A 72,089-nucleotide genomic window follows, 5' to 3' on the forward strand; every position below is an offset into this window, starting at 1 on the left:
GCACTACGTTGTGCAAATTCGGGGTTTCAAACCCTCAGGATATCATTTACTATCATTACTCACCTCAAGCCGACCAAAATCCTAGCTTGCTATGCCCTTGCCTCGCAAATCGACCTCCTCGCGCGTTGAATCTGATCAAAACCACAACGAATACATTATAATAGGCTAAGGGGACATAACCCAATCGAAAGGACTTGAAAAACATCGAAATGCATGAAGCTGGCAAAACCCGAGCCCCGGGCCCACTTCTCGAAAAATCAGAAAATTAACATCACCGGATTCCTTATCTCGCCGCGAGTCTATACATATCAAATTGACCAAAATCGGAGTCCATTTGACCCCTCAAATTCCATTTTCAAATACCAAATTCCCAAGCCCTAGCTTTACCCTCTTTTGATGAATTTCTACAAATTTTCATGTTAATTCTACCATTAAATCATGTATTAAGGTCAAGGAACTCACCTCCAATCACACCTAGTCGAAATCCCCTTCAATTTCCATCCAATAGCTCTCAAGGTTACTCAAAAATGGAGGAAATGAGACTTGGTTCGCGGATGAAATGTCTAATAAAAACCTTCTGCCCAGGCTTATTTTCCTCTATGCGAACGTGAGGGACCTCTCGTGTTCGCGATGAACAAAATCCACCTCTGCCAAAAATACCCTTCGCGAATGCGGTCAGTACCACGCGAACGCGAAGGGCAAAAGCCTTGGAACCCAACTCCTTATACGCGATCGCGTATGCCTTGACGCGAACGCGATGACTCAACACCTGACCCTTCCGCGATCGCGAGGCCCAAGACTCGAACGCGAAGGCCAAAACACTGGTCCTGAAATTCCCTTCTACGCGTTCGTGACTCACCAACGCGAACGCGAAGACCAATTCTTCTGCAACAAAATAGCTGGAAACCTGCAATCTTCAAAGGCCAAAATTGGTCCGATTGATCATCCGAAATCATCTCGAGGCCCCCGGGACCTCAACCAAAAGCACCAACCCATCTTAAAACATCATCCAAACTTGTTCCAATCATCAAAACACAACTAACTACGCTAAAATCATCAATTCTCACCGAATTCAAGCCTAAGTTTCTCAAAAACTTCCGAAATACGTATTTGATCAAAAACCCGACCAAAACACCTCCGAATGACCTGAAATTTTGCACACACATCCAAAATCACCTAACGAAGCTACAACATCTCGGATCAAAATCTCACCTATCAATCGGAATTCGCCAAAATACTAACTTCGCCAATTCGAGCCTAATTCTACACCGGACCTCCAAAATCAATTCCGATCACACTCCTAAGTCACAAATCACCCTCCAAAGCTAACCAAATCACCGGAAATCACATCCGAGCCCTCTAACTCATAAGTCAACATCCGGTTGACTTTTCCAATTCAAACCTTCCTTAAAGAGACTAAGTGTCTTATTTCCATCTAAAACCAATCCAATTCAACTCACTCACCCAAGACTCTCATAATGAGACATAAGGAAGCAGAAAATGGGGGAAACGGGGCAGTAACTCATATGACGACGGGCCGGGTCGTCACATCCTCCCCAACTAAAACAAACGCTCGTCCTCGAGCGGGTCAAGAAACATACCTGAAGTCTCAAACAGCTGAGGATATCTGCTCCGCATCTCTCGCTCGGTCTCCCAAGTAGCTTCCTCCACGGGCCGACCTCTCCACTGCACCTTTACCGAAGCTATATCCTTTGATCTCAACTTTCGAACCTGACGACCCAAAATAGCCACTGGCTCCACATCATAGGTCAAATCATCATCCAACTGAACAGTGCTGAAATCCAATACATGAGACGGGTCCCCAACATACTTCCGGAGCATAGAAACATGAAATACCGGATGCACGCCTGACAAGCTGGGTGGCAAAGCAAGCTCATAAGCCACCTCCCCAATCCTCCTAAGTACCTCAAAAGGCCCAATAAACCGCGGACTCAGCTTCCCTTTCTTCCCAAACCGCATAACACCCTTCATGGGCGAAACCTTCAGCAAGACCTTCTCACCAACCATATAAGACACATCTCGAACCTTCCGGTCCGCATAACTCTTCTGACGCGACTGTGCTGTACGAAGCCTCTCCTGAATCAGCTTCACCTTCTCTAAGGCATCCTGAACCATCTCTGTCCCCAATAGCCTAGCCTCACCGGGCTCGAACCAACCAACAGGAGATCTACACCGCCTCCCATACAACGCCTCATACGGGGCCATCTGAATGCTCGATTGATAACTGTTGTTGTAGGCAAACTCTGCAAGCGGCAAAAACCCATCCCAAGAACCTCCAAAATCAATCACAGGCACGCAACATATCCTCCAAGATCTGAATGGTACGCTCGGACTGCCCGTCCGTCTGAGGATGAAACGCTGTGCTCAACTCCACCTGAGTACCCAACTCTCGCTGAAAAGTCCTCCAGAACTGAGAAGTAAACTGAGTACCCCTATCTGAGATAATAGACACTGGAACCCCATGCAATCGGACAATATCCCGGATAAAGATTCCTGCCAGACGCTCCGAAGAATAGGTAGTACATACCGGAATGAAGTGCGCGGACTTGGTCAGCCGTCCACAATCACCCAAATCAAATCGAACTTCCTCAAAGTCCGAGGGAGACCACTCATAAAATCCATAGTAATCCTCTCCCACTTCCACTCGGGAATGATCATCCGCTGAAGCACACCACCCGGTCTCTGATGCTCATATTTTACCTGCTGACAGTTGAGACACCGAGCCACAAACCCTACAATATCCTTCTTCATCCTCCTCCACCAATAGTGCTGCCTCAAATCCTGATACATCTTTGCGGCACCCGGATGAATGAAATACCGCGAGCTGTGGGCCTCTTCCAATATTAGCTCCCGAAGCCCATCCACATTGGGCACACAAATCCGGCCCTGCATCCTCAACACACCATCATCACCAATGGTCACATCCCTAGCATCATCATGTTGTACCCTATCCTTGAGGACAAGAAAATGCGGATCATCATACTGGCGCTCTCTGTTGCTATCGTACAAGAAGACCGAGAAACCACGCAAGCCAACACCCGATTAGGCTCCGAAATATCTAATCTCACCATCCGATTAGCCAAAGCCTGAACATCAACTGCAAAGGGCCTCTCCCCAACTGGAATGTACGCCAAACTCCCCATACTAACCGCCTTTCGGCTCAAAGCATCAGCCACTACATTGGCCTTCCCCGGGTGATACAGAATGGTAATATCATAGTCCTTAAGTAACTCTAGCCACCTCCGCTGCCTCAAATTAAGATCCTTTTGCTTGAACAAATGCTGAAGACTGCGATGATCGGTGAATACCTCACAAGATACGCCATACAAGTAGTGCCTCCAAATCTTCAAAGCATGAACTATAGCAGCCAACTCCAAATCATGTACAGGGTAGTTCTTCTCGTGGGGCTTCAACTGACGAGAAGCATAAGCAATAACTCTACCCTCCTGCATCAATACACATCCGATCCCAACTCTCGAAGCATCACAATATACAGTATAAGAACCTGAAGCCGATGGCAAAACCAATACTGGAGCTGTGGTCAAAGCTATCTTGAGCTTCTGAAAGCTCTCCTCGCACTCGTCCGACCATACAAATGGAGCCCCCTTCTGAGTCAACTTGGTCAAGGGCGATGCAATAGAGGAAAATCCCTGAACAAACCGGCGATAATACCCTGCCAAACCAAGGAAAATGCGAATCTCTGTGGCTGAGGTCGGTCTAGGCCAACTCTGCACCGCCTCTACCTTTTTCGGGTCAACCTGAATACCCTCGCTGGACACCACGTGCCCCAAAAAAGCCACTGCACTGAGCCAAAACTCACACTTGGAGAACTTTGCATAAAGCTTCTCCTCCCTCAATCTCAGCAATACAACTCGCAAATGTTGCGCGTGCTCCTCCTGACTACGTGAGTACACCAGAATATCATCAATAAAAACAATAACGAACGAATCCAGATAAGGCCGAAATACACTATTCATCAAATGCATGAACGTTGCTGGGGCATTAGTCAGCCCAAAAGACATAACAAGAAACTCATAGTGCCCATATCTAGTCCTGAAAGCAGTCTTCATAATATCAGAATCCCTGATCTTCAACTGGTGATAGCCCGAACGGAGATCAATCTTGGAGAACACCCTCGCTCCCTGAAGCTGGTCAAATAAATCATCAATGCGAGGCAGGGGATACTTGTTATTCACTGTTACTTTGTTCAATTGCCTGTAGTCAATGCACATTCTCATAGTGCCATCCTTCTTCTTCACAAATAGAACCGGTGCACCCCACGGTGACACACTAGGCCGAATGAACCCCTTATCTAGGAGTTCCTAAAGCTGATCCTTCAATTCTTTCAACTCCGCTGGTGCCATGCAGTATGGCGGAATGGAAATGGGCTGAGTGCCAAGCACCAGGTCAATACCAAAATCAATGTCCCTGTGCGGCGGCATGCCCAGCAGGTCTGCAGGAAACACATCTGAAAACTCCCTCACAACCGGGACAAAATCAATGCTAGGAGTCTCGGCTCCAACATCCCTCACAAACGCCAAATATGAAAGACAACCCTTCCCAACCATACGCTGGGCCTTTAGGAATGAAATCACCTTGCTAGTAATATAATCAGTCACACCACGCCACTCGATCCTCGGAACACCCGGTATAGCCAAGGTGACTGTCTTAGCATGACAGTCTAGGATAGTATGACACGGAGATAGCCAGTCCATGCCCAAAATAACATCAAAATCCACCATGCTCAATAGCAGTAGATCAACTCGGGTCTCCAGACCCTCAATAGTCAACAAACACAACCGATACACATGGTCCACAATAATAGTATCACCCACCGGGGTAGATACGTGAACAGGTAAGGCAAGACACCCTCGGGTCGTACCCAAATTATGAGAAAAATATGAGGACACATAGAAATAGGTGGAACCGGGATCAAATAAGACTGAGGCATCTCGGTGGCAAACTGAAATAATACCTGTAATGACAGCATTCGAAGCAATGGCATCTGTCCTGCCCTGAAGAGCATAAAAACGAGCCTGACCACCGCCTGATCGACCTCCACCTCTGGGGCGACCCCTGGCTGCCTGACCCTCACCCCTAGCTGGAGGGGCGGGTGCTGAAGAAACTGGACCAGAAGATGAGGGCTGACCCCTCGGCTGAGATGAGCTAGTAGCACGACGAGGACACTGCCTCCACATATGCCCAAACTCTCCACACTCATAGCAGCTCCCAGGTGCTGGAGACTGGAACTAAGAGCAACCCCTCGCGCCGGAGTGACTAGCTGATGCACTCGGCCTAGAAGAACTCTGAGCAGACGGGGCACGAGATGAACTCTGTGCTGGAAGAGCGCTGAGGGATGGCTGACTCTGCTGAGAACCATGATAACCACGACCTGAAGATAGACCACGATACTCGGGACGAGCCGACTGAGCGGGCTAAAAGAACGACCCCTACCATGCTGGAACTGGTCCCTCGAAGGAGCGCCACTGAAACTGCCAGAACCCCGAGGCCTCTTGGCCTCCCTCTCCTCTCGATCCTGACGGCGAACCGCCTCAATCTCTCGAGCTATATCAACCACCTCCTCAAATGAAGCACCCAATACTCTCTCTCTAGTCATAAGAACACGGAGATGATAGTTAAGGCCATCAACAAACCTCTTGATCCGCTCACGATCCGACGGAACCATCCAGACGGCGTGACGAGCCAACTCCGAAAACCTTATCTCATACTGAGACACAGTCATATCCCCCTGCCGTAGCCGCTCAAACTGCCTGCGCAGCTCCTCCCTGCGGGACTGCGGTACATACTTCTCCAAGAAGAGAGTGGAGAACTCCTGCCAAGTCAAAGGTGCTGCACCGGTCGGCCTACACCCCTCATACGCCTCCCACCAAGTGAAGGCAGCCCCAGTAAACTGAAAAGTAGTAAAAGCCACACCACTGGACTCAAGAATCCCTGCTGTACGGAGCATCCGCTGACATCTGTCAAGAAAACCCTGGGCATCCTCGCCCTCAGCACCACTGAATGTCAGAGGCTGGAGTCTACCAAACCTCTCGAGATGACGCTGCTCATCCTCGGGCATAGCTGGAACCTTGTACTCCTGTACTGGTGCAACTAGCTGAGCTGGAGGTGCCTCTGGAGTCTGTAATCCCTGCACTACCTGCTCAGGTGTGCGAGCAGCGGGGGTCTGATTGCCTCCCCCGGCCTGCGAAGTAGCTGCTGCGGTGGTGGTTGAAACGACGTGAGCCAGGCCAGTGCAAACTGTCAAAATCTGAGCCAAAGTCTCCTGAAGGCCAGGAATCACGATGAGCACAGCTGGTGCCTGAACTGGTGCTGCTGGAGCCAGATCTTGAGCGGGGGCAACTGGAGGATCCACAGGTGCTGCACCTGCTGCTCTACCTCTGCCACGACCACGACCGCGTCCACGGCCTCTGGTGGCCTCAGTGGGTGGTACTGGTGGTCGCCCGCCACGTCCGGTAGCTCGTGTCCTCACCATCTGTGAGAGAATAGAACAAGGAAAAGTTTAATACTCGAATCAACAAGTTCGCACGACAAGAATTTCAAGAATGTGGAGTTTTCCTAAAGGTTCTGCAGCCTCTCGAGGATAAGTACAGACGTCTCCGTACCGATCCGCGAGACTCTACTAAACCAGCTCATATCTCGCGAGACCTAGTAACCTAGGCTCTGATACCAACTTGTCACAGCCCAAATCCCAAACCCGGCCGTGATGGCGCCTCTCGTGAAGACAAGGCCAGCTAGAACGACGCAACACCTCTTTCAATGCAATTAAGTAATACTAACAGTTCTAACACATGCTTAATATAGTCATTAATGCGGAATCAGCGATAAAACAAAGGAAACCATTCCGACACAGCCCAAACCGGGGTGTCACAAGTCATGAGCTACTACAGAGTTTGCTATAAGTCTACAAAGAGTAATATCCGATACAATAGTCTGAAGAAAAACATAAATGATATAAGATAGGGGAGACAAGGGGCTGCGGACGTCAATAGCTACCTCACATCTCCAAATCACTGCCTGGTCTGGAAGGAATCAACGCTCAGGTGCGGACTCTACTATGCCTGAATCTGCACACATGGTGCAGGGAGTAATGTGAGTACTCCGACCCAGTGAGTGATAATAATAAATAATAACCGAAGGCATGAAAACACATAACTGCACAAAGCAATTCTATATCAGGCAGTAAAAACAGTAAAAACAGTGGAACAGTAAAGAGTCGAATGAAATCTCCTTTTTAAAAATCAGGTAAATCAGGTAAAAAACAAGTAAATAGTGAGTAGAAATCGGCCCCTCGGGCCGGGTATCAATCGCTCAGAACAGTATCAGCCCCTCGGGCTCAGTATCAGTCACTCAGCATAATATCAGCCCCTCGGGCTCACTCTCATATCACATGGGTACCCGCGCTCACTGTGGGTGCGCAGACTCTGGAAGGGCCCCTTACGGCCCAAGCGCTATATCAACATAAGGCCTGAAAGCCTTCTCACATCACACTCGAGGCCAGAAAGCCTCCTCACATATCACTCGAGGCCTAAAAGCCTCCTCACATATCACTCGAGGCCTGAAAGCCTCCTCACATATCACTCGAGGCCTGAAAGCCTCCTCACATCACGCTCAAGGCCTGAAAGCCTTCTCACATAACACTCGAGGCCTGAAAGCCTCCTCACATATGGCCCTCGGCCTCACTCAGTCCAGAAAATATCATAAGCCCCTCAGGCATCAATAAAATAGCAGCGCTCAGCCCAAACAACAGTGGAAATATCATTAAATTCTCAAAAATCCAATTAAAGTGGCTGAGTTTGTAAAACAGTATAATCACTAGGACTGAGTTCAAGTATTATATCAAAAATAGTGAGGAAATAGTGATAACGATCCCCGAAGGATTCAAGTAGTCGGCATTAAGCCCAAAATATGGCAATAAGCCCAAATTATGATGATAACAGAACAGCTCAGTCAAATACGCGGTAAAATATCAAACGGGACGGACCAAGTCACAATCCCCGGTAGTAAACAACCTCACGCTCGCCATTAAGCGCGTGTTTTACCTCAACATAGCACTACGTTGTGCAAATCCGGGGTTTCAAACCCTCAGGATTTCATTTACTATCATTACTCACCTCAAGCCGGCCAAAATCCTAGCTCGCTATGCCCTTGCCTCGCAAATCGACCTCCTCGCGCGTCGAATCTGATCAAAACCACAACGAGTACATTACAATAGGCTAAGGGAACATAACCCAATCGAAAGGACTCAAAAAACATCGAAATTCACGAAGTTGGCAAAACCCGAGCCCCGGTCCCACTTCTCGAAAAATTAGAAAATTAATATCACCGGATTCCTTATCTCGCCACGAGTCTATACATATCAAATTTACCAAAATCGGAGTCCAATTGACCTCTCAAATTCCATTTTGAAATGCCAAATTCCCAAGCTCTAGCTTTACCCTCTTTTGATGAATTTCCACAAATTTCCATGTTAATTCTACCATTAAATCACATATTAAGGTCAAGGAACTCATCTCCAATCACACCTAGTCGAAATCCCCTTTAATTTCTGTCCAATAGCTCTCAAGGTTACTCAAAAATGGTGGAAATGAGACTTGGTTCGCGGATGAAATGTCTAATAAAAACCTTCTGCCCAGGCTTATTTTCCTCTATGCGAACGCGAGGGACCTCTCGCGTTCGCGATGAACAAAATCCACCTCTGCCAAAAATACCCTTCGCGAACGCGGTTGCACCCATGCGAACGCGAAGGTCTGGAACCTTAAGCTTACGCGAACGCGGACAGCACCACGCGAACGCGAAGGGCAAAAGCCCTGGAACCCAACTCCTTATACGCGAACGAGTATGCCTTCACGCGAACGCGATGACTCAACACCTGATCCTTCTGCGATCGCGAGGCCCAAGACGCGAACGCGAAGGCCAAAACACTGGTCCTGAAATTCCCTTCTACGCGTTCGCGACTCACCAGCGCGAACGCGAAGACCAATTCTTCTGCAACAAAATAGCTGGAAACCTGTAATATTCTAAGGCCAAAATTGGTCCGATTGACCATCCGAAATCATCCCGAGGCCCCCGGGACCTCAACCAAAAGCACCAACCCATCTTAAAACATCATCCAAACTTGTTCCAATCATCAAAACACATCTAACAACGCTAAAATCATCAATTCTCACCGAATTCAAGCCTAAGTTTCTCAAAAACTTCCGAAATACGCATTTGATCAAAAACCCGACCAAAACGCCTCCGAATGACCTGAAATTTCGCACACACATCCAAAATCACCTAACGAAGCTACAGCAACTCTCGGAATTCCATTCCGACCCTCGGATCAAAATCTCACCTATCAACCGGAATTCGCCAAAATACTAACTTCGCCAATTCAAGCCTAATTCTACACCAGACCTCCAAAATCAATTCCGATCACACTCCTAAGTCACAAATCATCCTCCAAAGCTAACCAAATCACCGGAAATTACATCCGAGCCCTTTAACTCATAAGTCAACATCCGGTTGACTTTTCCAATTCAAACCTTCCTTAAAGAGACTAAGTGTCTTATTTCCATCTAAAACCAATCCAATTCAAGCTCACTCACCCGAGACTCTCATAATGAGACATAAGAAAGCAGAAAATGGGGGAAACGGGGCGGTAACTCACGTGACGACGGGCCGGGTCGTCACATTCGGATTGGAAATCGGGATGAGTTTGGACTTGGGGAACTGCTGAAGTGCACCAGGTCTGGTGCGATCAACCTGTGAAGGATTTGGTCACAGGTGCGAGACTGTAGGGGCGTGTTTGGCATCGTAGGTGTGGAGTTGTGCTGGGAAGAGGGGATGCGCTGGTGCGAGGTTTTGGCCGCACCTGCGAGATCGCAGATGCGGGAAAAAGATGCGCAGGTGCGAGGGGGCGTTAGGTCGGCGTTTTCGCAGAAGCGGAGCCCAGGTCGTTGGTGCAACTCCGCAGAAGCGGAGTCTGGTCCGCAAAAGCGAAGGCAGGGGCCTTCAGTGGAAACCGCAGAAGAGATTTGGCCGTACTTACGAGGCCGCAGAAGCGATTAAGTAAACCGCAGGTGCGAAGGTCGATGGGCAGTGAGGTGCTTTTAATCCGTGACTTAGCCCATTTCTCTCACATTTTCATTTGGTTGAGCGATTTTTGGAGCTCTTGGAGGGAAGATTTTAATCATCCATGTCAAGGTAAGTGATTCTCGTATATTGTGAGTTAAATACATGGTTTATATATGGATTAAAACATGAAAATTAGTAAAAAATTGGAATTTTGGTAGAAAACCTAGAATTAGGTATTTGTGGATTTTGACCACGAAATTGGGCATGGAATTAAGAATAAATTATATATTTGAGTTCGTGGATTTGGGTAAAGTTAATCTTCAAGAATTTTTGGAATTCGGGCACGTGGGCCCGAGGGTTTGACTTTTTTTAACTTTTCGAGTGGAGTTGAGAATCATTATAAATTGTCAAATTATATGCATGGAGTATATTTTGATGGAGTTGTACATTGTTTGACTAGTTTCGGATCGTTTAGCTTTGAATTGAAGAGTTAGAGAGGCGTTGGAGCCGGTTATGGAACTTCGGAGCGAGGTAAGTCTCATGTCTAACCTTGTGAGGGGGAACTACCCCTTAGGTGATATAATTGTTATGTGCTACAAGTTGTGGGTGTTACGTATGCATGAGCTGACAACAGTCCATACGTAGCTAAAGCATGTTTATGTCCTGATAGACTTAGGACTTTATCATGTAATATTTGAATTATTTGAACTCATTCTGCTGGCTTAACTAATTGAAATTGATTTAGAAATACCTATATATTAGGCCGAGCCTTATCCCTTGAGTTGTTGGCAAAATTATTTGAGAAACGGTAAAGTTGTATTCACTTTATGCTCATGTATTGTATTGTAAGCACGCGTCTCGTAATTCGATGATTTCCTTCCTTCTTATGGAGCAGGCTGAATACCTCGGCAGTATAATAGATACATCTATGGTTCGTGCCGCTCGACCCTCGGTAGTGTACACATTATTCTGGATCGGGCCGAAGGACCTCGGCATAATCGTACGTTATTTCGCTGGCAGTCCGAATATTCACGAGATTATCCTTCCACTGATGCCTGGCATTTTATATGGTATTTCTTATCTGTTTGATACTGGTACTTGATACATCTGAGCTGTTGAGGTAGAATACAAGACTGAGAAATTCATACCTTTAAAAGAAATTTTGGAAGATTATGTAACTTACAGATTTACCCCATATTGATTTGTGCTTCATATCTACTTATGATTTATCATATTGTGTTATTGGACCTCTAGTAAGTGTCGTTGTCGACCCCTCGTCACTACTTCTCCGGGTTAGGCTAGATACTTACTAGGTACGCGTTGATTTACGTACTCATGCTACACTTCTGCACAATGTGCCGGATCTGACAGGTTCAATTGGTGGTCATTTCGCGTAAGCACAGCTGCTGAGGAGACTTTATGGTGAGCTGCATTAATTCCAAGCTATGTATCGCAGCCCACAGAGTCTCTATTACTTTATCCTGTCTTATTTACATTCCGGACAGACGTCGTATTATTATTGTACTCCTTAGTAAATGCACATGCACTTGTGACACCGAATTTTGGGGATGTTCTAGAATTTATTTATGGTTTGCTTAACCTCGATACACTTTTACCTGTATATTATTTAAATTGTATTTATCTATGACTTTAACGCATTTATGTCTCCACCTAACAAGATTCATGATTTCAAAAATAAGAAAATGAATAATTGAGTTGTTAGTTCATCGTTGGCTTGCCTAACGGCGATGTTGGGCGTCATCATGACCTATAGTAGATTTTGGGTAGTGAAATAAGAGATCCACACACCTTATATGTAAACTCTTGATCTTTTCAGCTACCAATGTGGGACTTTGTTCGCACACCTAATAAATACTTTGGTATTTTCATTTTCTTCAATAGCATCATTGAAATTTATCCTACAGGTAGTTGCACTATTTGTTTATGCTACAGCTTCAGTCCTTCTTTGCATTAGTGCAGCGATCAGAGTTAAAAGGCCTTGAAACTTAACGAAGTTCACTTTGATCAAGTTAGACTATTATTTCGTATATATTTTAGATGGTGTGGTGTGTAATTTTTACAGATAAATTTGAATGTTCATTCCGTAGCAGTGACACCGTAAGTCATACAAAAAAATGGTAAGTTCTGCATTAGTTTCACGTGGTCATGAAATTAGATACTTTTTGATTAAAGCTTGTTATTATTATTATTTTATATAATAGATCAGACATTCTAATAATAGTGCAACTTTTAGATGATGTCTAAAAAATTATCAAGATTTACCGGACTATTACGGATACCGAAGCGACGTCGAAATAATTGGAACAATGTTTGAAAAGGCTAATTTTAATTAGCGTAGTAGTCTAATCGAAAAATTGGTATCATGCTTATACATTTTTCTAAAATAACCTGTCGAATCGAACAACTGACACTCTTAGATGAAAAGTATACTAATTAACTATAATTTAGTATAAAATTATATATAAAAATATGCATAATGTATTCATTAAGTTGGTATAAATCGTAATCTTTTGCAATTCGACACGTGTCTTCGGAACTTTAAAATAACCATTTCACTGAAAAGCGACAAAATTGCCATTTCAATGAACAATAACAAAGCAGGCATATATCTTTCAACTTTTCCATTTTGTCTCCACCAGCTTTATTGACAGCGGCGACAAAGTTGAAATGCACAGAGGACGGTGGGAGTTCTTTTTATTACTATTAATTCTGACAGAAGACTATTATTTAAACCATGGTAAAGAAATTGTGTGGACGCTTATTATTCTCTAGAAAGGTATTGTTGCTGGAATTCCTTAAACAAAAGCTAAGTGGACGCTTATTATTCTCTAGAAAGGTATTGTTGCTGGAATTCCTTAAAACAAAAGCTAAGGCTTTTGAACTAGATTGTCATTTTTCCCTTTTTGGGTTTTCTACTTTACCCATTATTAATACTGACGCCAACAGCACATTATTATGTCCTATAATTTCATTGGATTAATTACTGGCCAACTACCTAACACGTAAGAACTACAGATAATATATTAATTAGCTTAAAGGTCTGATTGATTAGCTAATATATATATATAATAACCTATCTAATTATGTTAGTGGCATATGAAAAAGCTTACCTTTACCCTAAGCTGCTGCTAGTACTCTGAACCTTTCATTAACCTTAGAAGCCAAGTTAATGGATTTATTGGTCTCGTAAGGTGCTGCAAAGAGGCAATTAATCATCCATGAGCCAGAATTACTCAATAAAGTCGGATTAGACATTCTTCATGCCCTCTTCTAAAGAGCCAAGAAGTTGCAGGGATGTCATGACAAACTAAAGTAAACATTGTCTTTTATGTCTTGTACAACATTAAAAGGGTAGCACGATGTACAAAGTATTTCGCATTCACGCAAGATCCTGAAAAGATTCGTACTCCAAGAGGTACATACCCTAATGCAAGTATTAGTGACTACTTTTACTGCTTGAGCTCGTAACCTATAAATCACATAAAAACCATAGTAGATATTTAAAATTTATGGTTCTTCTAATAGCCGTATTAGGGAGAGGTGATTACAGGACATGGCATTGCTTCAGCTTAACAAGGACATGACCCTCGATAGCAAGGTGTGGAGGTCAAGAATTAGGGTTGAAGGTTGACAGGTAGTCGAGAGTTTCTTCTAGTCTTACTAGTAGTAATAGTAGTAGTAGTACTATTCCGATATTTTTTATTCTTTCATCTTTATTATTACTCGTATTTCATTTGCTTCCGTCATCTTATTTTCATGTTTTTGCTACTATTTGTTACTCTTTTTTCTCATGGTTCTTTGGGCCGAGAGTCTATTAGAAACAACTGTTCTGCCTTCATAAGGTAGCGGTAAGATTTGCACAGATATTACTCTTTTCAAATTCCACTTGTGGGCTGAGATTATATTGGATTTGTTGTTGTTGTTATTATCGTTGGTTCTTCCATTAGCACCAAAGAGATAATAAATATGTGACGTTAGTATCACAAATGAATGATGACACACAGAGCAGCATGCTGCTTGTGTTTGTCTAGTAATGGAACAGTTTCGAATAGCCGCCTACTAAAGAGTATACTGTTCGACTATTCTAGTTTATTAAAGTAGTTATATACTACAATTATTCACAAAGTATTTTCTGTTTAAATTTTTGGTGGAAGAAAATTATACTTGTCAAAATTTCAAGATACCCTTCAAGATTGCAATGGGCCATTTTCGGAGCTTGATCAGAGGACAATGATAAAGCTCTTTTTCACACCGGGAAAAAATTCTCATATTAATTAGTTTAGCTATCATTTTGTCACGATCCAAGTTCGCCCTTCGTGAACATGTCGTGACGGCACCTAGTCTCTACGACTAGGTAAGCCTAACAATTTCGAAAAAAGGAAACAATTGCGGAAAAACTAATAAAAACCGAAGATAATAAATATAAAAGTGTTTAAGATGCCGCTCGGCATGTACAATACAAGATCTCAAAATCGAACAACTCCCAAAATCCGGAATCCCATGAATTCACAAGCTATGAATACGACAAAATGCTCTAACTCTCGAATGTCTAAATCAAAAGAAAAGATAGAAGGGCTATCACTACAAGAGAGAATGGAAAGGGACTCCTCGGTCTGCGGACGCGGCAGATATACCTCGAGGTCTCTGGAGAATCACCTCGCCTCAAGGGTAGTGGGGCTGAGTCGAAGTACCTGGATCTGCACACGAAAAATATGTGCAGGAAAGGGCATGAGTACACCACAGCGGTACCTAGTAAGTGCCAAGCCTAACCTCGGTCGAGTAGTGACGAGGAAGGTCAGGGCCCTACCGGTCATATACAATAATATATAAGGAAGAGAAGCAGTATTAAAGTAACACAGGGTAATAAGAGTAGCAACAACTACAACAGAGACAAAATTATCACAGAAGGAATACAGCTCAACACAGAGATAATAACCGGGGATCTTCCAGGATATCGTCCTGTAGTCCCAAATATAAATATCCAGTGGATCTCTCGGGTGTCGTCCCGTAGTACAACTCATAACGCGCAGGCGATCTCCCGGAATACCACATCCGTAGTCCCAAATGTAAATACTCAGTACTGAGGGAATCTACCGGGTGCAGTCCTGTAGTTCCAATGTAAATGTGCAGGGGGGATCTCCCGGAATACCACATCCATAGTCCCAGATAAACAGGCAAGGGGGATCTCCCGGGATATCGCCCGTAGTCCCAAAGTAAACACACAGCAGCAACACGAAGAATAATCAATTCAATCAAATTTATACCAAGGTAAAACAGGTATTTCTAGCCCAGCATGCCGCACAGAATTCAAATAAGGCAGTTTGAGCAAATAAAGCAGTTAAGTCACTTAGACATGCTTTCCTAAGCTAACAGTAGGCTTAAATTGCAATTTGTAAAAATAGGAAAGAAAACGCAATTATGGTTACTTAATGAAAACAGGATTTTCAACAATTAGCACATGTACGCACTCGTCACCTCACGTACAAGGCATTTCATATATCACAGTGTCAATTCCAAAGGGGAGTTCCCCCACACAAGGTTAGGCAAGCCACTTACCTCAAACCAGCTCAATCAACTCAATATCACGTTCTTGCCACGAGTATCCGACTCCAAATGGCCCAAATCTATTCAAAGTAATTGTATAATGTAAATATAACTTCTAGTAACTAATTCAACTAATTAATTCGAAGCTAATACGCGAAATTAGGAAATCGCCCAAAAAGTGTCACGACCCCAAATACCGGTCGTGATGGCGCCTATCACATTACTAGGAAAGACGACTGAACAATTAACCACAACCCCTTTTCTAAAATATTTAGCCACTTTTACGCAGGTTTAACTACTATGCTTATCACAATAAGCGTTTAAAAACAACAGATAATTATGCGGAAGTCAATAAAACATGAACTACACAGCCCCACGAATCTGGTGTCACGGGTCTAGAGCCTCTAATACAAGTCTGAACATCTACTACATCAATAGTCTAGGAAATGCGTAAAAGATAACAAAATAGAAGGGAGAAATCAGAGCTGCGGATGCCATGCAGCTACCTCGAAATCCCCAGCAAATGATGAATAACTGGAAAGCTCTCACTCGGCCGCTCGGGCACCTGGATCTGCACACAAGGTGCAGGGAGTAACGTGAGTACGCCAACTCAGTAAGTAACTAAAGTGAATAAGTATTGAAAGCAGTGACGAGCAGTTTCTAAAGCATATAACTGAGAAATCACAGGATAACAGATCAACTTTACAGTTTAAAACCAGTTTCGTCAAAGAATCGGCTTTTCCAGTTTAAACATTTGAAATCAGATACTTTACAATAATTTCAACAGAGGTTTATCTTAAAAAGGGGAGTGAAATCAGTGAAAACATCATAACTGGGCCCCTCGGGCAAGGAATCACTCGAAATATGGCCTCTCGGGCAGCCTCTCAGTCACTCGTGACTCAACCCTCGTCACTCAGTCTCACAATATCTCATAATAATAGAAATCATAATAACCGCTGCGGCGTGCAGCCCAATCCATATATTTATAGTCGACTACGCTCACTAGGGGTGTGCAGACTCCGGAGGGGCTCCTACAGCCCAAGTGTCATATTGCTGCGGCGCGCAGCCCGATAAAATATATATATATATATATATACCGCTGCGGCGTGCAGCCCGATCCGTATCTCACATATATATAATTGTCCTCACACTTAGGTCCTCCACCTCTCTCAGTCATTAACCTCACAGCCTCTCGGGCACAACAGTGGAAATTAGGGAACTCAGCCCAAATAGTTCTCTCTTTTAAAAGTGACAAGAATAAACCAGTTTTATGCGTTTAACCGGTAAAACATGACCGAGGATATGCTTTTAGCAAGTAAAGTGAGGAAAAACAGTCAAAATGCCCCTCAAGTTTTCTACAGGTCGNAGTCATGCATCGATATGGATAATAGTTCCAAAGAGGTTTTATATATATATATATATATATATATATATATATATATATATATATATATATATATATATATATCCGCGGTTCAGGTGATTCTTATATCTCTTTAATTAATGTTGACTTATTGTTGTGTTTCAGTTCTGCCTTACAAACTTAGTACATTCTTCGTACTGACGTCCTTTTGTTGGGGACGCTGCATTCATGCCTGCAGGTATAGATAATCAGTTTGACGAGCCCTCATAGTAGACGAGGTCAGCATTTAGCGAAGGATCGGTAAGATTCCACCTCATTCGGAAGTGTCAGTGTTTTGCTACAGATGTATGGGTAAGCCGGTGCCCTGTCCTATTTGATGTCTAATACTCTTAGAGACTTTATAGACAGAGTTTCACTTTGTATAGCATGTTAGAGGCCTTGACGTCCCATATGTTTTAATGTTTTAAGAAAGATGGTTCATTGATACAGTGTTTCCTAGTTATAGTTATACGTTACGAGTTGCACCCATGTTGGCCCATGATAGTTACAGAGAAAAAGAAAGAGTTACAAGAGTGGTTCGCTCGGGCTAGTACGACACCGAATGTCAGCCACACCTCCCCAGGTTTGGGCCGTGACAGTGAAACAAAGAAAAGACCAAGAATATGGAGGAAAACAGGGCAGAGAAGAAGAGTTCAAAGCAATTAATGAAACTACATGGGCAGCAGTATAGTAAGTGCAAGGTATGTCAATATTATTTGTGAGAACAACATGATAATATTGTAAATCGAAATGCCAAATGGGATTTTCCAAGATGGTAGAAATGATATGCCAAAAAGAGATGAATGAATCATCCAAAAAGAAAAGTGGCAGAGTCATCAGACAATGGCTGAATTGCAACAGGTATCAACAAATATCAGCAAGGATTCCTGCACGACCAAAAATAATGTTAATCAACACAAGAATATGACCAAATGTCACGACCCCAAATACTGGTCGTGATGGCGCCTATCACATTACTAGGCAAGCCGACCGAACAATTAACCACAACCCTTTTTCTTAAACATTAAATTATTTTTACGCAGGTTTAAATACCATATTTTTATAATAAGCGTGTAAAACAACAGATAAATATGCGGAAATCAATAAAACATAAAATACACAGCCCCACAAATCTGGTGTCACGAGGCTAGAGCCTCTAATACAAGTCTGAACATCTACTACATCAATAGTCTAGGAAATGTGAAAAAGATAACAAGATAGAAGGGAGAAATCAGGGCTGCGGACGCCATGCAGCTACCTCAAAATCCCCGACAAATGCTGAATAACTGAAAAGCTCTCACTCGGACGCCCGGGCACCTGGGTCTGCACACAAGGTGCAGGGAGTAACGTGAGTACGCCAACTCAGTAAGTAACTAAAGTAAATAAGTACTGAAAGCAGTGACAAGCAGTTCAAAAAGCATATAACTGAGAAATCACAAGATAACAGATCAACTTTACAGTTCAAAACCAGTTTCGTCAAAGAACCAGCTTTTCCAGTTTAAACATTTGAAATTAGGTACTTAACAATAATTTCAACAGAGGCTTATCTTAAAAAGGGGAGTAAAATCAGTGAAAACATCATAACTGGGCCCCTCGGGCAAGGAATCACTCGAAATATGGCCTCTCGGGCAGCCTCTCAGTCACTCGTGACTCAACCCTCGTCACTCAGTCTCACAATATCTCATAATAATAGAAATCATAATAACCGCTGCGGCGCGCATCCAGATCCATATATTTATAGTCGACTATGCTCACTGGGGGTGTGCAGACTCCGGAGGGGCTCCTACAGCCCAAGTGTCATATCGCTGCGGCGTGCAGCCCGATCCATATAAGTATATATATATATATATATATATATATATATATATATATATATATATATATATATATATNTTGCGGCGTGCAGCCCGATCCGTATCTCACATATATATAAATGTCCTCACACTTAGGTCCTCGACCTCTCTCAGTCATTAACCTCATAGCCTCTCGGGCACAACAGTGGAAATTAGGGAACTCAGCCCAAATAGCTCTCTCTTTTAAAAGTGACAAGAATAAACCAGTTTTATGCGTTTAACAGGTAAAGCATGACCGTGGATATGTTTTTAGCAAGTAAAGTGAGGAAAAACAGTCAAAATGCCCCTAAGGGTTTCTACAGGTCGGCACAAGGCCCCAAACATGGCATACAGCCCATAACACAGTATAAATATTCAAAATACGGGATAATATAATATTTTCAAACCAAACACGTGGCTTAATAGTCGCTACGGGACGGACCAAGTCGCAATCCCTACCGGTGCACGCCCACACGCTCGTCACCTAGCATGTGCGTCACCGTATTTATCAAAACAAGTCAAATACCGGGGTTTTGTACCCTCAGTTCTAGATTTACAATGGCTACTTACCTAAAACCGGTGAAAATACTACTCCGCGACGCCTTTGCCCCTCGAATCGGCCTCCACTCGCGTCGAATCTATCAAAAATCACAACGAGGACGTTAAAGTATGCTAAGGGGACGAAGCCCAAGCGAAAACATCAAAATAATACCAAAATTCCGAAATTAGAACAACCCGAGCCCAGGGCCCACCTCTCGAAACTCAGAAATTTTTACACCAACGGATTCCTTATCTCCCCACGAGTTAATACATATCAAGAATACCAAAATCGGAGTCCAAATGACCCCTCAAATTCTCATTTAAAGGCTTCTTAAACTCAAACCCTAATCCTCCATTTTTAGCCCTTTAATCCTTTTAATTACAGCCTTAACTCATGAATTACTACCATAGAAATGTGTTTTTGGTCCAAAAATCCTTACCTTAACGAAATCCCTTGATTTCTCTCTTCAAAATCGCCCCAAAAGCTCCAAGGTCTAAGTCAAAAATGGTGAAATAAGCCAAACTCGCGTAATGAAATAACATATATGTTCTGCCTAGGCCTTTCTGCATCTGTGGTCCAAGGCCCCGCTTCTGCGGTACCGCATTTGCGGCCAAACAACCGCTTCTGCGGTTTTTTACTTAAAGCCCAAAAATCGCATCTGCGTTAGAACTTCCGCATCTGTAGCTTCGCAGATGCGGCCATCTTGACCGCTTCTGCAGAAACTGCTCGCCAACCCCAATTTCGCATCTGTGACTTCCTTCCTCGCACTTGCGGTCCCAATTCCGCAGGTGCGGAAATACCAGAAGCAAAAAATCTGCAGCTTCCACAAACATCTAATTTCCCCGTTAACCATCTGAAATCACCCCGAGGCCCCCGGGACCTCAACCAAAAGCTCCAATATATCCTAATACCTTATTCAAACTTGTTCCAATCATCAAAACACTCCAAACAACACTAAATCGACCAAAACACATTGGATTCAAGCCTAAGTTTCTAAAAATCTTCCAAATTCCGCTTTTGATCAAAAACCTAACCAAACCACGTCCGAATATCCTGAAATTTTACACACACATCCCAAATCACATAACGAAGCTACTGCAACTTACGAAATTCCATTCCGACCCCTATATCAAAATCTCGCCTACCAACCGGAAATCGCCAAAATATCAACTTCGCCAATTCAAGCCTAAATCTACTCCGGACCTCCAAAATCCATTCCGATCGCACTCCTAAGTCATAAATCACCTCCCGAAGCTAACCGAACCGTCAAAACTCACATCCGAGCCCTTTAACACATAAGTCAACTTTGGTTGACTTTTCCAACTTAAGCCTTCCTAAAAGAGACTAAGTGTCTCAAACTTCACCAAAACCATTCCGGATTCAATCCAACCAACCCGATACCACAAAACACGAATAACAAAGCATAAAGAAGCATCAATAGGGAAAACGGAGCGGTAACTCATGAGACGACTGGCCGGATCGTCACACCAAAATTTGAGACTAACAAGTCATTGCTCACCCCTAGTCCCAGTAATCCAAGAAGTAAATGGGTCGAAGTAATTTCTAGATAATTTAGCACTCCGATAGTAAAGCCCAGCTGAAGTCACAGCTGCCTGGATTAATCACGATACGAAGTGTTAGGAAAAAATTGATGACATATAATTGCTTTTCGGGGAACTTCTATTAGAATAAGATATTACATCTCAAAAGATTTTTAAAATATCTATCAGAACAAATAATCAACTATAGTAACCAATAAGAGACGTCGCACACTGCTATTTCATCCTAGCACACCTCCATACAACTAGCTACATTGTGCAGTTTAGTCGCAAAAATATGATAGTACGAGAAAACTGATGGCATTATACATGTATAAAGCATGTATTTAACACACATATAAAACAAACCCATATGCATTTATTACATCTACAAAATACTAGAGATACAAATATCAAGATTGCAACTTAAACTTTTTACCTTTTTTATATACATATGTAAAGTAGGACTTACACAAATAGAGAGATACCCATGAAGAAAGAAACAAAGCAGTGCCGGCCTACTTTTAAAATATTTCTATTGTTCTTTCTAATTTTTCAGTTTGAACATTTTCTCTTTTCTAAAGAGAGTAACTTGATGAGTCCACTTCCTATTTTTCTACATGTTTCTAAGTCTGCTTTGTGTAATCTATGGGCATATCCCTTTCAGTTATACTTCCCTTATATTAGGTATAGTTACTACTAAAGAAATTGGAGAAAGAATCAGCTTCTCTATCTTGTCTTGTTCACCATTTTAAGAAAAAGTTGTTAACTTGTTACTGCTCACTATTTCTCTTCTTGCCATCATGTGGATTGACTAGAAATTTAACCAGCGACTCAACTCATGTAGTTTTGTTTGGATTTTAGGATCATGTATCAGGAGAGCTCAGTGAAACCAAGTCGGAGGAGAAAGATGATCAATTTAATAAGGGACTATAGCTTAATGATTAGGTGTTAATAAAGAAAGATAAGAGAAGATCAGCTTAAGGATCTTAATGAGGTATTCGCTAATCACAGAGAGATGTAAGGCTAATCAAGAGAATGAACAATCCAAATTCTCCCCGAGATGAAACTATTTGTCTCTATTTACGAAATGCAATACCTCACGGGGAGAATGACTATTCTCAGTCCCTTCAGAAAGAAGTGCCATTTTTAGAGGCCTTTAAGAATGTGAGTGACTTCCAATTAACGAATGGATGACACTGCTTGCATAAACTCACTGTAACCAACCCCATCTCTTCGACGACTTGATTTCAACGAACACAAGTTCTAATCATTTTCAGTTGCACGTGGCTTATATCATCCATTTAAACACCAAGCCCTTTTTCATTCACTATCAAAATAATGTGAAGGAAGCTTACAGAAACACCAAAATTTAAACCAAAAACATAAAAAACCAACCCACGAGCAACCAACCTAAAAATTTAAACAAAAACACAAAAAAAACAACCAAGAAATTTAAACAAAGACAAATGAAAATAACTGCTAAAACTTGAGCCTTCAACACCCACACGAGTTAAGATATCAAACTAGATTTGAGATGGACATTATGCATACTTAATTGCAACAAAGAACAAGAAATTAGAAATCAAAACTCGAAGGGAGAGAGCTGTTTACCGATTTTCAGATTTGGAGAAACTCTAAAGGATTAATTTGCACGCCGCCTCTGTTGTTGAGCCTGGAGTTGTTGAGACTGGAGTCCGAAATTAAGCCTTCCAATTAATGATTTTTAGATTTGGACAAACTATTGATGGATGAGCTTGGATCGAGTCCGAAATTGGCTGGAGGAGATCGAGTCCGAAATTTCCTATGTATCTCCTCGTTATTTCCGATATAAAAACTAAAATTAGGGGTTTAGTATTTTAATAGATATAAAACTAAAAAATAAAAATTTAAAATCAGATTGTGGGCCCCTTTAATTTTAACGTGTACAGAAAATTTGGGTGAAAAATAAGGAGGGAATTAATGACCGCAATAATAGATATAACCGTTACCATATATTGATTTATTGCTACGGCTATACAAAATGTTGCCACATATACCTCTATCAGAATGATTTTAAGACTATAGCAATGGTTCGGTTGCTAAGTGTAACGGTAGTTCCAATATTTTTTTTAACAGTTAAAACTGTAGCAATACACCATCTATAGCAACAATTACTGATCCGTAGCAATAAAAAGCATTGCCATAGCTCCAGGTTCTGGTAGTGTCTATATAACCTGAATGAACTCGGAGGAAATTAAGACTAGGAGCATTTAGAAAAGAAGGAATGCTACCCTGGTAGTAGAATAAGGGTGCAATTGTGGTAAATGTTAAGAGGATGACATTTAGGCTTTCGATTGAATAATTATTCAAAGAGAAGGGATTTCATGAATTGCATGAGATTAGAATACCCCAATAAGATAAATCATATTGGGATGTGATGAAATATTATTATTGAAGTATAGCATCGTCCCTGGGTGGATCAGGCAAATAACTTTAGATGTTCCGCTATGAGACGTGAGCCCTAGTGACAATGTATTACATAAGAGGCTTCAAGTTATTAGAGGTAGATTATAGATCAACATTAAGGTGAATCAACAATAGGCGGAAAAAATGTTCCAAAGTATGAGATGGGATTAGGCCATCATGCATAAAATGAACAGTAATGAGGAAGAACTAAAGGACTTAGATTTATACATATAGGATAAGCAGTGAGAGAGTAACCTGAATTTGGGTAATAAACCGCAGTAATAATAAACTGAAGTAAGTGTTATGGTATAGTGTAACCTACCTAGATGTAGTAAAGCCATAAGGATAGATATACAAGGCTACGAAACAAGATATAGCAATAGTCGTAAGTTCAACAATGTATCAAGCGAAGAACTTCAGCACACCTATATATACCGAGAGGAACAACTTATCATAGTTCTGTATATGTTCCAAAAGTGAGGCTAAGAGATTGGATAAAAGCTGGAGGAAAAAAGATAGAAGAGTCGCATAGACGCATATATAAGGACAAAGTCGTACATGCTGCATGACAGAAGGTCGCAACAGTTACGAGATTAGAAGAATTCCGACAACAAGTCCTGGTGTGAGAAAGAGGCCTAAAGGGTGGAATGCCCTAGCCTTCAGATTTATGTACATAATAGTTGTCTAGATGGCTAGGACAGTATCAAAATATTCGTAACAGCTATGAGTTATGAGATTGATAAGCGCATCAGCCAACATTCAAGGACGAATGTTCCAAAAGGGGGAATGATGTTACATTTTATGTTTTCGTACGTCTTAAGTCAAGTGATGTAAGCTCAAAAGTGAGATTATCTTTAAAAGTACATAAATTAAGTTAATCATGTTACCATGGAGGTTACAAATATTTAAGATCATGAATACTAAGTACCAAGAGGGTTGGAGGGCTTAGAAGCTAAACGAATTGAAGAAAATAAGTTTCGTCGAAAGTCGACAAGTTAGGAATGTTATAACATGTACTTTTTCGGTGATAGTGTGCTTAAAATTATAAGGATATTATGTTATGATTATTTAGTCGTATGATAGAAGTCTGTCATGTTTTGAAGTCAAGCGAGTTGTGGAACAAAAGTTGGAAAAGGTCATCACAAGTTACATTCATAAATGTGTTGAAACATAGGTCAAATGTAGCTGAGCTTTTCGCCAAATATACTTGGAATTAGGGGATGATCTACCTACCAATTTGAAGATATACAAGTCTAGTCTCTAACTCATTAAACCGTTTGTCGATATGACATAGGAGTAGAGAGATATTTGTGGTTTTGCGAGACTTTGCAGGCTGCATAGGTGACAAGTAGGTGTGTCACTGAAGCTTTTTGAGCAATATATTTCGTGTGTTATATGAGTTATCTTTGGGAAATATTATATACCAAATTGAAGGTCTTGGAATTTAGTTTCTAACTCTCTTAATCATTTTTTCATACGACATACGGAAAAAAAAGTATGAGCGTCGGAAGAAAGGCCAATGCTAGGGTGCCAAGCTAGCACCTTTTTGACTTTTCAAAATATGATATATATAGGGTTTTAAATAGTCTTTCTCTTAATTTTTCATAAAACACGACCATAGAACCCCCAAAAACTTACCCTTAAGTTCTCTACAAGGGTTCCAAAGAAGATTAACATCCCAGGTACAAATCAAGAATCGATAACATTAGAACGATCCCTACAACGTAAGTATCGCTATATCGCCTCTCTTTTTCTTTGTAATTTGTGTTTTGAAAGGCACTTCATAGTAAAGAAAGCGCCTACTTTCTTGATTTAAGCTTTTAAATGTCAAGTATGGTTGATAAATTTGTTTCCTAATTGTTAACACTCACGGGACGGTGATAGCAAGCCGTGAGTTCAATTTATTTCACTTTTAGCGGACTGTTTTGTAGTCCACTCGTGTAGGACTCTTGTGCTGATGTTTATGGAGTTTTGTAGGATAAAGGGTGTGGAAAAATACCGCATAATGTCAGGGTGGTTGGCTGGTCGTTCCTCATTGCATTTTTGGGTTGTTTGACACTACTACGGCTGTCGTTTTATTTATGAACTAATTGGGGTGTGTGGGCTGTTTTGTGATATTTTGTGATGGATATAAGGTTGGGAAATGATGTATACATGTTTCTATTGTTGTGTGCTTTTTTTCGTTGGTGTTATGTCGAATTGGGAGCAAGAAAAGATTATAGGGGAAAGGTTGCTCGTTTTATTATAAAATAAGCTTGTCATTTGTTGTGCGATAGTATTGTTATCATTGTTGTAGATTAAGGAGCAACTAAATGAGTTTAACATGGTATTGGATAGATTGTGATAAGGTATGTCAAGGCTAAACCTTTCTTTCATTTTGGCATGATCCCATGACGACATGTGTTTGACAACGAGACATAAAGAGAAGTTCGTATTTCTGAATTTATTAACATTATCCTACTATAATAAGTTACAATATTATCCCTTATTGGGAATTCCAATTCAGTTAAGTATTGCTTTCTATCAGTCAAGAGAGTAGAGGATCTATATATATACAGTATTAAAGTATTTTCACCACCACCAAGCTATAATTGGTGGGCAGGCCCTATTGGGCAACCTCTAATCAGATGGTAAGTTATATACCGAGCCTACTGTGGCCAAGCGCCTATGAGCGAGCCAAGAATGGCCGAGATACAAAGCCTAGTATGGCCGAGCACCTGTGAGTGAGCCTACTATGCCAGAGCAGTTACACATACCGAGCCATACAGGGGCGGACAACTATTTTACTTACTATATTGAGAGTGTTGAGTCAGTATCAGTAGCTAAGAACACCTTCTGATAATCTTTGACTCCTAGTTACTTTCAGTTATTATATTATCAGTTCAGTTTTAGCTTTCAGTTATTTTGTTGCCTTACATACTCGGTACATTATTTTGCACTGATGTCCATTTTGCTGGGGACGTTGTACTTCATGCCTACAGGTCCTGATGGACAGCTGGATAGACCTTCCCAGTATACAGAGCCAAACATCAGCTTGGTTGGTAAGCTCCACTTCTCTGGAGTTACCAGGTTTAGACCTTGGAGTCCATTTTCTTTTAAAGGTTGATGGGTAGGTCGAGGCCCTATCCCGACCATGATACAGTCATCTCTAGAGGCTTGTAGACAAGTCATGTATAGTTTGTATATCAATAGATGTTCATGGCGGGCTCATCAGCCTGCAAAGTTTACATATATATATATACACTCGAGCTTTTGGGTATCTATACCCCTCAGATAAGAGACTCAGTATTTTTCATATGATTCAAAATATGGCCTCATCGGCCTAAGTTGAGGGTTACCCCTCTGAGTTTACAGTTATAAAGTGGTACGCTCGGGCCGGGTATGGCACCGGGTGCCGGCTATGACTCATCAGGTTTGGGGTGTGATGGGGTCATTGTGGACAGGCAATTCAGCACATTTCATTCTTGTGGCAGTTACCTATTATTCAGAGCGATTGACTGAGATTTACATCTGCGAGATTGTCCGTTTTCACGGTGTGCCCGTGTCTATCATTTCTGATCAAGGTTCGCAGTTCACCTTGCAATTTTGGAGGACAGTACAGTGTGATTTGGGCACGCAAGTTGATTTGAGCACAACATTTCATCCCCAGACGGACGGATAGTCCGAGCGCACTATTCAGATATTGGAGGATATGCTTCGTGCTTGTGTTATGGACTTTAGCGATTCTTGGCATCAGTTCTTTCCACTTGCGGAGTTTGCGTACAACAACAGCTACCAGTCGAGCATTTAGATGGCTCCCTATGAGGCATTATACGGGAGGTGGTGACGACCGCCAGTTGGATGGTTTGCGTTGGGGGAGGCTCGGTTGTTGGGTACAAATTTGGTACAGTATGCCTTGGATAATGTCAAGATTATTCAAGATCGACTTCGCACAGCTGAGTCTAGGCAGAAGAGTTATGCCGACCATAGGGTTCATGATGTTGAATTCATGGTCCAAGAGACAATATTGCTCCGGGTTTCACCCAAGAAGTGTGTGATGAGGTTCAGAATGAAAGTCAAGCTGAGCCCTAGGTATATCGGACCCTTTGAGATTCTTCAGAGAGTGGGTGAGGTGGCCTACAAGCTCGTATTGCCACCTAGTTTGTCAGCAGTCCGTCTAGTGTTCCATGTGTCCATGCTCCAAAAGTATCATGCAGATCCATCCCATGTATTAGATTTTAGCTCAGTCCAATTGGACAAGGATTTGACTTGTGAGGAGGAGCTGGTGGCTACTCTAGCCCGCAGGTTCGATAATTGAGGTCAAAAAATTATCCTTCAGTTTGAGTGCAGTGGAGAGGTCAACCGATTGAGGCAGCCACTTGGGAGTCCTAGTCGAACATGCAGGTGATGTAGGGACTCCGGACACCTGGGGCACTAGCAGCCTAGCCGGTTGCAACTACTCAGGCCCATATTGTTCTTATTATGTTCGATAATGAGAAGCGGAGACTTGAGAGATTTAGTAGAACCCAGCCTCAATCTTTCAGCAGGGTGGAGTCAGAGGATGCCCAGGGTTTCTTGGACAGATGTCAGAGGATTCTCCATACATGAGGTATTCTAGATACCAGTGGGGTCTCGTTCACTACTTTTTAGTTTACTGGAGCTGCCTTCAGTTGGTGTGAGGCTTATGAGAGGCGTAGGCCGGTTGTTGCAGCACCACTTACTTGGCAGGAGTTCACCGTTCCCTTCTTGGAGAAGTTCGTGCCGCAGTCTCGCAGAGAGGAGCTACGCAGACAATATTAAGAATTAACGCCCCGATCCCCTATTAACTGCATTCTCCGTGTCTGTTTCTGCTATTGTGAGTTACTAGGAGGATTCGTTTTGTGTTTCGGGGAGTTTTGGGACACTTATTCCCTAAATGAGAGTTTTAGCCTTAGAATTTGGACCATAGTCGGAGCAAAGTGAAGACGGCCTCGGAATGGAATTTTGTTGGTTCCGTTAGCTCCGTTGGGTGATTTCGGGCTTAGGGGCGTGTTTGGATTATGTTTTGGAGGTCCGTAGCTTAATTAGGCTTGAAATATCGAAAGTTGAATTTTTGAAGTTTCCGGTTCGATAGTGAGATTTTTCTATCGGGGTCGAAATGGAATTCTGGAAGTGGGAGTAGGTCCGTTGTGTCATTTGGGACGTGTGTGCAAAATTTCAGGTAATTCGGATGAGGTTTGATAGACTTTTTGATCAAAAGCGGAAATTTGAAGTTTTGGAATCCTTAGGCTTGAATCCGAGGGTGTTTTGATTATTTGATGTTGATTTAAGTGTTCCGAAGATTGGTACAAGTTTGAATAGTGGTATAGGACTTGTTCGTATTTTTGGTTGAGGTCCCGGAGGCCTCGGTATGATTTCGGAAGGTTGTGGGAAGAATTTGAAGTGGTTAGGAGCAGCTGAAGCTGCTGATCTCCTGTCATAACCGCACCTGCGTGAATGGGACCGCAGGTGCGGCGCCGCAGAAGCGGCTGGGTGACCGCAAAAGCGAGATTTGGCCAGGCTCCAGAAACCGCAAGTGCAAGAAGGCGAACGCACCTGCAAAATCGCAGGTGCGGTAAGGGAGCCGCAGGTGCAGAAATTGCTATTTAATGTAATGTCGCAGAGGCGACTTGAGTTCCGTAGAAGCGGGACCGCAGGTGGGGTCCCAGAGCCGCTGATGCGGTTCCACTGTTCAGAAAAAGGGGCAGAACGAGGGTTTAGTCTCAAAACTTGGAAAAATTGATTTGGGAGCTCGGGATTGGCAATTTTGAGAGAGATTTTTCACCTGGGTATTTTGGGTAAGTAATCCTTACTCGGTTTTGATTAATTTCCAAGAATCTATGCTTAAATTCATCCTTTAAATTCGAGATTGGGGTGAAAATTTTGAGAAAAATTGGAAAAGGTTCTTAGGCCTAATTTTGGGGTTTTGATCAAGATTTTGATGTCGGATTGGAATAATTTAGGTATGTATGGACTCATGAGAGTGTGAGGTTTCTGAATTTGTAAAGTTTACTCGATTCCGAGACGTGGGCCCGGGGGGGGGGGGCTTTTGGCGATTTTTCTAATTTCGCGTATTAGCTTCGAATTAATTAGTGGAATTAGTTGCTTGAAGTTATATTTACATTATGCAATTACTTTGAATAGATTTGGGCCATTTGGAGTCGGATACTCGTGGCAAGAACGTGGTATTGAGTTGATTGAGCTGGTTCGAGGTAAGTGGCTTGTCTAACCTTGTGTGGGGGACATCCCCCCTAGGATTTGGTATTGTTGTTATATGAATGCCGTGTACGTGAGGTGATGAGTGCGTACACATGCTAATTGTTGGAAAACCCATTTTTCATTAAGTATATTAACTGTGTTTCTTTCTTCTTGAACATTACTTGTACTTTAAGCCTACTGTGTAGTATAGGGAAGCATGCTTAAGTGAATTAACCGTCCTATCTGCTTAAACTATTTACGTGAATTCTGTGCAGCATGTTAGAATAGAAATCTCTGTTTTCTTGGTACGGACTTGAATGAAATTGTGGATTCTTTCCTTGAGATTGTTGTGTTTTTATTTTGGGACTACGGATGAGTGTTCCGGGAGATCCCCTGCACATATATTGATTTGGACTGTAGTGCGGGATACCGAGAGATCCCCAACACATATATTGAGGATACTAAGAGATCCTCTGGATACCAAGAGATCCCCAGCACATATATTGAGGATACTAAGAGATCCCCGGGATATTAAGAGATCCCCGAGTATTTACGTTTGGGACTAGGGACGGGATCCCGGGAGATCCCCTGTCGATATTTCTGTGTACTGAGTGTATATTGTCTGTGATTTCTTCTCATTTACTGATATTGTTTTGATTATACTGTTGCACCTTACACTGTCTTACTTTGCCTTACATACTGATAACCGGTAGGGCCCTGACCTTCCTCGTCACTACCCGACCGAGGTTAGGCTTGGCACATACTGAGTACCGCTGTGGTGTACTCATGCCCTTTCCCGCACATGTTTTGCGTGTGTAGATCCAGGTACATCGACTCAGCCATATCATTAGCGAGGCGAGGCGATCTCTAGAGACTTTGAGGTATATCTACCGCGTCCGCAGACCGAGGAGTCTCTATCTACTCTCTCTTTTACATATAGCCCTTCTGTACTTTTTCTTTTGTTTAGACACTCTGGAGTTAGAACACTTTGTAGTTATTCCACAGCTTGTGATTTCATGAGATTCCTGGTTTTGGGAAATGTAGTTTATGTTTGAGAGTTTGTATTGTATATGCCAAGCGGCATCTTAAACGCTTCATTATGTTATTCCGCAGTTTTTGGCTAGTTTTATTCTGTTGTTTCTTTTCCCGCAATTTGTTAGGCTTACCTAGTCGTAGAGACCAGGTGCCGTCACGATAGTTCACGAAAGGCGAACTGGGGTCGTAACACCCAGTCAGCTAGAGGTCGCCCTAGAGGGGGAGGCCAGTCAGGTGGCGGTCAGGCCTGATTCTATGCTCTTCCTACCAGACCAAATGCCATTGCTTTAGATGCAATGATCACATGTACTATCTCAGTTTTCCTCAAGAATGCCTCTGTGTTATTTGATCCTCGTTCCACTTATTCATATGTGTCATCGTATTTTGCTCATTATTTGGATATGCCCGTGACTCTCTAGTTTCATCTGTCATTTATCAACACCGGTGGCTGATACTATTGTTGTTGACCATGTATATAGGTCGTGTGTAGTGACTGTTGGAGGATTAGAGACTACAGTCGATCTATTATTGCTTAGTATGGTTGATTTTGACGTGATCTTGGGTATGGACTGGTTGTCCCCGTGTCATGCTATTTTAGATTGTCATGCTAAGACGGTGACGTTGGCGATGCAGGGAGTGCCACGGGTTAGTGGCGAGGTTCTCTAGACTATTTTCCCAGTCGAGTAATTTCATATTTGAAGGCCCAGCGGATGTTTGGGAAGGGCTGTCTATATTATTAGGCCTTTGTGAGGGATGTTAGTGCATAGACATCTACTATTGATTCTGTTCCAGTGGTGCAAGAATTTTCGGATGTGTTTCCTGCAGACCTGTCGGGCGGCATTCTGTTCCAGTGGTGCAAGAATTTTCGGATGTGTTTCCTGCAGACCTGTCGGGCATGCCGCCCGACAGGGACATTGATTTTGGTATGGACATGGTGCCAGGCACTCAACCCATTTCTTTTCATCCGTACTGTATGGCACCGGCTGAGTTGAATGAGCAGCTTTGGGAACTCCTTGAGAAGGGTTTATTTGGCCTACTGTGTCACCTTGGGGTGAACCGGTTCTATTCGTGAAAAAGAAGGATGGCACTATGAGAATGTGCATTGATTATAAGTAGTTGAACAAAGTCACAATCAAGAACAAGTATCCTTTGCCGCGTATTGATGATCTATTTGACAAGCTTTAGGGAGGGTGTTATCCAAAATTGACTTGAGGTCTACGTATCACTAGCTGAAGATTTGGGACTCGGATATTATTAAGACAACTTTAGGACCTGTTATGGTTGTTATGAGTTCCTTGTGATGTCTTTTGGGCAGACTAATGCCCCAGCAACGTTCATGCATCTGATGAACAGTGCATTTCAGCCTTATCTCGACTTGTTTATTATTGTGATCATTGATGATATCCTAGTGTACTCTCATAGCTAGGAGGAGCATGCCCGGCATTTGAGGGTTGTGTTGCAGCGGTTGAGGGAGAAGAAGCTTTATGCCAAGTTCTCCAAGTGCGAGTCTTGGCTCAGCTCAGTGGCGTTCTTGGGGAACGTGGTGTCCAGTGAGGGTATTCAGGTCGATCCGAAGAAGATAGAGACGGTTCTGAGTTGGTCCAGACCGTCCTCAGCTACGGAGATTCAGAGCTTGCTTGGTTTGGTTGGTTATTACCGTCGGTTCGTGCAGGGTTTCTCGTCTATTGCATCGCCCTTGACCAAATTTACCCAAAAGGGTGCCCTTTTAAGGTGGTCGGATGAGTGTGAGGAGAGCTTTCAAAAGCTCAAGGTCTTCTTGACCACAACTTCAGTTCTAGTTCTACCATCAACTTCTGATTCTTATACATTATATTGTGATGCTTCTCGGATCGATATTGGGTGTGTTTTGATGCAGGAGGGTAGAGTGATTGCTTATGCTTCGTGCCAGTTGAAGCCTCACTAGAAGAACTACCCCGTTCATGATTTGGAGTTGGCTACCATTGTTCATGCATTGAAGATTTGGAGACATTATCTCTATAGTGCCTCTTGTGAGGTATTTACTGATCATCGTAGCCTCCAGCACTTGTTCAAATAGAAGGATCTAAATTTGAGGCAATGGAGATGGTTGGAGCTGCTACAGGACTATAATATTACTATTCTCTATCATCAGGGGAAGGCCAATGTGGTGGCTGATACTTTGAGTAGGAAGGTAGTGTGTACGGGTAGTCTTGCATTCATTCCTATTGGTGAGAGACCTATTGTAGTTGATGTTGAGGCCTTGGCCAACAAGTTCATGAGATTAGATGTTTCGGAGCCCAGACGAGTTGTAGCCTGTGTGCTATCTCGGTCTTCCTTATTTGATCACATTAGAGAGCATCAGTATGATGATCCACATTTACTTGTCCTCAAGGACAAGGTTCAGCACAATGATGCTAGAGATGTTACTATTGGAGATGATGGGGTGTTGCGGATATAGGTCCGGATATGTGTGCCCAATTTAGATGGGCTACGTGCGTTGATTCTTGAGAAGGCCCACTGCTCGCGGTATTCCATTAATTTGCGTGCCGTAAAGATGTACCAGGATTTGAGACAGCACTATTAGTGGAGAAGGATGTAAAAGGATATAGTTGGGTTTGTAGCTCAGTGTCTCAACTGTCAGCAGGTAAAATATGAGCATCAAAGACCGGGTGGCTTGCTTCAGAGGATAGAGATTCCAGAGTGGAAGTGGGAGCGGATCACTATGGATTTCATAGTTGGTCTCCCACGGACTTCGAGGTAGTTCTATGCTATTTGGTTGATTGTGGATCGGTTGAACAAGTCCGCGCACTTCATTTCATTGATTACTACTTATTCTTCAGATCGGTTGGCTGAGATTTACATCCGAGAGATTGTTTGCCTTCACGGTATGCCGGTTTCTATCATTTCAGATAGAGGCACGCATTTTAAATTACAGTTTTGGAGGGTCGTGCAATGAGAGTTGGGTACTCAGGTTGAGTTGAGCACAACATTTTACCTTCAGATGGACGGACAGTTCGAGCGTACTATTCTGATATTGGAGGACATGCTACGCGCTTGTGTCATTGATTTCGGGGGTTCATGGGACTAGTTTCTGCCGCTCGCGGAGTTTGCTTATTACAACAGATATCAGTCGAGCATTCAGACGGCTCTGTATTAGGCTTTATATGGGAGGCGGTGTAGATCTCTGGTGGGTTGGTTTGAGCTGGGGGAGGCTAGGTTATTGGTACTGACTTGGTTTAGGATGCTTGGGCAAGGTTAAATTGATTTAGGAGCGGCTTCACACGGCGCAGTCTAGACAGAAGAATTATGCCGATAGGAAGGTCTGTGATGTGTCTTACGTATGGGAGAAGGTTCTGCTGAAGGTTTCACCCGTGAAGGGTGTTATGAGGTTCGGGAAAAAGGGAAAGTTGAGCCCTCAGTTCATTGGGACTTTTGAGGTACTTCAGAGGATTGGGGAGGTGGCTTACAAGCTTGCCTTGCGACCTAGCTTGTCGAGTATGCATCCAGTATTTCCATGTTTCTTTGCTCCGAAAGTATATCAACGATCCGTCTCATGTTTTGGATTTCATCACGGATCAGTTTGATGATGATTTGACTTATGATGTGGAGCAGGTGGCCGTTTTGGATCGGTGGGTTCAAAAGTTCAGGTCAAAGGATATAGCTTCATTGAAGGTGCAGTGGAGAGGTCAGCACGTAGAGGAGGCTACTTGGGAGACCGAGCGGGAGATGCGGAGTAGACATCCACACCTATTCGTGGTTCCAGGTATGTTTCTAGACCCGTTCAAGGATGAATGTTTGTTTAAGAGGGGGAAAATATAACGACCAGGCCGGTGGTTTTGAGAGTACTAGACCCATTCCACTATTTGCTGCTCCTTATATGTTCTACAGTTGTTATTATAACTTACCAGGTTGGTTGGTTCGGTTCTGGAGAGATTTCAGAGTGAATTGAGACACTTAGTCTCTTAATTGAATGCTTAAGTTGGAAAAGTTGGCTGGATGTTGACTTATGTGTAAACGACCTCGGATTTGAATTTTGATGGTTCCGTTAGCTCCGTAAGGTATTTTGGACGTAGGAGCGCATCCGGATTGTGATTTAAGGGTCCGTAGTGGAATTAGGCTTGAAATGGCGAAAGTTGGAATTTTTGGAAAGTTCGACCGGGGGTGGACTTTTTAATATCGGTGTCGGATCGGATTTTCGGAAGTCGGAGTAGGTTCGTTGTATCATTTACGACTTGTGTGCAAAGTTTGAGGCGAATCGGACGTGATTTGATAGATTTCAACGTCATTTGTAGGATTTGGAAATTTTTAAGTTCATTAGGCTTGAATCCGTGTGTAATTCGTGTTTTTTATGTTGTTTGAGGTGATTTGAGGATTCGACTAAGTTCGTATTGGGTTATAAGACTTGTTGGTTTGTTTGGTTGAAGTCCCGGGGGCCTCGGGTTGATATTGCATGATTAACGAACCAAGTTTTGAAGTTTGAAGATTGTTGAAGACTTCTCTTCTGGTGTAATTGCACATGGGGAGTGGGAACCGCAGGTGCGAGCCCGCAGAAGCGGGAAGGAAGGCCGCAGAAGCGGGCAAGGTCAGGAGGGGCAGGGGTCGCAGGTGCGAAGAATTATTCACACCTGCGGAGCTTTAAATGCGGACGGGGAATCACAGAAGCGGAGGCAGTGAGGGCAAGTGACTTCCGCAGAAGTGGAACTTTCAGCGCAGAAGCGGGACCGCAGAAGCAGATTTTTAGCCGTAGGTGCGAAAGACCTTGGCAGAACATATAAATACGAGGCTTCAAGATCTTTCACTATTTTTCACTATTCTTCAATAATGATGTTTCCCCACTGATTTCCCACCTAGTTGGTATGTTTTTGAGGTGAATTTTGGGGGTTTGAGACTAGGCATTTGGATGACCAATTGGTGACGGATTTTGGTAAGTTTAGTATGGTTAGACTCGTGAGTGAATTGGCTTTCGGTTTTGGGACTTTTGTCAGATTTCGAGACGTGGGCCCGGGTCCGGGTTTGAGCCGATTTTGGATTTTGAGCTATAATTTCATATTTTTCTCGTTGAATTGATTCCTTTAGCCGTATTGATTGTATTGTACTGTTTGTGGTTAGATTCGAGACATTTGGAGGCCAACTCGCAAGGCAAAGGCATTTTTGAGTAGAGTTTTGCTCGGATTGAGGTAAGCAACCGTTATAAATCTGGTCCTAAGGGTATGAAACCCAGGAATTTTGTGTTATTTGATTATTTTGGAGTTGACGCAAATACTAGATGATGGTCGTGTGGGCGTACACCGTGGGAATTGTGAGTTGCTCCGTTCTGTGAAACTATAAAGTTGAATAACTTGCTGTTAGCTATATGTTGTCTATGTGTTATAGAAATTCAACTGCAAATCATGTTGGAAACCATATTTAGGATATGCGTTGGTACTGTTGGGACCCACAGAGGCCGCGTTTCTTGACGAATTGCCTGGTAAAAGCTATTTGTACTCAGTCTTAGTTTTTACTCGCATATCATATCTCAGTCTTTGTTATTCTTATTGATACATCATGTTTGTTGTTTGGGCTGATTTTCCTGATTTATGAGAGCCCAAAATACTAGAGAGATTAATGACTGAGTGAGGCCGAGGATCTAATTGTGATGATATTTATAGGATCGGGATGTACGCCGCAACATGCTTCAGTGATTTATACCATGATTGGCTTGATATAGCGTTTGGGATGTACACACATCCCCAGTGAGTGCAGGTACTTACTGAGTGCGAGTGTCGAGTGCTGAGTGATCGTGAGGAACGAATGACTATGAAGAATGAGGGATTGTGAAATTGGAGTGAATAGGAGGACTGAGTGATTGTTGCCGTGAGAGGCTGTATACGGTTCCATTTTATTGTTGCATACAGTTGCCTTATATCACTGTTTTGAAATCTTTTGAAAGATATCTTTATCCGGTTTTACTTGAACTTGGCGTAAACATACTGATTTGACTTAATATACCGAATTGGGGAAGCATGTCTATTTTCCTTGTTGAGACTACTGAAAATGAATTATAACTGCGTAGCTCGTCACTATCTTTCAGTTCCTTATTTATTATTGTTACTTATTGAGTTGGTTATACTCACGCTACGCCTTGCAATTCGTGTGCATATCCATGAGTTTCTGGACGTGGAGAATGTTGATAGTTCTCGTAGCTGACCGCTGGAGATAGCGAGGTAGCTGTCGGGCGTTCACAGACCTTGTTTTCTTCTTCCTTATCTTTTCTTTCATTGTATTTCGATTCAGACGGTGATAGTCGTTTTATTTCCAGAGTGGTTATGTTTAGATGCGCAAGACTTAGTGACACCCCGATGTAGGGGCTATTTTCCGCACATGTATTTTGGGTTCAACCCCTGTTTACGAAAACTCTATTTATTTGAAAACTCTTGATTTATTTTTTTCTGACAAATATTAGTAATATTTTGAAAATGTTGGCTTGCCTAATACCATTGATAGGCGCCATCACGAGAGGTTAGGATTTGGGTCGTGACAATGCCTTTAAAAAGGAAACTATCAGTTATGTCCATTTATAAGTAGCTTATTACAAAAATTAGCCAATTCATTGAATATTACTAATATTAGCCATTTAGCTATTTGTAGCAACAAAAAGCTCAAAGTTTTGCTTTCTTTTGAGTGGGTGTTGTTAGAATAGATTGGGTACATCTTAAGGAGTTTCAATCTCAGTTTTGGGAGAACTTGGCGGAGTTTTGAGGTGGTTTGAATTGAAAATTCGAATTAGAAGATGAAACATGAAAAAAATGAGGTGTATCACACTATATATCATTCGTGTATCACTTATAAATCATATTTCTATCAAATGTGTATCACCTGTATATCCATGTATACCTAATCGGTCCAGATCACCTCCAATCAGCTCGATTTTAACTACGAATTTTAATACCAAATCAGTCCAAATGACATCCAATCTTCTTCAAAATTTACATATTGACTCATCTATATGTTTTCAATGAATTTCAATCATACCCACTGAAAAAGGTCCTTTTTGCTTTGATTTTTTGACTCTGGCACACACACATGCATACATACATACATACATATATATATGTATATATATATATATATATGTATCACCTTGTTTGCTAACACATCCATAAAATTTTCTTTGCGTCTTGCATCTAATGTTGCTGATCATGCTTAAAAATATGTAACAAGATCGTTGCGTGTGAATCTTGGTGTCACGAACCAATACCATTATAGATCGTGATGCGCTCAGCACCGTTGTTAGGCAAGCCAACACTGATCAAACTAGTGGTTTCCCATTTAAACAAATTACTAAGTGGATAACATGTCCTCACTTGTAAAAAAGATATAGAGATTTGCAAACGTAACATAATTAAACGGAAGCGAGTGAGTACAAATCAAAATCATGTAAATAAATCCAAAATCATAAGTCTACTAGTGTGTGTGCCAACACGTGGTGTCACAAGTATGTGGGCATTCTAGTAGAATATACAAAAGAATACAATCTACTATCTAAAAGGAAATAGACAGAAAAATATAACATAAAGAAGAAGACTCCAGCTGCTGCGGAACAGACCAGAAGGTAGCTCACCGTGAAGTCTCGAAGTGGGGATCAAACCTGCGCGCCAGACTGGTGACCAGATGCACCTGGCTCAAATCCTGCACAATTAAGTACAGAAGTGTAGCGTGATTACATAAAAATATGTACCTAGTAAGTATTTAGTCTAACCTCGAAGAAGTAGTGACGAGGGGTCGACTCCGACACCTACTAGTGGCCAACATATAATAATATGAAATTCTGATTAAGCATGATATATAAAGATAAAAATAAAACTCAGAACAAGAAATAACTGAACAATTCTATCATCGTATTTAAGAAATTAAAACACTTCCTTCATTTAAAGCAATGATCTCTCAAACAATAAATTTATACAAGTTATAAAAAGGACTTCCATTTCTATTATCACACGAGAATTCCACAGAGGACGTTCGTCCTGATCCAACATAAATGTAAACTGTTCACTGCGAAGGTTGAACGGCCTGAACCATAGATGCATCTATTAACCTGCCGAGGCGATTGGCCCGCTCCCGTGAGATTAGTAGAAGGAATTACCCCGCTCACGAATCATACGTGCGACGCGGTCAAATATAAATTTATTAATTAATCATAATCGTTTCTTGATTCTTTTCAAATAAGGACAACGGAGACTGAGATATTATATGAATGCATGAATATGACTAAGTAAAAATTATCCATAAAATCAGTGAGGTGATAGCAGGAATCGACCACTATGGAATAATATCAACATAAATCCTAAACATGATATCTAGCATGATTGACAGCTCAATTAATTAATCACATGGTGAAAACACAGATATCAACAAACTAGGGCCACTAAACAGTGCCAGGGAAAACAACGGAGTCACAATTCACAGGGTGCACGCCCACACGCCCGTCACCTAGCATGTGTGTCACCTCAATACCAATCACACAACACATAATTTGGGGTTTCATACCCTCAGCACTAAGTTTAGAAGAGTTACTTATCTTGAACAAGCCGATTCCAACCCCGAGCAAGCTAAGCGATGCTCCAAGAATGCCATCATGCGCGTAGTGACCTCTGAACGGCTCAAAACTAACCAAAAGCAACTCAAATACATCAGATAAGGCCCAAGGAAGCAATTACAAATGATAAAGATCGAATCCTAAGTCAAATCCCAAATCCGGCCAAAAATTACACCCGAGCCCACGCCTCGAAACTCGACAAAACTCACAAAATCCGACAACCCATTCAACTACGAGTCCAACCATACTAGTTTCACTCAAATTCGACTCCAAATCGGTGTTCAAAACTAAAAAATTCATATTATGAAACTTTAAGCTAAAACCTCCGATTCACTCTTTAAATTCATCAACCAATTGCTAAAAATGAAGATAGATTCATGAAATGTAATCAAAACTGAGTACCCCAATCCTTGTGATGAAATTTGCTCCAAAAATCGCCTCAATCCGAGTCCAACATCTTAAAATATGATGAAAGAACTAAAACCTCGATTTTTATAACACTGCCCAGCTATTCCATATTTGCGGTCAAAATGTCGCATCTGCGACGACCGCATCTGCGGTCACTACTTCGCTTCTGCGACCACAACTCACCAGGCGACCTACCCATCGCACCTGCAAAACCATTTCTGCTCTTGCGCACTCGTAGGTGCGAAGCCAATCACGCATCTGTGCAAAACCTCAGATCTGCGATCCACTCTCCACATCCGCGGACTTGACTCGGCGCCCATTCTTCTACAGATGCGGCAACACCAAGACCAGCAATGATACACCTTGGCCAAAACTTCCAAAATGCTCCGGAATCAATCTGAAACTCACCCGAGCCCCTCGGGACCCCGTCCAAACATACCAACAAGTCCCATAACATAACACGGACCTACTCGAGGCCTCCAAACTCACATAACAACATCGAAACGATGAATCACACCTCAATACGAAATCACTGAACTTTGAAACTTCAACTTCCACAACCGATGTCGAAACCTATCAAATCACGACCAATTGGCCTCAAATTTTGCACACAAGTCATATTTGAAATTACGGTCCTGCTCCAGTTTCCGGAATCGGAATCCAACCTCGATATCAAAAAGCCCACTCTTGGTCAAACTTTTCAGAATTCCAAATCACAATCCGGACGCGCTCCTAAGTCCAAAATCACCCAACAGAGCTAACGGAACCATCAGAAATGCAATCTGAGGTCAAATTCCAAAAAGTCAAACTTGGTCAAACCTTTCAAATTTAAAGCTTCTACCTGAGAATCATTATTCCAAATCAATTCCGAACAACTTAAAAATCAAAACCGTCGATCCACACAAGTCATAATACATCATACGGTGCCACTCATGCCCTCAAACAACCGAGCGAAGTGCAATTGCTTAGAATTACTAGTCGGATCATTACATGCGGTCATAAGGACACATCTGCGGTCTCGCACCTACGTCAAGACCTCGCACGTGCGCCTTTTCCTCACCTGTCCGGGCTCCGCATCTGCGGACACAAGGAGCTGCATCTACGAGCCCTTTCCGCTCCTGCGTCCACAGTGTTTACACCTGCAGTCTCACAGGTGCATAAATTCTTTCGCTCCTGCGGTGCCTAGGCTTCCTTCGCATTTCCGCTTCTACGGCTTATGGCTCGCATCTGCGAGCTCGCACCTGCGGCTGGCCAAGCGCAGGTGAAGTATGGCATATCTGGGGAGCTTCAGCTCTTGCCTAAGTTCCAACTTGGTCTGAGCCTAGTCCGATCGATACTCGGGGACCGCAGGGCCCCGCCTGAACATACCAACAAGTTGGGAATCACAAAATAGACTCGCTCGAACTCTCGAAACACACGAATCAACATTAAAACTAAGAATCGCACCCCAAAACCAATTAAATCAAACATAAGAACTTCAAGTTTTTCAATTTACTTCCATATGCGGCGAAACGTACTTAAACTACTCGGAATGACACTAAATTTTGTGTGCAGGTCTTAAATGATATTACGGAACTGTTCCAGGTCCCGGAGTTCTATTTGAACCTCGATATCACCAAAACCCGCTTCAACCATATTTTTAGAACTTCTGAAATCTTCAAAGAACCAATGTTCACTAATAGGCGCCAAAATGGTCCCGAGTCATCTAGAACCCGATCTGAACATACGCCTAAGGTCGAAATGATCATACCAAACTATTGAAACCGTCAAATCCCGATTACGAGTTCGTTTACTCAAAATGTTGACCGAAGTCAAACTTGGCCTTTTAAGCCAACCTTATGAAACCAAGTGTTCCGATTTAAACCCGAACTCTTCCAAATTTCGAACTAACCATTCCCTGTCACGACCCAAAATCCATTAAGGGTTGTGATGGCGCCGGACACCACTGTCAGGCAAGCCAACACCAAATAACTAGAAATTCTTGTTTTAATATTCTTAAAATTATTTCCTTTATACATTAAACAATAAGTAATGAATTTCACTGAATAAATAATGATGTCTTTAACAAACTTAATATTAAATAATCCCATAATCATCGCAGAACCCGGTATCGCAAGTGCATGAGCAATCACTAGGAAAACAAACTTAATATTAAATAATCCCATAATCATCGCAGAACCCGGTGTCGCAAGTGCATGAGCAATCACTAGGAAATCAATTAGGACAGAAAGTAGATACAATACACTGAATGAGACTATGCTTGCTGCGGGTCACCTCGAGGAATGCAGCTTACCTAAGTCTCCGTATCATCCATGCTGCTACGCCCTCTAGGCCACTAGAGGTACACGTGCATGTACAAAAAAAATGCAAAGCAAGTGTAGCATGAGTACAAAAACAATGTGTACTCAGTAACTATCCCGTCTAATCTCGAAGAAGTAGAGACGAGAGGTCGACTTCGACACTTACTAGTGGTCCAATACTAACATACCGATAATATAGTAAATTGAGGATTTTCATAAAAAATGGTTGTAACTCAATAGCATGAGGCAAGTAAACAATTCTTTCGCTTATAGGAAATTCCCAAATTTATTTTCATCATTATACTTTTATCTCAGGCCAGTTAGAACAAAAATCACCATCAATGAATTTCAAGGAAAGCAATACAAGCATGCGCAAATCATGCTGAGGTCGTACGGCCCGATCCAACAATATTTAAGCTGTGTACTGCAGAGGGTCAAATGGCATGAACCATAGATGCATCTATTTAATCCACCGAGGCGTTCAGCCCGTTCCACAAGATAAACACATTCAAACAGTTCATCAAAGGACAAATATCTAAGGAAATGGAAAATTCCTCTCTTAACAGTCAAGAAAATGTTGTTTAGCCTTTTTAGAAGTTTATTAACCAAGTTCAATATAATTTAAACATTTTAATCTATAAATAAGGTTACAATTATTTCAAGTAGAGCATGTTGTTAGGTCCTAGACTACCCGGACATAAGCATAATAGTAGCTACGCTCAGACTCTCATCACCTCGTGCGTACGTAGCCCACAATTAAAGGAACATATCCAATTAATTTACCTATGGGGACAATTCCCTCTTACAAGGTTAGAAAGGAGACTCGGCTCACTCCGAAGTTCCATAACCGGCATTCCTCGCCCTTCCAAAGACTCAAATCGATGCACACGCTCCAGAACTAGCCAATAATTATGCAAACCCATTAACATATGTTCTATTACTCATACAATCCAATCTATAACAATTCCTAACCCCAATCGAAAAGTTGGCAACATCGCCCTCAGGCCCAATTGCCTAGATTCCAAAAATTTTCGAAGATAAAGTTTGCCCACAACCTCACGAACTCAAATATATAATTTACTCTCAATTTCATGTCAAAAATCGTGGTCTAAATCCAAGAATACAACTTCTCTAGGTTTTTCTTCAAAACCTCAAATTTTCCACTAATTTCCATGTTGAAATCCATTTACAATCATGTATTTAACTCAAAACTAGTACATACCACTTACCTTATGCTTGATAGTGAAAATGGCATCTCAAAGTTGCTCCAAAATTGGCTCCCATGGAAGAAATAGGGTTGTAATGAACCTAACCCCCATTAAAGAACCTCACTGCCTCCTGCATTTCCGCACCTGTGGTCACTTGACCGCTTCTGCGGTTCCGCAGGTGTGGCCCACAATACGTTTCTGCAGTCCTCCTCCAACCATTCAACTTCCGCATCTGCGCCCTTCCTTCCGCAGGTGCGGTCCCGCTTCTGCGGCAAGATGACCGCTTCTGCAGTCCCAGCCTAGCCCAGCCACTTCCGCTTCTACGGCACCAAGGCCTCTTCTGCGGCTCTGCACCTGCGGCTCAAGCCTCGCAGGTGCGGTTACACCAGAAGGCAGCTGCTTCCTTCCTTATTCCTATTCCAAGTTTGATGCGTCAATCATCCGGAATCGACCCGAGGCCCCCTGAAGTCTAACCAATCATACAAACCAGTCCCAAACCATTATGCGGACCTGCTCGAGGCCTCAAATCACATCAAACAACGCTTAAACCATGAATCGCCCTCCAATCCAAGCTTAATGAAGTTTAGAACATCAAACTTCGACATTTGATGCCGAACCTATCAAATCACGTCCAATTGACCTCAAATTTTTCACACAAGTCATATTCGACATTACGGCCCTACTCCGACTTCCGGAATCGAAATCCGACCCCGATATCACAGAGTCCACTTCCGGTCAAACTTCTTGAAAACCTTCAATTTTCTAACTTTAACCAAATGACTCCAAAATGACCTACGGACCTTCCAAATCCACTTCCGATCGCGCTCCCAATACCAGAATAACCATACGAAGCTATTCCCAGACCCGGAATCCCAAACGTACATCGATAACGCTGAAATACACTTCAACCCAAATTTATGAAATTCTTCCAAAATGCTAACTTCCACAATAGGCGCTGAAACGCTCCCGGGTCATCCAAAACCCGGTCCGGACATACACCCAAGTCCAACATCATCATACAAACCTAAAGGAACCTTCAAATCCCGATTCCGAGATCGTTTACTCAAAAATCTAATCCTTGTCAATTCCTCCAACTTAAAGCTTCTGAAATGAGAATTTTCTTTCCAGATCAATTCCGAACTTCCCGAAATTCATTTTCGACCATGCGTACAAGTCATAATAGCTGATGTGAAGCTGCTCATGGCCTCCAACTATCGTTCGACATGCTAGAGCTCAAAACGACCATCGGGTCGTTACATTCTCTCAAACTTAAACGTACATTTGTCCTCGAACGTGCTGAGACCTGTACTGGAGTTGTCCGAAATCACTATTTAACACCTTGAGCACCTACCCGTGGTACCACAGCTCAGTTGAGCACATTAACTCGGTCAAATCTGAAAATATTCTCTTTTATTCAAACAAATAAGCATAGAATCCAGTTCCAACACCCGAAATTCTCTGCCAGTCCTGCTTCCCACCTACGAATACTGTATCAAGCACTACACGATGCACCAATACATGATTGCATACCTTTGCTGAATCCACACTATGCGTAGCATAATTCACATAACCATAATATCACCCTTTGATAACGATAGCCGAAATTCCACGAATCTGATGCTCCCAACGCACCTCATGACTCATATACGTCTTGCCCCAACTTTTGCAATACCGCCACGACGGAAGAGATGTGTAGAAGCTCATAACCAACTGCCGAGTCGACAACCCGTTGAGTCTATACTCTTGACAAGAATCATTACCTCACTCTGAACAAAATGATGGTATTTGCTCTTTAATTTACTTCATATAATCCGATTGCACTGATCCTAGATCCAACAATCTCGTCTTACCTAGTATGAGCTGCTCAGGCAATAAGCCACCCCAGGCATGACCAAATCTCATATAATGCCACAACGTGCCAATAAGATAAAAACTCAAACGTGATACATAAGGAAAACGAACCCTAGAAAGGGTTACTCAACTCACACAACTAATATGAACCTTCATCGGAAAATGGAAGCAAAATACACAAAAATTAGAATATAGGGGACTGAACTCAACATAACAATGTTGTGGCATGCAACCCGATCAAAACAACATACGACTCACATAAGGAGATACAAACCGAGCTAAATTGCTCATTACTACTAAATACTGAATATCGGTTGCAAGCACGCTAAGTGCATAATACCATCCCTGGGAGACATATAGCGCCATAAGCTACAAAACTCAAGCACAACTGAGGTGCGATATATAATCTGAATTACAAGAGCCATCCTGCTCATATAACACCACCGCTACGCAGAATCTTAACACATATGAAATTTGTCTAGTCGTTTCACAACTCACACAGCCCAATATAGCATTAAATGAAATAGCCGACAACGTAATAGCATCCAACGTCCGAGTACTCCTTCACAAGGAGAGCTATGCTAAATTAACACATCCGGCCCGATATAAAGCCCACCCTCATATTTAGATTCATTCACAGACCTCAAGCCGATTCTGATCGCACCTCACTAGGCGAATAACCCTTCAAGGGTCCATAAGTACCCCTTTTTCCTATAACTCACAAGACCAACCATCATGACAAGAGTAAACCTCCACAGTCCACAACCCAATAAACTGAGTGCCCTTCAGGCATAAATTCATAAATTAGCGATGTTACCACAATCTTCATACTTGGTTTAAATTTCCAATCAATCAAGTGACTACATGTCACACTCATACTATCTCCTCATGAGACACGCTCCCACGACCTTCCGCACCAGATAACTAGCCTGCACATCCATGCCACCGGCCGCACTAACATTGTAAAACAAATCAAGAATCCATAACCAGGTTGCAACGCCTCTTTCACAAAACACCAACTCAGGTGACGCTGAAGACAACACCAGCTTACTTTAAACATTCAAATCCTTTTCCTGCTCGTCTGAGCTCGTGACATCCTTGCCAACACTGAAACGCAACCTCGGTTCCTCACTTCCAAATTTTCATACCACTTACTGCACCTAAAATGCCAATATGCGATAGTGCTAGAATTTCATCATAACTCATGAACCACTAATAGGGTAAACACTTGATCACATAGAAACCTTTTACTCATCCCATACCAAGAGAGCCATAGCAACACGAGAGTGAATTCTCATAACCGTAGAACATTTTTATCCTCAAGTAGTGTTCTAAGCCACCATAACCTTCTGGGATCCGCCCACATGTAACAGGTCATTATTCTTGAATATTCCGAAATAAAATCAATTACAGCGACCGTCCAGCATCGCACGTACCATCACGAATCACATGCATAACTTAATCACGCTGAAGGAACTGATCACTACCACTAGTATGCCAATTCAACTATGTCTAACCAATCTAACTTCTTCCAATTCATCCTTGATTGCCTTAGAAATAATAATAACTCCATTCAACACATAACGCACTCAATCCGCACTCAATCCGCACTCATCCCGAGTGGCCTTGTATCAAGAGATCATGCTGTCTCAAATCCCACGAACCACCTCATACCTTCCTTGTGCGCATATTTGCATCATCAACGGATACACCTATTCCGATATCCCCTTTACGAATCCAAAGTCTGTTTCTCTCATTCACCCAAATGCCACACTACAAGCTGAAGATGTCATAGAACATTCCGGGCCTGTTATCATAATCCGCTACAAAAGCTCGATTCTTAACCATACCGCGGGCTTGAAATCTTTAGGCACCACATTTTAACTTTTGAATTCACTAGGACCGCTGTTGAGAGTCACCCGCTCTGGCTTGGTCCTGAATGTAATCAACTCCAAGGCTCTGCTGGCATATGAATAGCCATCTCCATGGAGCACCCAATTGAATCACTTCCTTGTAAATCACCTCCATACGAGACAAAAATTCCGAGTCTTCCCAAAGCCTGAACATGAGCCAATAAGGCCAACTATAGCACACCTTTACCAATTCCTTTGCTCAAATTACCACTTATGTTCTTTTCCCTTAGCCGAAATAACTTACCAATACGCTGATAACCCGAAACCTCACAAGAAGATAACCACACAACCCAATCGTAGGCGATGGGACTCTCCCACTTAGCTTGAAGCCATTATTACACAACTTTAGAACCCAACAACATTCTTTCTTCAATGTTGACATGATCTAGCACAACCAACCCGCCAAATTCCTCGAAATCTTTCTGTAAAACCCTTTATGAATACTCTAAATCTCTAGCAATATTCACGTATTCGACTTCTTACTGAATAGGCGATAAAATTCTTCGCCTAAGCTTCGTCAACACCATGCGACCGCTAACCTGCTCACAGGAGATAACCCACATGTGGAAATTACACGTCGACATTTTCCAAGGTCGCTGCACGGGGTACAATCAATATGACATCAATAACCCAACCTGAGCCCGTGCTCATTCACCAACTGTACTAGTCCGTTCACTTCTCATGGACATCACTAAATGTGCGACAATATCTTCTCATTCAAAGTCATGTTGTATCCTTCTTCACATCAAGCAACTCCTTTCTGTCATATCAAATCTCCAGCCGTATAATAGCTGATATTTCATGTTAAGCCCGTGGACCCAATCACCGCCCACTAAAGTTCCCACATCATTCCAAACTTCCTCAATGTGTGTAGTTATCCTGCCACTAAGCCCATACGCTACTCTGCCACTCTCCCAGTTTGGCCAAACCCCTCTTTTTCAAGCAACAACTTGACCCCCGCTCCTTACACCTAACCTTCTAGAAAATTAACCACGGCACAACACTCCCCACATGTCCTTCCTCATACTTTGCTGCTCGGCTGATGCCCTAGATCAAAATCTATCTCAGTAGCACTTGAACCATTAGTTCGCTACTAACTTTAAACCTTTCCGAGGATCATCTTTCCCGAGTCGTCGACATCGGAAACACCGATTCAATCCTGACCCACCACATCCCGCGATCTTTGACAGCCACTTTTTCAGTACTATCTCGCAATATCCTGCTCCAAAGGCGAATTGTAGAAGATCATAACACCAGTGAACTCAACAAATTCAATCGAGGATGACGACACCACGTCGCAGACAAAAATTCTACCACACTTGAAAACACCAAGTCTCATTACTCTATCAACCCAAACCTGATCATTTTTAGCTCGATTGCCTTTCGTCCCCTGGGAATAAGATACTGGATCTCTGAATCATACACTTAGTAAACCTCTTCTCAAGTCATTCACTTCCCCGTCACATAGGCAAGCATTTCACCCTCTCATCAATACTGCGTGATAACCGTTCATAAGCATCATAGCAACCTGAGCAAAGCCTCAAGCTCTCAGAAGTGCAGCTACCGAGCTAAAATGACATAATGTCCTTCCGCAAGGCGACAATAATAGCCCAACCAACTATGCCAGTTGAGACATCCCGCACCACATTTGTAGTACCATTAAAATTTCTCAATTCCGATTTATAATAAGCGCTTCGCATCGTATAAGATTGAATAGGAAGGAAACAAGGGCATAAACCTCAAAGGAAATCAAACAGCACGATGAGGAATGAAGAAGGGAAGAGCTCCTAACAGCCCTCTAGCCTCTCGGAGATAAGTAGAGACGTCTTCGTACCGATCCGCGAGACTCTACTAGACTTGCTAATGACTCGTGAGACCTAACGGAACCTAGTGCTCTAGTACCATGTTATCACGACCCAAAATCCATTAAAGGTCGTGATGGCGGCGGACACCACTGTCAGGCAAGCCAACACCAAATAACTAGAAATTCTTGTTTTAATTTTTTTTATCGTTTCCTTTATACATTAAACAATAATTAATGAATTTCACTAAATAAATAATGATGTATTTAACAAACTTAATATTAAATAATCCCATAATCATCCCAGAACCCGGTGTCACAAGTGCATGAGCAATCACTAGGAAATCAAATAAAGTACAATAACTGTCCGGAATACAAATTTGGATAGAAAGCAGATACAATACACTGAAAGAGACTATGCTGGTTGCGGGTCGCCTCGAGAAATGCAAGTCACCTAAGTCTCTGTATCATCCATGCTACTACGCCCACTAGGCCACTAGAGGTACATGTGCCTATGTTAAAAAACGCACAGCAAGTGTAGCATGAGTATAAAAACAACGCGTACTTAGTAAGTAACCCGTTTAATCTCGAAGAAGTAGAGACGAGAGGTCGACTTCGACACTTACTAGTGGTCCAATAATAACATATCGATAATATAGTAAATCGAGGATTTTCATTAAAAAAAATAGTTGTAACTCAATAACATGAGGCATGTAAACAGTTCTTCCGTTTATAGGAAATTCCCAAATTTATTCTCATCATTTATACATTTATCTCAGGCCAGGAAGAACAAATATCACCATCAATGAATTTCAAGGCAAGCAATACAAGCATGCGCAAATCATGTCTAGGTCGTACATCCCGATCCAACAATAATTAAATTGTACACTGCTAGAGGGTCGAATGGCGCGAACCACAGATGCATCTATTTAATATACCGAGGCGTTTGGCCCGTTACACAAGATAAACACACTCAAACAGTTAATCAATAGTTCATCAAAGGGTAAATATCTAAGGAAATGACAAATTCCTCTCTTAACAGTCAAGAAAACGCTTTTTGATCTATCAATAAGTTTACAATTATTTCAAGTAGAGCATGTTGTTGGGTCCTAGACTACCCGGATATAAGCATAATAGTAGCTACGCATGGACTCTCGTCACCTCATGCATACGTAGTCCCCACAATTAGAAGCACATATCCAATTAATTCACCTATGGGGACAATTTCCTCTTACAAGGTTAGAAAGGAGACTCACCTAGCTCCGAAGTTCCATAACCGGCATTCCACGTCCTTCCGAAGAATCAAATCGATGCACACATTCCAGAACTAGCCAATTATTATGCAAAACTATTAATATATGTTCAATTACTCATACAATCCAATTTATAACAATTCCTAACCCCAATCGAAAAGTTCACAAAATATCCCTCGGGCCCACGTGCCTGGATTCCGAAATTTTTCGAAGATAAAGTTTGCCCACAACCTCAAGAACTCAAATATTTAATTTACTCTCAATTTCATGTCCAAAATCGTGGTCAAAATCCAAGAATATAAATTATATAGGTTTTTCTTCAAAACCCCAAATTTTCCAATAATTTCCATGTTCAAATCCATATACAATTATGTATTTAACTCAAAACTAGTACAAACCACTTACCTCATGCTTGATAGTGAAAATGGCGCCTCAAAGTTGCTCTAAACAGCCCCCATGGATGAAATGGGGTTGAGATTAACCAAACCCCCAATTTCTGAAGAACCTCACTGCCTCCAGCATTTTTGCACCTGCGGTCACTTGACCGCTTCTGCGGTTCCGCAGGTGCGGCCCACAATACGTTCTGCGGTCCTCCTCCAGCCCCTCAACTTCCGCATCTACGCCCTTCCTTCTGCAGGTGCGGTCCCACTTCTACGGCAAGATGACCGCTTCCGCGGTCCCAGCCTAGCCCAGCCACTTCCTCTTCTGCGGAACCAAGGCCACTTCTGCGGCTCCGCACCTGTGGCTCAAGCCTCGCATGCGCGGTTACACCAGAAGGAAGTTGCTTGCTTCCTTCTTCAAATTCCAAGTTTGATCTGTCAACCATCCGTAATCCACCCGAGGCATCGGGGACCTAGATCGATCATACCAACTAGTCCCAAACCATAATACGGACCTGCTCGAGGCCTCAAATCACATAAAACAACGCTTAAACCATGAATCGCCCTCCAATCCAAGCTTAATGAACATTAGAACTTCAAACTTCAACATATGATGCCGAACCTACCAAATCACGTCCAATTAACCTCAAATTTTGCACACAAGTCATATTCGACATTACGGCCCTACTCCGACTTCCGAAATCGGAATCGGACCCCTATATAAAAAAGTACACTTCCGGTCAAACTTCTAAAAAACCTTCAATTTTCTAACTTTAACCAAATGACTGCAAAATGACCTACGGACCTCCAAATCCACTTCTGGTCGCGCTCCCAATACCAGAATCACCATACAGAGCTATTTACAGACTCAGAATCCCTAATAGATATCGATAACACTGAAATGCACTTTAACCCAAATTAATGAAATTATTCAAAAATGCTAACTTCCACAATAGGTGCCGAAATGCTCCCGGGTCATCCAAAACCCGATCCGGACATACAACCAAGTCCAACATCATCATACAAACCTGCTGGAACCTTCAAATCGCAATTCCGAGGTCGTTCACTCAAAAATCCAATCCTTGTCAATTCCTCTAACTTAAAGCTTCTGAAATGAGAATTTTCTTTCAAAATCAATTCCGAACATCCCGATGTGAAGCTGCTCGTGGCCTTAAATTGCCGATCGACCTGCTAGATCTCAAAATAACCGGTCCGGTCGTCACATTCCCGCAAGTCATAAATCAGTAAAATCAAGTACGGAAAGTCTTATTTAGGAGAACGGGGTTCTAGTAAGTAAAACGATCTTTCGGGTTGTTACACTTGGAGAGAAAGAATCTTATTTATTTGGAGTTTTAATTTTTATATGAGATTAACTAGTTTTGATAAGTGTATAATTAATGGCTAGAAGTTGGTAAGTTAAAAATTATTTAGGATATTTATGTAAGATTGCCACTTGTGAGAAATCTATATGGGCGAGCACTTTTAAAAAGTTATTTAAAATTATAATTTTTTTATTCCATATATTGTAGGTCTTTTTACAATATTAGTACTCCCTCCATCTCATATTATCAGTTGTGTTTACTAAAAATAATTGTCTCAAATTATTTGTTGTTTTAGAAGGTCAAGATAAAATTACTTATTTTTTTCTTTTTTACCTTAGTAATAATTATTCTTGAAAATTAAGATAACACATAAATAGAATAAATATCCAATGAAGAGAAATATTATTTTAAGACATAAATAAGGGTAAAATAGTTTAATCCCTTTCTTAATTAATATTTCTTAAAGGTCGTGTAAAAGAGGAATTCCACAGAGGGGATATGGTTTTTATTTTTATTTATCTTTTATCTGCTCTCTCCTCTTAGCATTTTAAAAATAAACTGATCCACCAGTCGAGGGATCACACAACTCTTTTTTTATGTAGTTGAGGGATATCTGCTTATTAACTTTTCTCTCTCTTCTTCAAACAAATAATATGAATATAGAGAAATTTTCACAACGTTGCTCCATTAAAATTTACACCTTAATCCAATCCTCAAAATGTTGGATAATATCTAGATAAAGTACATAATAATTAAAACAATTAGTTAAAATATACCATGTATTTTGAAGAAAAAGTACATACAACTTTTATACCAAGTTAATACAATTAAATAAATATAAAATACCATATTTTTTAAATGTATATATATATATATATATATATATATATATATATATATATATATACTGTAAAATTATTATGTGGGGCAAATTAAATGTGATTTAGGAGATGATGGCAAGAAATTTGAGGAAGAGTGAAGCACGTGGTGCCTTGATTATGGGGAAAAAGACAGTACTACCTATAAAAGTTAAAATATTTACCCTGTTATATCCATAAAAGAAATCTACACATGAAATAATTACAATCACCTAGACATCTAATAAACAAACGAGTATCTCAAACTAACTATCCCACGTTAGTGCCCTACCTATAAAAATACAAAAGCTGCTCAAATTTGGCAGAATTTCAAAAATTAGCGCAATAAAATTAAGATTTCCACCAACATCTGTTGAAGATTTGAAGATCGCCACCCTAATTTGAAGATCGGAAGCGTGAAAAAATAGAGCGAAGATGCTGATTTCTCTTTAAAATTCGAGTTTTTCTCCTTAAATTATGTAGAAGTAGCTGATTTGACTTTCGAAGATGCTAAAGCTTTTGATGCTCAAATTTGCATCTTATTTTTCCGATTTTGATTTTGCAGATTACAGAAGTTTAGCACCCAATCCTTTGAATTTTTAGCTGAAAATTATGTCTCAGTTTGGAGATCAGGAGGATTGAATCGTAACAGCTGATTTGATTTTGAAAAATCTGTTGAAATCCAGTATTTAACATCAACAATGTTGAAATTTTCATTGTCGAGATTCAATTTTGGACATAAAAGGTTTTATAACTTCAGAATCATGAAAAATATACCAATTATGCTATAGTATAGTGGAGAATGAGATGATAACCATAATTTTATTAACTTTCATGTTGATGTAATTCTAATAAAGACCTGTTGGAAATTTGAACAACTTCTCAGAGAAATTGCAAAGCAACTGCAAAAGGACAGTAACAAAATAGTTATTTTGTATTCTACTACTCAAGGATATCCACCAATTAAAATTTGCAGCGATATGAGTGTTAGTGTTTACATGAAAATGAAAAAATCCAGTGCAGGGACGACAACACTTCCACTAGGTGTGTCGTTTGCTAAAAATACTATAGCTGCAAGCACCTCCAGTTTCGATGTTGCTACAATTTCATCAGAAATTGCACAATTTGAAAGCAGTGATATGATTGGTACTTTTGATGTGCAAGAAGGAGATGACATCGGTATAGAACTTGACGATGCAAACATTACAACTGATCAATTTCATCAAAAAGTTGAAAAAGGACAAATTTACAAAGACAAGAACCTACTGGCTGTCGTTATGAAACAATATGCCGTTAGAGAAAAATATCAATATCGGGTTAATAATTCATGCCCAAAAAGGTTCGTCTGCATTTTTTCAAGTTAAAAACTATGTGATACCTATACAGTATATCAGGATGTTATATCGGTATACTATGTGAGTGTAGAATTCTACTAGTTTGTGTGTGTGTTTTTTATCAGTAAAACATGATATCGATATAGTATATCACTATTCTATATCAGTATACTATGTAAGTATAGAATTTTGTTGGTTTGTGTTTGTGTTTTTTTATCAGTAAAAGATGATACAGATGTAGTATTTTAGTATTCTAAATAAGTATACTATGCAAGTATAGAATTGAACTGATTTATCTGTGTTTTTTATCAGTAAAAGATGATATTGATATAGTATATAAGTATGCTATATCAGTTTACTATATGAGTATATAATTGTATTGGTTTGTGTGTTTGTTTTTCTCAGTAAAACATAATACCAATGTAGTATATGTATGCTAAATCAGTATACTATGTGAGTATAGAATTGTGCTGGTTTGTGTATATTTTTTCAGTAAAATATGAAACTGATATAGTATACGGGTATGCTATATGAGTATATTATGTGAGTATGGAATTGTATGGATTTGTGTGTGTGTTTCTTATCAGTAAAATATGATATATAACTGTATTTGTATTATAAATAGGTATACCCTTGAATGCGTGGATGAAAGATGCACTTTGAGACTTAAAGCATCAAGCCGGCGAGCATCAAATATTTTCAAAGTGACGGATTTCAATTCTATCCACATTTGTTTAAATGATAAGATATTTTGTTCAGAAAAGCAAGTTGTCTCAACTTTTATTGCAGTTGTGGTACAAGATAAACTTGTTGTCCCAAAAACTATATATACGAACAGATATCCAGAGAAAGCATATGGTATAGACTTAAGCTACATGCAAGCATGGAGATCAAAAGAAGAAGCAATGCAATAGTTGAGAGGAACACCAAGTGAGTCATACAAGAAAATACCAACATATCTTTATATGTTAGAGTACACTAACCTAGGATCAGTGACACGACTACACACTGAAGTAGATGGGAGCATCTTGTATGCCTTCATAGCTGTATATGCATCGCTTAGAGGCTGGATCTATTGTAGGCCAACAATTGTAGTTGATGGAAGTTTTTTAAAGTCAACATATAGAGGGACCATACTCACGGCTTCCATGCAAGACGCATGGGGTAAGAAAAAAAGTTGTCTCGGAATCAGTATTGAATAATTGATGTACTTTACTATTTGAAAAATGCAATCCAATTACATTTAGTTAAAGCAGCAAAAAAGATTTTCAAATATCATATGATACAAATATGGTATACAAGTATACCAACAGTGTATATAATTATTTTGCTACATACCTGCACCTACCCATGACTATAGTACTATATGAAATGATAAATTAACATTGTGTGTTGTAACTAATATTTTTTTCCATTGGTTTTACAGGACAAATGTAACGACCCGACCGGTTGTTTTGAGTGGATTAGCCCCGATTCCCTATTTACTACTTCCCCCATATCTTTTTCTGCCGATGTGACTTGGTGGGAGGTTTTGTTTGTGGTTTTGGAGTGATTTTGGACAGTTAGTCCCTAAAATGGAAGCTTAAGTTCTAGGAGTTTGATCGTAGCCAAAACTGTGTGAAGACGACTCCAGAATATAGTTTCGTCGGTTCCGTTAGCTCTGTTGGGTGATTTTGAACTTAGGAGCGCGTCCGGATTATGTTTTGGAGGTTTGTAGCTGAATTAGGCTTGATATGGCGAAAATTGAATTTTTGGAGATTTTGACCGGAAGGGGACTTTTTGATATTGGGGTCGGATTCTGACTCCGGAAGTACAGTAGGTCTGTAATGTGAATTATGACATGTGTGCAAAATTTTGGGTCAATCGGGCGTGATTTTAAAGGTTTCGGCATCGGTTGTAGAAGTTTGAAGTTTCAAAGTTCATTAAGTTTGAATTGGAGGGTGATTCGTGTTTTTAGCGTTGTTTGATGTGATTGAGGGATCGACCAAGTTCTATAGTATTTTAGGACTTGTGGTATATTTGGTTGAGTCTCGGGACCTGGGGTGTTTCAGATCATTTTCGGGTTCATTTTGGACTTGGGAGGACTACTAAAGTTTTTTTTTCAACTTCTGGTGTTTTCGCAGCTGCGGTGGGGTAACCGTAGGTGCGGGCACGCACGTGCGTGGGGTCACGCACAGAAGCGGATTTGGAATGAGTGGTCAGGGGTCGCAGGTGCGAGGGAAATGCCGCATTTGCGATGCCCGCAAATGCGCTTAATGACTCGCAGGCACGGAGAAGACTGCAGAAGCGAACAAAAGCCCGTAGGCGCACACTCGTAGGTGCGGCCCTTTTATCGCCGAAACGGACCCAGCCCTCTTAAGTCATTTCCTCACATTCGATGGAATTTTCACTGGTGCAGCATCGCAGGTGTGACTAAAGTCCCACGGGTGTGAAGATCGCTGGGCAGAAAAGAGGGATTTCGAGGGTTTGATCTCATTTTCATTTTGGGACCTTGAGAGCTTGGATTTGGGCGATTATTGGAAGAATTTTTAGAGAATGATTTTGGGAAACAATTCTTACCTCCTTTATGGTTATATTCCACTATTTTATAGTTGATTTCATCATTAATTAAGGAATTGTGTCGACAAAAATTGGAAAAAAGTTTGGAAAGTTCATCAACCAAGTTTTTGAGTTTTGATTAGGTTTTCCATATCGGATTTGAATAATTTTGGTACGACTGAACTCGTGAGTGAATTGATGTTTATATTTTGTGACTTTTACCCGATTCTTAGACGTTGGCTCGGGGCGACTTTTTGGGGCAATTTTCTAATTTCTTGCTTAAGCCTTGATTTCATTAATTAGATTAGTTTCTTATAGTTGTACTTATGGTATGTAATTGCACTTGGCTAGATTTGGGCCATTCAGAGTCAGAAAATCGTGGAAAAGGCATTGTTACTATTGATTGAGCTTGGTTCGAGGTAAGTGGCTTTCCTAGCCTTGAGTGGGGAACTCCCCTTAGGATTTGGTGCTGACGTGATATATGATCATCGTGTACGTGAGTTGATGAGTGCGTACACGAGTTATTTGTTGTAAAACCCGATTTTTTGTTGAGTACTAACCTGTTTCTTCTTAATTGAGTTATACTAGCATGTGCAGTTACCTTGTTTAGCCTAAAATCACATGGCTACTTGTTTTAAATGCTTATCTGAACTCTGTGCAGCATGCTTAGTGGATTTCCTGTTCTTTCTTGACTTGTATTTAGTCTAAACTGTAAGATTTTCTTGTTGTACCTGTTATTTCCATTGTTTTTGAGCTGCATATTTACTTCTGGACAATGGGACGGTATCCCTGGAGACCCCCTTGCATATTTACTTTTGTCTCGACCCAATCCTCCCTTTGTGAGATGTCATGACGGCACCTAGTCTGTACGACTAGGTAAACCTAACATTTTGCAAAAATAACCAATAATGAAAGCAAAGCCTTAACAACTAACAGCAGCAGATATTTAAATACTGGTAGAAATGCCGCTCGACATGTACAATAACCAACTCTCAAAATATACACAAAATTCTCCCAAGACCCGGAACACCGTAAGTCGCAAGCTTCTAATATTTTTCTCTAACTGTTTCTATACATCAATAACTAGAAGAAGTAAATGAGGAGAAACATAAAAGGGATAGAGGGGGACTCCGAAGTCTGCAGATGCGGGTATATGTACCTTGAAGTCTCGGAGCAGCAGCAAGAACACAACTAATAGCAAGGCTGGTGGGAGATACCTTGATCTGCACACAAAACATGTGCAGAAGAGTAGCATGAGTACACCACAACGGTACCCAGTAAGTGTTAAGCCTAACCTCGGTCGAGTAGTGACGAGGTCAGGTCAGGGCCCTACTGGTATATATAAATTAAATAAGGCCGAATAAAAATATCGCAGTATAATAAGAGACTGAAATTTAAAAAAGAGAGAATCACAGAACAATAACAGTACAGAACACAGGAGTAACAACAGGGGATCTCCCAATATACCGTCTCGTAGTCCCAAAAGTAAAAAATGCAGAGGGGATCTCCGGGGATATCGTCCCGTAGTCCAAAATAATATGCAGGGGGTTCTCCCGGAACACCTACCCGTTGTCCCAAAGTAAATATGTAGCTCAAACAATGGAAATAACGGTTACGGCAAGAAATCCTACAGTTTAGACTAAATAAGTCAAGGAAAAAGCAGTAAATCCACTAAACATGCTGCATAGAGTTCAAATAAGCATTTAAGGCACGTAAACATGCTATTCTAGGCTAAAGAGGATAACTACACATGCAAATATATATATCAATTAAGAAGAAACAAGTTACTACTCAGTAAAAATCGGATTTTTCAACAAATAGCATGTGTATGCACTCGTCACCTCATGTACATGACGCTCACATATCACAACAGTACAAAAAACCTACAGGGAATTCCCCCACACAAGGTTAGGCAAGCCACATACCTCGAACCAAGCTCAATCAATTGGTAACAATGTCTTTTCCATGATAATCCGGCTCCAAATGGCCCAAATCTAGCCAAAAGAAATTACATACCATAAATATAACTACAAAAAACTAATCTAATTAATAAAATCAAGGTATAAGAAAGTAATTAGAAAATCGCCCAAAAAGGTCGACCGGGGACCACGTCTCGAAATCGGGTAAAAGTCACAAAACATGAACACCCATTCACTCACGAGTTCACTCGTACCAAAATTATCCTAATCCGATATCAAACTCCCAATCAAAACCCAAAACCTTAGTTGAAGAACTTCTCCCATCTTTCCCAAAATATTCAACCCAAAACCAAAATTGAATGATAAATTAATGATTGATTAGTGGGATATAAACAAAATTAAGTGTAGAATCATTTCCCAATGGATGTTTCTAAAAATATCTCAAAATATTGTCCAAATCTGATCTCTCTCTATCTCAAGTTTTGATAAAAATGGCCAAACCCTCGATTTTGAAATGTTTAATACTGCCTAGGGATTCCTTCTTCGCGAATGCGGAAGAACCCTCGCATTGGCGAAGTACAAACTTACTTCGGCCCAAAATTCTTCATCGCGAACGTGAAGCCCATGTCATGAATGCGAAGATCACTCAGCTCGACCCAACGCGAACGCGGGACCGGCAACACGAACACGTAGGCAAAAGGCCTGAGGACCCAGTGGACAGACTTCTTCTACGCGAATGAGGGACCCTCATCGCGAACACGAAGACTTATAACCTCAGAGCTTTGCGACCGCAGGACCCACATCGCGAACGCGAAGCATAAAATTCCACCTGCCTCTAGTTCTTCTTCGCGAACGCGAAGAAGGAAACCAGAACTGGAGAAAACCAGAAATCCTGCAATTTTTCATAAGTCCAAAATGACCCGTTAACCACGAGCCTCCGAGACCTCAACCAAACATACCTACCAGTCCTAAAACACCATACGAACTTAGTAGAGCTCTCAAAATACATCAAACAACAACAAAAACCCGAATCACCTTTCAATCCAAATTTAATGAACTTGAAACTTCAAATTTATACAACCGATGCCGAAACCTATCAAACCACGCCTGACTGACCTCAAATTTTGCACACAACTCAAATTCAACATTAAGGACCTACTCAGACTTCCAAAATCTGAATCCGACTCCGACATCAAAAGTCCACTTCAGGTCAAAAACTCCAAAAACTTGACTTTTGCCATTTCAAGCCTATATCAGCTACAGACCTCCAATTCACAATCTGGACATGCTCCTAAGTCCAAAATCACCCAACGGAGCTAACAGAACCGACAAAACTCCATTCTGGAGTCTTCTTCACACAGTTTTGACTACGGTCAAAATCCTAAGACTTAAGCTTCCATTTTAGGGACTAAGTGTCCCAAAACACTCCGAAACGAAAAACAAAACCTCCCGGCAAGTCACATAAGCAAAGAAAGATACAGGGGAAGCAGTATGGTTTGGGCTATTACTCTCAAAATGACCGGCCAGGTCGTTACATTATCTCCCACTTAAAACAACTGTTCATCCTCGAAAGGGCATAGAGACATACTTGAAGTGGTAAAGAGATGAGGATAACGGTTGCACATATCATGCTCGGTCTCCCAAGTCATCTCCTTGACTGGCTGACCCCTCTATCGAACATTCACTAAAGCAGTGTTCTTTGATCTCAGCTTCCGAACATACATGTCCAAAATGTCCACCGTGATACTTCCCGAGCATAGAAACATGGAATACCAGATGAACTCCTGCTAGACTGGAGGTAAGGCAAGCTCATAAGAAACCTCCCTACCTCGCAGCAACACCTTAAATGGGACAGTAACCTTGGGTAAGCGTGCCATTCTTTTCGAACCTCATAACGCCCTTCATAGGCGAAACCTGGAGCAAGACCCGCTCTTCAACCATGAAAGCAACATCGCAAACCTTCCGATCCGCATAACTCTTTTGTCTGGATTGGGCTGTGCGAAGTCGATACTGACTAACTTTTAACTTCTCCAAGGCATCTTGAACCAAGTTTGTACTCAATAACCTTGCCTTACCTGGCTCAAACCAACCCACTGGGGACCGACTCTGCTACCATACAAAGCCTCATACGGTGCCATCTGAATGCTTGACTGACAACTGTTGTTGTAGGAAAACTACGCAAGTGGAAAAAACTTATCCCAAGAACTTCCAAACTTTATCACACATGAACGAAGCATATCCTCTAGTATCTGAATAGTGCGCTCGGATTGTCCGTCTGTTTGAGGATGAAATGTTGTGCTTAACTCAACTCGAGTACCTAACTCATGATGTACGGCCCTCCAGAACCATGATGTAAAACTGCGTACCCCGGTCAAAGATGATAGATATCGGCAGGCCACAAAGCCTGACAATCTCGCATATATAAACTCAAGCCAGCTGCTCGGAAGAATAAGTAGTCATCACAGGAATGAAATGAGCTGACTTGGTTAGCCTGTCAACAATCACCCAAACTGCATCAAACTTCTGTTGTATTCTTGGGAGTCCAACAACCAAATCCATAGCGATCCGCTCCCATTTCCACTCCAGAATCTCCAACTTCTGAAGCAATCCACCCGGCCGCTGATGCTCATACTTCACCTGCTGGCAATTTAGGCACCGAGCTACATATTCCACTATGTCTTTCTTGATTCTCCACTACCAATAATGCTACCTTAAGTCCCGATATATCTTTGTGGCACACGGATGAACGGAGTACCACGAACTGTGAGCCTCCTGGAGAATCAACTCACGCAGTCCGTCTACATTGGGCACATATAGCCTGCCCTGCATCCTCAATGCACCATCATCCCCAATAGTGACCTCCTTAGCATCAGCGTGCTGAACCGTGTCCTTAAGGATGAGTAGATGGGGGTCATCATACTGAAGTTCCCTAATACGATCATAAAGAGAATATTGGGAGACCACACAAGCCAAGACTCGACTCGTCTCGGAAATATCCAATCTGACAAACTTGTTGGCAAAGGCCTGAACATCCAATTCCCATGGCCTCTCTGCTGCTAGTAAGTATGCTAAGCTTCCCAAACTCTCCGCCCTACTACTCAAGGCATCGGCCTTCCCTGGATGGTATAGAATAGTGATATCATAATCCTTAAGTAGCTCTAACCACCTCCACTGACGCAAGTTAAAATCCTTCTGCTTAAACAGCTGCTGCAAACTCCTGTGGACAGTGTTGATCTCACAAGGTACACCGTACAAATAGTGTCGCCAAATCTTCAAGGCATGAACAATAGCTGCTAACTCAAGGTCGTGGACATGATAGTCCTTTTCATGTACCTTCAGCTGTCTGGACGCGTATGCAATCACCACCGCACCTGGCCAATCTATGATGCATCACAATAAACAGTATAAGACCCTGAACCCGTAGGCAATACCAATACTGGGGCTGTAGTCAAAGTTTTCTTGAGCTTTTGAAAGCTCTCCTCACACTCCTCTGTCAACCTGAACGGAGCACCCTTCTGGGTTAGCCTGGTCATAGGTGCTTCAATAGATGAGAATCCCTCAACAAATCAACGGTAATACCCCGCCAAACCAAGAAAACATCGAATCTCCGTAGCTGAGGACGGTCTGGGCCAACTTTGCACTGCTTCCACCTTCTTTAGATCCACCTTGATCCCCTCACTCGACACTATGTGACCCAAAAATGCCACTGAATCTAACCAGAACTAACACTTTGAGAATTTCGCATATAATTTCTTTTCTCTCAAGGTCTGAAGCACAATCCTCAAGTGCTTCTCATGATCCTCCCGACTCCGGGAGTACACTAAAATGTCGTCAATAAACAAAATGATGAAAGAGTCAAGATAGGGCCGAAATACACTATGCATCAAATGCATAAATGCTGTTGGGGCATTGGTAAGCCCAAATGGCATCACAAGGAACTCGTAATGACCATACCGAGTCCTGAAAGCAGTCTTCGGGATATCTGGCTCCCGAATCTTCAACTAAAGATAACCTAATCGCAAATCAATCATGAAAAACACTTTTGAACCCTGTAACTGATCAAATAGGTCATTCATACGAGGCAAAGGATACGTGTTCTTCACCGTAACTCTTTTCAACTAGCGATAATCAATGTACATACGCATAAAACCATCATTTTTCTTCACAAAAAGACCGGAGCACCTCAAGGTGACACACTGGGCCGAATGAAGCCCTTATCAAGCAATTCCTGCAACTGTTCCTTTAACTCCTTCAACTCAGAAGGAGCCATACGATAGGGAGGAATAGAGATGGGCTGAGTGCCCAGCAACAAATTAATACCAAAGTCGATATCTCTGTCGGGCGGCATGCCTGCAAGATCAGCTGGAAATACCTAAGGAAATCCCTCACTACTGGGACGGACTCAACTATAAGGGTACCAATCTAACATCTCTCGCATAAGCTAGACAGGCGTCACACCCCTTTTCAAGCATTCGTTGAGCTTGAAGAAATGAAATAACTCTACTAGGACTGTAATCTAAGGTACCCCTCCACTCTAGCCGTGGTAAGCCTGGCATAGCCAACATCATGGTCTTGGCATGACAATCAAGAATAGCATAATGGGGTGACAACGAGTCCATACCACAGATAATATCAAAATCTACCATACTGAACAATAATAAATCGGCTATGGTCTCAAAACCACTAATAACAACCAAACACGACCGATACATACGGACAACAACAATAGAATCTCCCACGGGTGTAGACATACAAACATGAGAACTCAGAGAATCACGGGATACGCCCAAATACGGAGCAAAATAAGATGACACATAGGAATTAGTAGAGCCTGGATCAAATAAAACCGACGCATCTCTATGACAGACCAGAACAATACCTGTAATGATAGAGTTGGAAGCAACTACCTCTATACAAGCAGGAAGAGCATAGTATCTGGCCTGGTATCCCCCTTTATGGTGACCTCTACCTCCCCGACCTCCACCTCGAGCTGGCTGAGCGGGTGGAGTGGTGGCTGGTGCTGTAATCATAGCCTGAGGACCCGGTGGAGCAAGCGGTGCTTGAGAAGTCTTTGGAGGTGTAGCTCTCCTAAGTATGGGCCAATCCCTCACCATATGGCGAGTGTCGCCACACTCAAAACAAGCTATCGGATGGCATGGCTAGCTCGTGCAAGATCTGCTGGACTGACCATTAAAAGCACCCCGTATAGGAGGCACACTAGATACTTGTGATGCATAATAAGGCTCATAGGGCTTAGGAGTAGCCGGAATACCACTAGCGGCTGGAAGAGCTGAATGAACAGGGCGACTTACATAGCCCCTACCATGTCGAACTGCAGCTGGGGCACGAGTACCAATATAAGTGCCAAACTCTCGAGACCTCTTGGCCTCCCTCTCCTCTCTCTCTCTCAAGCAAGCATGCCCTCCACTCTCCTAGCAATACTCACAATCTGCAGGTATGAAATATCCATCTCCAACTTCTGGGAAAAGGTAATCCTAATGCTAGGATGGAGCCCTTTGATAAACCGACAAACCCTCTCTCGAACTATAGCAACCAAGGCCGGTGCATGTCTATCCAAATCACTGAAACAAACTGCATACTCTGACACAGTCATAGCACCCTAGCTAAACTGCTCAAACTCGGCATGCCATGCATCTCCGAGGCTCTGGGGAACATACTCCCTCAAATATATATCCGAGAACTGAGTCCATGTAAGTAAAGCTGCCTTACCCGGACTGTCCAACTCATAAGCACGCCACCACTGATAGGCTGCTCCTCTAAGCTGGAACGCAGTGAAAGAAACCCCACTCGACTCCGCTACGCCCATAGTACGGAGGATACAGTGGCACTCCTCAAGAAAACCCTGAGCATCCTCTATCTCCAAACCACTAAAAGTAGGAGGGTGGTACTCATCCTCGGAGTCCCCCTCTATCATAATTTTTTTAACTTCTAGTGTTTTCACAGCTACGGCGGGGTGATCGCAGGTGCGGGCACGCACGTGCCTGCGGGTGCGAGAGAAATTTTGCATCTACGATGCCCCCAGATGCACTTAAGGACTCGTAGACACGGAGAAGGCCGCAGAAGCAGACAAAAGTCCGCATACGCGCACTCGCAGGTGCGGCCCTTTTATCGTAGAAGCATACCTAACCTTCTTAAGTCATTTCTGTACCTGCGATGGAATTCCCGCAGGTGTGGCGTCGCAGGTGCGACTAAAGTCCTGTAGGTTCGAAGATCGCTGGGCAGAAAAGAAGGATTTCTAGGGTTTGATCTCACTTTCATTTTGGGCGATTATTTGAAGAATTTTCAGAGAACGATTTTGGGTGACGATTCTTACCTCATTTATGGCTATATTCCACTAATCTATAGTTGATTTCATCATTAATTAAGGAATTGGGTTAAGAAAAATTGGGGAGAAGGTCGAAAAGTTCATCAACCAAGATTTTGAGTTTTGATTGGGTTTTCGATATAGAATTTCAGTAGTTTTTGTACGAGTGAGCTCGTGAGTGAATGTGTGTTCATATTTTGTGACTTTTACCTGATTACGGGACGTGGGCCCGGGTCGACTTTTTGGGGAAATTTTCTAATTTCTTGCTTAATGCTTGATTTCATTAATTAGATTAGTTTCTTTTAGTTGTATTTATGGCATGTAATTGCTGTTGGCTAGATTTAGGCCATTCGGAGTTGGAAAATCGTGGAAAATGCATTGTTACTGATTTATTGAGTTTGGTTCAAGGTAAGTGGCTTGCCTAACCTTGTGTGGGGGAGCTCCCCTTAGGATTTGGTACTGGCGTGATATGTGATCGTCGTGTACGTGAGGTGACGAGTGCATACACTGGTTATTTGTTGTAAACCCGATTTTTACTGAGTAATAACCTGTTTCAACTTAATTGAGTTATACTAGCATGTGTAGTTACCTTGTTTAGCCTAAAATCGCATGTCTACTTGTCTTAAATGCTTATATGAACTCTATGCAGCATGCTTAGTGGATTTCCTGTTCTTCCTTGACATGTACTTAGTATAAACTATAGGATTTTCTTGTTGTACTTGTTATTTCCATTGTTTTTGAGTTGCGTATTTACTTTGGGACTACGGGAAGGTATCCCAGGAGACCCCCTCCCCCTACATATTTACTTTGGGACTACGGGAGGGTGTCCTGGGAGAGCCCTCTGCATATTTACTTTGGGACAATGGGACGGTATCCTGTGAGATGCCCCTGCATATTTACCTTTGGGACTACGAGACCGAATCTCGGGAGATCCCCTGCTGTTTTACCCATGTGTATTGCACTGTTATTCTTCTGTGATTTCCTCTTTGTTAAATTTCAGTCTCTTATTACACTGCGATATTTTTATTCTGCCTTATTTGATTTATATATACCAGCAGGGCTCTGAGCTAACCTCGTCACTACTCGACTGAGGATAGGCTTGGCAGTGATTGGGTACCGTTGTGGTGTACTCATGCTACTCTTCTGCACATGTTTTCTGTGTAGATGCAGGTAGCTCGTACCAGTTCCGCTATTAGTTGCGTACATGTTGTTGCTCCGAACACTTCAAGATACATCTTCCCACGTCCGTAGACCTCGAAGCCCCCCTCTATTCCTTTTATGTTGTTCCTTCTTTACTTCTTCTAGTTACTGATGTATAGAAATAGTTAGACAAATTCTTAAAAGCCTATGACTTATGATGTTCCGGGTCTTGGGGAAATTCTATGTATATTCGAGAGTTGTTTATTGTACATGCCGAGCGGTATTTTTACCAATATTTAAATATCTATTGTTGTTAGTTGTAAAGGTTTTGCTTTCATTTTTGGTTATTTCTGCAAATGTTAGCCTTACCTAGTCATAAAGAGTAGGTTCGTCATGCAATCTCACGGAGGGAGGATTGGGTCGTGACAACAAATTTTACCCCTCGCATATGCAATTGTTGACTCAAAAAATGATGCATTGTGGGAGAGGTTCTTCGTGTAGTTCAGAGAAACTTATAGACAAACAGAGGGAATGTGCATTGTATCAAACAGGCATTATGGTATATGGAGAGCAACTTCAATTGTTTATTCAGAAGTCCCTCATAGCGCATGTATGTTCCATCTATGGAACAACAAAAAGATGAACTTCAGGAAAAGCCAAACACAAATCAGAGAAGTGTACTTTACGTTAGCAAGAGCATACACTGTTGAAGAATTCAACAGGCATATGGCAGAGTTAGAAGCTATTAATAGTAGAGTTAAAACATACCATATGGATATTGGATATGATAAGTGGTCCCCGATGTATTCCAAGGCAAATAGAACCATGGCCATGACATTGAATATTGCAAACTCAGTAAATGCAGCAAACAAGCACGCAAAAGACGATCCAGTTGTGAAATTTCTTGACTTTATGACAACATTGATTCAGAAATGAAATTACACCAATCGAAAGTATGCCGTGGAATTGTTATGAAGATCGTAACATTGGCAGATAATATTATATTATCACAGACGATGACAGTATGCATTTTCAGAATCATAGAAGCACTGCATGTACTGTAGTTTTTGTCACGCCCCGCAGTATTACGGCGATGTTACGCTCCACAGTATTATATTATGATGATATTACGCTCCGCAGTATTATATTACGACGATGTTACACCCTGTAGTATTGTACATTGAATATGTTGTAAGATAATTAACATCAGTTCACAATATTGTTCGGGGATTATAAGTATTATTCTATTTCAAACAAGTGACAAGTAAATTCGTGAAGGTGAATGGGTAAGCGAATCGAAGAAAATGAGTTCCGTCGAAGTTTGACAATTTGAGATAAAATACAGTCCAAGCTATAATACCCGGTATTTATGGACTAGTGTCATACAAGGTACCACATGACCATGATAGTAAGATGTATAAAGTGTGAGTAGTATTTTAAATAATTTGAGATAATTCTTAATTATGTGGGTAATTAATTGGTTATTGGTTGATGGGAGATTGATAAGTTAATCAAGAGATTAGTGGATAATTAATGATAATCTTGGATAAGCCTAAGGAACTTTTAACGTGGTAGCCAAAGGTACTTGATTAAAGCCCAACTATGTGACTCTTGAATCATATGGCAAGATGGCACATTTAGAAGATTATGTGGTCAAGTCATCAAATTAGTGGGCCCCACACCCACTAATACAAAAGAGTTTCTTTATTACACAAAATAGGGATGCTTACATCCCATCTCTAAGTAACAATCTTCAGCAAGAAAAATTCAACAAAGAACATATATGATAGTAACGAGAGTTACTTAAACAAGAATTCATACGAGACTTCATAGCATAATAGCAACGAGATTTTACGATTCTAAGAGAGTACGATGCGATCTTTCTCAAGAATGTCATAAGAATTTTCCCCTTCTTCGATCCGCCGTTAATGTTATTGTAATTGACGTGTGTTGGAAGGGTTGTCAAGAGAACCGGCTCAGGTATCTTAAGGCTATCCTTTCTTTCTTTTGGCATGATCCATACGAAACAAACGAAACAAGCAAATGCATAACTTTCATAAATGACTCAATTCCTAGAAGTGCTAAAGATTCTTATGTTCTTAATTCCCCATGTGTCCTATTATTCTATCATCTGTTAATAGGTCTCAGAAAATACGTAAGTTGATAAAGTTTACTTCATCATATTAATCAAAGGCATAATGGTCATATGACATTTCGAGAGATTTTATTGACGTACTTTCTCATGCATTGCATTCACTAATACCTGTACATTGACCGTTGATCAGATATCGTTAGATACGCGTATATATATATATGTGTGTGTGTGTCTATATATATATATATATATATATATATATATATATATATATATATGGGATAGGGAAAAAGATTACGGCGTTATATACGCACCACCACCTAATCAGCCGGTATACGTTGATGATTTGCCAACAGTGGCTCAGATGAAATGATGAGATGCCCTTAGAGGCTTGATGATCTTATGAACGCATATACCTATGCATGATATGACATTTATACGCATATGTATGACATTATAAATATTAATGATTCACATAGTTATTCAGACTTACATGTCGAGTCTTTTACTCTATGTTTCTCTCATGTCTATTATTTACTTATTTTCATTCCTTACATACTCGGTACATTATTTGTACTGACGTCCCTTTGCATGGGGACACTGCATTTCAAGCCCGCAGGTCCCGATAGACAGGTTTAGAGTCCTACAAGTAGGCTATCAGCTCAGTGGAAGGTGTTGGTGCGCTCCATTTGCTCTGGAGTTGCTTCTTTGGTCAGTATGGTTACTACATATATTGATTGGTATGGCGGGGCCCTGTCCCGACCTTAATGATATTATGTACTCTTAGAAGCTAGTAGACGGATGTCATGTATACGGATACTTGCATGGCCTTGTTGGCCTATGTTTTGAGTATATAAAGGATCATGTTGGCCTTATAGGCCCGTAAGTCATATGTATAAGTTTGTATTGCATGTTGGGTCGTTTTATGTTGAGTGTTCCCTCAAATTTCATTCTAGTTATCTCACAACAGCCTTTGCGTTTCATTTACCTATGATAGTATGATACGAAAGATACGTTACGTTGGTACTCAGTTGAGTAAGGTACTAGGTGCTCGTCGCGGCCCATCGGTTTCGGTTGTGGCGGTTTTACTTCTGTACCTTAGAGATTTCACTAAACAACTACCTATTATTGTTTAAAGAATATTATTACTTCATACAACTAATGACTTCTCTTAATTAAAATTATATTAGGTGTTGCCATCAGCTCAATTCTTACATTTAGTAATTGATAGCCAAACAAGAAATGTGGTCTGCTTATATGAAAAAAACTGCACCTATGGAAGGTTTTAGCTAGACGATATTCCATGTCCACATGCAATGGCAGTTATACAAAAATTCCATATGGATTCATACAAGTATTGCTCGGATTATTACAACATAGACTACTTGCTGAAAACATATGAGATACCAGTAAACGCTTTGCCTGATGAAACCACGTGGTGAATTCCGGAACATGTCTCTTCGCATGTGGTACTACCACCAAAAGGAAAATCAAACCAGTAAGACCTAAAAAGAAGAGAGGCATATGAGGTTAGGAAAGAAATACAGCTACATGTGCACTATGCAGGAAAAAAGGACACAATCGGAGAACGTGCTGAAATATTTGAAAGAGAGATTGATATAATGCTTCAATGTTTTTATAGAACTCATATATCGTAGAATCATATCATTTGAATTGCAAAGAAATAAAATGCATATCTTGCACTAGACATATATTTGGTATGGTGATTCTTTGCCAAATTACTTTTTGGCAAACATTTTATATGGCTATTTGTGTTTTCAATAAGAATCTGATTATTTCCTATTTTAGTATATAAAAGTGGGAAGCATTTACATCTAGCTGCGGCAGGAAAAAGGTGCTAAAATACAATGTGATACCCAAGTGGTATATCTGTATACCTTATTGGTATCAAAATATGTGCAGAAATACAAAATCGTGCCCCAAATGCAACATTTGTACATACATTGTTAACAAAATGGTCACGCTTTGCAGCTCATGTCAGTATTGAAGTATAACAAATTGGAAGCCATTTACATGTTGTTATTGTACATCATCGGGTACTCATATACAATGTGATACCCAAATGGTATATTTGTATACCTTATTAGTATATAGTTGTATTGCACTAATATGGTTAAACCAAAATATTATGTAGAAATACAAGTGGTGCAACAAAAAAATGCAACATCTGTACATACTACCTTATAAAATGGGCACACTTTGCAACTCATGTCAATATTGAAGTATAACAAAAAGGAACTCAAATACAATGTGATACTCGAATGGTATATTTGTATACCTTTGTAACGACCCGGCAGTCATTTCTAGATTTGTAGCCCCGTTCCCCCATTTTTTGCTTCTTTTGTGTTCTGCAACTGTATTATGACTTATCCGGTTAGTTGGTTCAAGTCCGGAGTGATTTCAGAATGAATTGAGACACTTAGTCTCTTAATTGAAAGCTTATGTTGAAAAAGTTGACCGGATGTTGACTTAGGTGTAAAGGACCTCGGATTTAAATTTTAATTGTTCTGTTAGCTCCGTTATGTGATTTTGGACTTAGGAGCGCGTCTGGATTGTGTTTTGGAGGCCCGTAGTAGAATAAGGCTTGAAATGCCAAAATTTGGAATTTTGGGAAGTTTGCCCGGGAGTGGACATTTTGAGATCAAGGTTAGATTGGATTTCCGGAAGTTGGAGTAGCTTTATGGTGTCATTTATGACTTGTGTGCAAAACTTGAGGTCAATCGGATGTGATTTGATAGGTTTTGACGTCGTTTGTAGAATTTGGAAATTTCAAAGTTCATTAGGCTTGAATCCGTGTGTAATTCGTGTATTTAATGATTGTTTGAGATGATTTGAGGATTCGACTAAGTTCGTATGATGTTTTGGAACTTGTTGGTATGTTTGGTTGAGGTCCCGAGGGCCTAGGGTGAGTTTCTGGTGGTTAACGGATCATTTTTTGTCTTTGAGTGTTAGCTGATGTCTGCTGTTGTATTTCTTCTGGATTCCTTATACGCGATCGCATGAGTGGGTCCACGATCGCGTAGGTCTATTGAGGTCAACTGCAGAATTGTTCTATGCGATCGACAGTTGATGCACGCGATCGCAAAGGTTGGTGAGTCTGGTCATCACGGGAGCGAGGAGAGGTCTGCGTTCGCGTAGAGTACTAGGTCAGGAGCTGGAATCAGAGGATTCCTCTATGGGATCGCATAGTTATGGATGCAATCATGTAGCTTTGTTTAGTCAGCTATACGCGATCGCAGAGGCTCTTACGCGTACATGTACGGTAAAAATGTGGGGTAGTTTGTTTTCTGCTTCGCGACCGCGAGGCTATTTCCGCGATAGCGATGAAGGAAATCTGGGCAGACAATATTAATTTCAAAAACGAGGGTTTGAACCCATTTGTTCATATTTTGAGCTAGAGACCACGGATTTGGGCGATTCTTGAACGGATTTTCGTGGAGTTGATTGGGATAAGTTATTCTTACTTGACTTTTTTCAAATCCCATGATTATATCTTTAATTTTATCATCTAATTTGTGATTTGGGCTGAAAATTGGGAAAGAAGATGAACTGTTCTTGAGTTAGATTTTTGAGGTTTTGAATGGGATTTTATTATCGGATTAGAGTATATTTGGTATGGTTAGACTCGTGAGTGAATGGGCTTCCGGGTTTTGTGACTTTTTGTTAGATTTCGAGATGTGGGCCCGAGGGCCAGGTTAGAGCCGATTTCGGATTTTTGGCTCTAATTTAGTAGTTTTCTTGTGCATTTGATCCCTTTAGCCTATATTAATTGTATTGTACTACTTGTGGCTAGATTCAGAACATTCGGAGGCCGACTCACGAGCCAAAGGCATTTTAGAGTTGCGTTTTGCTCGGATTGAGGTAAGTAACAGTTTTAAATCTGGTTTTGAGGGTATGAAACCCTGGATGTTGTGCTATGTGATTAGTTTGGAGGTGACACACATGTTAGGTGACGGACGTGTGGGCGTGCACCGTGGGAATTGTGACTTGGTCCGTCCCGTGGAACCGTAAATTGGAGTAATTTATTATTAGCTATATGTTTCTCTCAGTGTTAAAGAAATTGGACTGAAATCCATGTTAGAAATCATGCTTATGCTATATGATTTCATTGTTGGGACCCGCAGAGGTCGTGTAATTGTCGAATTAATTGCTATTTGATGTCTTGTACTCAGTCATGATTTTCTTGCGTACCATACCTCCATCTCTTCTTGTTTCT

Source organism: Nicotiana attenuata, chromosome 1 (assembly GCF_001879085.1).
Source record: "Nicotiana attenuata strain UT chromosome 1, NIATTr2, whole genome shotgun sequence".
NCBI classification, from domain to species: domain Eukaryota; kingdom Viridiplantae; phylum Streptophyta; class Magnoliopsida; order Solanales; family Solanaceae; genus Nicotiana; species Nicotiana attenuata.